The sequence below is a fragment of the Podarcis muralis genome, chromosome 17, assembly GCF_964188315.1.
Source record: "Podarcis muralis chromosome 17, rPodMur119.hap1.1, whole genome shotgun sequence".
Taxonomy (NCBI): domain Eukaryota; kingdom Metazoa; phylum Chordata; class Lepidosauria; order Squamata; family Lacertidae; genus Podarcis; species Podarcis muralis.
Genome location: NC_135671.1, coordinates 66,169 through 122,777, shown reverse-complemented (window position 1 = coordinate 122,777; position 56,609 = coordinate 66,169). Strand labels below are relative to the sequence as shown.

At 46.3% G+C, this 56,609-nt stretch overlaps 1 protein-coding gene across 4 annotated transcripts; it reads right to left on the bottom strand.

Annotated features, from left to right (window-relative positions):
- Positions 1 to 9,495: 9,495 nt before the first annotated feature.
- Positions 9,496 to 52,618, bottom strand: VANGL1 (VANGL planar cell polarity protein 1). Of its 4 annotated transcripts, none has more exons than XM_077921438.1 (9): positions 52,193 to 52,618; positions 47,035 to 47,269; positions 43,242 to 43,365; positions 39,391 to 39,998; positions 21,953 to 22,086; positions 19,139 to 19,177; positions 18,641 to 18,773; positions 12,952 to 13,186; positions 9,496 to 10,181 (listed from the first exon to the last, which is right to left on the bottom strand). In XM_077921438.1, exons 2-9 carry the CDS (start codon positions 47,103 to 47,105, stop codon positions 9,921 to 9,923), a joined length of 1,605 nt encoding a protein of 534 aa, XP_077777564.1. In that variant the 5' UTR covers positions 47,106 to 47,269; positions 52,193 to 52,618; the 3' UTR covers positions 9,496 to 9,920. The 4 variants fall into 4 exon arrangements, with proteins under 4 accessions (XP_077777564.1, XP_077777563.1, XP_077777567.1 ...); XM_077921437.1 differs by having other exon boundaries at positions 43,242 to 43,368; positions 52,193 to 52,612; XM_077921441.1 differs by lacking the exon at positions 19,139 to 19,177 and having other exon boundaries at positions 52,193 to 52,608.
- Positions 52,619 to 56,609: the final 3,991 nt, after the last annotated feature.

The following is a 56,609-nucleotide window of genomic DNA, read 5'->3' as shown; positions in this document are numbered from 1 at the left end:
ACCGAGAAACGGGAGCTGACCCCATTGCGGGGATTCGAACAGCTGACCTTCTGGTCGGAGGCCCAAGAGGTTCTGTAGTTTAACCCACAGCACCACCCGCGTCCCCCTTACTTCATTGTAATTCTCCTGATTAGAATGATCAGGCTATTTACCCTGTATTGTTAGTATTATCAGTTATGCCGTTATCTGTATTGTTAGCTGTACCGAGCCAACTACAGATTAAAACGAAGCTCTGAAAATTTAAAAAGCAGCTTTGTCTACTAGCTAAGCATAAAATGGGTTAAAGTAAATGAAGAATGAATAAGAGACACATAAGGAGGGGATAAAGTCGTTGTGCTTAGATGCAAAGCTATGCACCTTGTTTTTCCTAATAAATCTATAAGCCTGATTCTCACTGCATAGACAGTGCATGGAAAGGAGAGCCCAAAACATTATGGCACCTGAGGCAAACCACAAAATGGCACCCCCTGCCAGGGAAGAAGTGGTGCGTGAATAGCTTCATCAGGACAAAAGGGGAATAAAGATCTACATTGGAAGAGATGAGCAACACCTCCTATTCACCAAGAGGCAGAATGCGGATCTGTGTGCTGCCAAGGAGATAGCAGACCCAGCCTTCGAGGAGTGTGCCACAGTTGTCACTGCCACCAGAGGCACCAACTTACGAAGCAGAAGGGGGGGCAAGATGCCACACACGTGGCGTCACATCACAATGTCAGAAGCAGCTGGGGCCTGTTTCCACGGCAGCCACAGGAGGCAGTGGCCATGGAAGCCTCTCCACGCTCAGCCTCCTCCACCCCTGATGGCTTGGAACATTGGGGAGCCCTTCCCCCCCCCCCAAAAAAAATATTTGGGGGGGCCCAACATAGTCAGGGGCATCACAAGATGGCACCCCTGACTGCCATCACAGCAGCAGCAGGTTGTGCGCATTTCTTGGAGGATTTATCTGTTGCCCGTGTGGATTTGGTCACCTGAAGCGGTCACTTCCTCTTGCCTCATGCCTGGGCTGGCTCTGGTTTTGCTCCTCCACCAAGATCGGAAAATATACTGGGCTCCCTGCAAGCTAGGAACCTTTGGCATGGGCAGGAGTCCCCTGGCTCCGTTGGGGACTTTTCCCAGAAGGTTCCTAGTGAAGCAGGTGGGAGTGACCTCCATTCTGATCTTGGTGGGGGAGTGCGAAGATACAAGTCTCCCCTTCATGGCCTTCAGAGTCAGAATTGGGCTCTGCCACTCCTGCAATTCCTTAAGGAAAAACAAGATTCCAACTGAACAGTAGGAAGAGCCTTCTGATCCTTAACCTATTAAAAAGGACTGAACTTACAATGTGGTTGTGCAGAACAATTGAAAAAGACAAGGGGGGGAAACCCACCTGTGTGGGTGAATTTACAGGCAATACAATACTGATTTAAGGTGTCTTCCTTATTGCAAGCCTGTCCTTTTGAGGCCCATGGGGCATGATGCCCTTTATTTGCCCCCCCCCCAAAAAAAACTCATTGATTGTTGACTGCTGTTGATATATCACCTTTTAATATCATTTGCTGCTTGACAAACATAGCAACCCCGCAGTACTGTAAACAGCCTTAAGTATGAGGCAGTATACAAGTTAAATAAATAAAAAATAACAGGGGGCCAAGCTAGACAATACTCTGCAAGATGCAAACTCAGTTTCTCAATGCTGCTTTTTCGTACTGACTTGCTGCTATGGAGGGCTGATTGTAACAGCCTTTTGCTGTTGCAATTTGATTGCTCCAAACTGAACGTGACATCGCACCATAAAATGCAGGAAGGAAAAGCTTTTGGGCGTCGACCAGGGGAGTGTCTGAGAAGGTGCTGAAAGACTGGCCGGCATTTATCTTGGCCAGAAATGTGAGTGTGCTCAGGTTGCTGCCCTTTCCTGGTAAATAAGAGAGATAGCCTAAGGGGGCACCAGTCTCTCCCAAGCACATGGTGTGACACTGCAATATGCAGCATTTCAGCAATTCTCATATTAATTGCCCATAGAACACATGGAGAAATTAAGGGAGTCTTTTCTACCCACCCCAAAGCTACCCTTGAAGAAAACCACTGCAGCTATGATCTGCTCTTCTGAAATCTGGTAGGGTCCATGGCTCAGAAGGCACAGGTTTCATCAAATTGTCTCCAAAATTAAATGATAAATGTTTCTTTTTTCTTAAAAGAAAAGAAAAAGTTGGAGGTGTTCAGTCCCCAAACCCCTGGACATGTTTGCTCATTACTTGTCAGGCTCAATCCACTCTGGAGGGACTGCTGTCCCTGCCTATTTCGAAACGGGGCCAGGGATTGACTGCTGCATTTTTTATTTCCCATTATAGGGAATGAGGTGAAACAACTTCATTTTTTTACAAAACCGCTTTGGACCCAAAACATGAGTCAGATTGGACAGACTTCAAACAGTTGCTTTCCAAAGTGATGGATACAGACCCAATGTTGTGGCTGGTTTAACACCCCAAATAAGGAGGGTGATCAAAGATCCATTTTATACCTCGCCTAGAGCATTGCAGAAGGAAAGTAAAACTAAACGCCAGAGGAAGAATTCAGCACAAACATTTCTACTTGTCTGATGGAGCAAGCAGGGGCAGAGGAAGGGGGTGCGGTGGGGGGGGGGGTCCGCCCTGGGTGTCACCTCTGAGAGGGGTGACAAAATGCTGGGTGGCACTCACTGCAGGGCCTGCACTGCACACGGATCTCCTGAGAGTGACGCGGTGGCTTGGGCGCCTGCAGGCTCCGCACTGCCCCAAACGGTCCGCCCGTTGCCTCCCCCTCCGCTGCAGGGCGGCTGAGTGGGAGGAGGCAGGCAGACTCCTCGGGAGGCCCTGCAGAGCATCCCGCCCCGGCTGGCCCCGCCCCCATAGGCCGCTGGCCCCGCCCCTGGGCGCAGGGCATGCACGCCGCTCCAGGAGCCCGCCCCATCGGTTTGCTCCACCGCTGAGAACAAGCTGCCCTCTCCTCCCTCTGTGTGCTGTTCTGGGGGGGGGGTTCCTTCTGACACCCCCCAAGCCAACTGCAGGGACGCAGGAGGAGGTGTGGGGAAGCAGTAGCAGAAGTCCTTGTGCAGGCTTCTGCTAGCAGGTCCCATGAGCTCAATCCTGCCCCAATAATTTGCACAAGTGCAGCACTTGTGCACTCCTCTAATCTCTCTCGCGCAATTGTTCATGGAACAGCAATAACAGCTACTTTGCTTTTGCTGTTTGTTGAGCGCAGCACAACACTAACTTTCCAGAAGGAAAACAAGCTCCATCTACTGAATCAAAGGAAATGCCAACGCCACAAACATTAAAATTTCCAATTCCGGTTTATTTCAAATTAACTGTACAAATATGCAAAGTGTAAAAGGGTTTCAATTTTAAAAACAGCGATCAAGAACCAGTTTCATTACAAACACTTGTTCATGTTTGACACACAGTACATTCAGTGTTACAGGCAATTAGGAATTCCACTTAATTTACTTCAATCCACAATTAGAAAACAAAAAAAGGGAAGAAGATCACACCGTATATATATTTGACATTAAAGTTACGTGTGCAGAGAAGCTGTCTTAAAAAAAATAACAGGGACAAATAGACTGTCATACCTAATACAATTTGTACAGAAAAAGGTTGTCAGGCTGAACAGTGCACAGTGATCAAGGGAGGGGAGTGTTCAGCAGAAAATACCTGCTCCCAATACACAATAATGCTGGATTAAATTAGGTAACAACAGGCACTGAGGAGAATTACAATACTTCACAGTTAGGTCTGTGTGAGCAGCAGACCAGAGCAGCCAAGTGAGTCAAGTGTGGTTTCCACATGTTTGTTGTAGTTGGGGAAAAGCTGGTGGCCTCACGTCAAAACATCTGGAGAAGCTGACATTGTCTGTCTCCCCCAAGGACTGGTCAGCATCAGCAAAGCGAGTTATGGGTTACCACAGCAGCCAGTGTGTTTGAGCATACTTTAAGAACCCCTGTACCTGACCCACATCTGATAATAGCTATTTTATGAACAATATGGATAGGCTTATGGCATGACATTATTCACACAGTAGTTGCTGCTTGGTAATTTGGTGTAATTTGTGAAATCGGTGACCGTGTGTTAACGGCTGCCAGTTAAGCAGCATATTAATGGAGTTGATCCCATCATTTCAAAGCCATTGTTTCTCATGCCATTAATGTAAATGATGAGCCTCAAAGAGGCTGGTGGTTGGGTGTGAAGTTTAACTTCCATGAAAGGGAACTCATGGAGTCTTTTGTGACAGGGAAACCTGAAACCACCAAGGGACGTGCATGCAGTCACCTCAGGAAGATGCAGGGCATCTTCACATGGAGGTGTGTAAACTTCCACATGGGTTCTGCACCAATTTCTGTGATAGTGCTGTTTCCAAGAAGTGCCACGAACACAGCAGAAATCGCTGGGTTGGCACATACAGCACTCTGCGTGAAGGCACCGATTCACACAGATAATGTCTGCCACAAAACATTGCTTCACTGCTGGCCATCGCTCAAGATGACCATATTATTGGGATCCCAGTTGTGTGTGTTTGTCCTGGTCCCAATTTTGAGCATTATTCAGAATTCATATGGCTGTTTCGCTTAAGTTAATTTCCTATACATCTCTCTTCTACAACAAGCACATGAATTGTTGCTACTCCCCAACTTGTGAGATCCTGTGGCAAAGTAGCGAGGGTTGGAGCCCCGAATACATGTGTGGTGTTTCTAAGTGGAAAGAAAGGACAGTGTAGGGAACTGCGGCAGGTGTGACGTAGAAATTAAGGAATAAATGTCAACACCATATGAAACAAAACCTTCCCCTCCTCCATGTCTCCCTCCAATCTGTACATTCATTTTCCTGTCCAGGCAAACACCTTGTATGCCAAACGGACAGGATGCCCAAATCGTTTTGGGAATTCAGACTACAGTTCCCTGCTCAAAGTCAGTTTTCAGTGTCAGCTATATTTGGTTTTTCATAGGTGGGATGAGGGTGGTTACATTAATCTGTTCACACAAGAACTAACTCAGACAGAACATTTTTTTGTAACGGTTATGGACTCAGTCACATAACCCCACAAAGCAACACAAAGATCTGTGGGCTCACTGGCTATGCACACCTCCCCATAGATGCATGTAATTTCCACCACATGATCTCCCCACCCCCAACATCCCCAATACCAAATCAGATACATGGTCAGAGAGGTCACCACAGCAGGTATAAAGACAGCCACAGAAGGAAAACACTATCGGGGGGGGGGGGGGGTACAGCCCTAAGTTTTAACATATGAAAAGCAGCACAAGCAAATCACTGACAATGGACAGTGGTGTTCCCACACAGAAAAACGACCCAACACATTTGCTTTGTCGGCACGTATCAATGAAACAGGGATCCAGCCTTTGGGCAGTCTGCGCCGCTATGCAGCAGGAAGCAAGTTGTCGGCTGCAAACTGACTAGCCGGTCTTCGGTAAGAAGGCACCCAAATCACAGTGGAAGCGAACAAGGGCCAATGTGGAATTACAGTTGCAGCATGGGAACTGCTTAGGAGTGGTCAAGTCTTACGCAGCGCTTGTAAACGACTGCATCCACGCCCACGTCAAGGAAGTGAGTGGCAGGGCCACTTCCCATGGCAAGGTTGCCATCTCCCAAGGGAAGGTAGCATGCCACCCACCAGCCCACCAGGTTCCTGGATATAGATTTGACTGGTTTAAGGAGGAACATGACCACACCAAAGCTCACAGTGGTGACATCAGCCCAGAGTCAAAAAGCCCCAAAAGCTTTACACAACATTGAAAAACATACCAGCTACACTTATGACCAAGAATTATTTTTAAAGAAAAGGATTTTTAAGTGAAACTGGAAGAGGAGTTTTCTATTCGCTCTAGCCCTCTGGGATTCAACTGCATGAAGTTCATATTCGTAAAAACTGCATGGTTTAAATGGACATCACAAAGCAGCAATATGATAAGTCTCCCTTCCAGAAAAGCTCTGTAATTTTACTGCTACTGTATTACTGTCGGTATGGCATATTTGATGTCTAAAACACACTTTTTTTTTTTTACAAGGATCGATCACAACTTTGTTGCAACAATGTCCTTTTGGTGTTACAAATAAGGGATGGAGGCACCAAGAAAATGAGAGAGTGAAGTGGTTTGTCTAGTCACTCAGCTCTGGCAGACGGAAAAAAGACAACAGGAGAGCCCCCAGCCACCCACATTCTTTCAAACTTTGCAGATCTCAAAAGAATGCAAAAGTAAATATACCCAGCAAATAAGGAGAGGTTTGTCCTCTCATCCAGGTTTAAGCAGCTAAGGTGTTAGAACAGGCAATAACTTTCAACTGAGCACATACTGGAGAGTTCCTTTCAACAACAAAAAAAGTTATAGCATTCTAAATCAGAGGGTGCAGATTAGAGCTAAAGGAAAACCCCAATTCCAAAGCAATTAACATTGCTTCTATTTGGTTCTTTCATACATTTTTTACATTTCACAAGCATTTGTCACCTAAGAGTACAAAAGAAGGTTAAGAATGTCAACATTTCCTGAGCAAATAACCTCCAAACTTTAGGGAACTGGAGAAGGGGGGAAATATAAGGTAACTAGTGCTTGAAATAAACTCCTCTGCAGCAGCCAAGCTACAGACCTCTTTGGCTCTGAATTCACACTTCACATGTCAATGTGACATTCCCTTCCAGTTAAGATGGTTTCAGGCAAAAAAAACCCCACAAAACCCCAGCCCTCAACAGTTTAATGGAATTCATTTTTAGGAAGTGGTCACCCAGCTTCAGCAGTTTCCATAAAATGGGTTTGTAGCAATGAAGACACCAGACAGGGCTGTCATTTCCTTCATTAAAAACCATTAGGTATGTTCCAATTTAAAGAGACAGAAAGCACTACCGCTCCTTAAATAAAAAACACACAAGCTAAACTGATTAGCATGACACTCAGCTGAAGAAGTAGAAGCACGAAATCAATCTTATTAAGAAGAAATCTCATTGGTGTACCCCCCTGCTGCTCCCACCCCCTTTGAATGACTTGGCTACCTCATTTAACGCCGCTGCAGAAATTGAAGAGGTTATCAAACACACATCCATAGCAGAAAGCTCTTTTTCAGCTTTGAGAAGGACAAGTGTCACAATGCATAGATGTCATTCATGGCTTGAAGCCCCAAACACGGAGTTCAAACCAAATTATTTAGCTATGGCTCCAAATTCACCTAAGGGCTTGAAGGTGTGAGTTAGGGCCTTGTTGGCTTGGGATATGAGTCTGTTCCTTCTACTCACACTCTATTATTCTGCCTCGGCATGGGAAGTTTGGATCCTTTGCTATGTTTCAGCCAGCCAGGAAGTCCTCAGCTTGGAATACCACCTTCCGGCTCTGCTCAATTTAATGTGCCGTCTAAGATGTTCAGATTTAGACCAAGAATTTACAGACCGATTCAAAAAGGCTTCTAAAAATTATCTGCAATGTGCCACCGGCAATGTTCTTTACACAACTGTGCATGTTGGTAATACAAATCTGCCAGATTAAGAAAAGTGTGTGCTATTTGTACAGAGCATTAACAGAGACCAAAAAACCCCACAAATGGCAGTGTGGAGTAGTATAGATCAGTAAAACCGTACTGGAAACATGTTTTAATAATTAAAGAAATGTTAAGAAATTAGTAGTTATCTAACAGGTACTGTGAGGAAGAATCAAGGATTAATTGGCCGATTTGTTATTGCTAGATATAGTATTTTTACCAAAGTTTTAGAAAAAAACAGTCTGCTTCCTGATTTGAATGAAAAGTTGAGGAAAGTGTGGCAGGGAGCCTCAAATAATTAATTAACATGTTGTAGGCATTGGTGGAATGGGAAAATACACTGAACTTGAGAGTGTGTATGCGTTTTTGAATAAGCAGGCAAGCATTGGCCTCATTTTCTTAATTATTGGAACACCTGAAGAAGACACATGCCAAGCAGTGTTAGCTACAGCTTACCATTATGAAGGATCTATCTGGAGTGAACAATTTGTGGTAGTATTATGTTTACGGGACTACTCCTTCTGTTAAGTGTTAGGTTTTATCTGATTATCTATTTGCATATCCTTAGAAAATAAACTAAGATTAGAAGAAACCCTCATCAAACAAGAGCAGATGCCAGCAAAGCCTGGAAACTAGGATGGAGTAGTACCAACAGTACCACAATGGCCAAGGAAACATGCAGGGATCCATCAAAATGGAGCTGTGAAATAACCAGAATGACAACCAAGTTGCCCCCACTCCCCTTCCCCGAGTTTTCCACACACTGGAGAGCCAGGGCTTGCCCTCTCCTACATGCAGAGTGACAGGGCTGGTGCAAAAACCAGTCACCTCCCACCCATTCTCCATGGCTGAGAACAGCAACTCCAGTGCAAGGGGAAAGACAGAAGAGTAGCAAAGGCATGAAGTCCTTCTTCCTTGCCGAGTGGATGAAGGCTTGTGGGGTTTTCCACTTGCTTCAGGCAATGGAGATACTCAGAAACAGTAAGAAAATTGCTGCTTTCGAAAACGAAGTGAGAGGTTGGGGTATGACTGAGGACTTACCAGGGTAAAAGCGTCAGTGGCAAGCGCAGCTGACTCCCACGGTCAGCTGAGTGATGGGGACTCCTGGAAACGTCCAGTGCAGCTTGGTTTCAAACGCCAAGTAGGTGTCTGAATCTCGGAAAGTATTCGCTGCTCTGAATCCAAGATTCCCCTCCCCTGTAGGCATGTGCTGGTAAAGAGACTTGAAATTCTTATTCTTCTCCGGGGGAATAGAAAACCCTTTTAAATAGGAAATACGCCCCCCCACCCCCACCCCACAATCAAATTGGTCAGACTCCAGTAAACTCCACACTCTTCTCAAACATTCTGCAACTGCATAAATACATATAAGGGAGAGGGAGTAATGAACAAACCCTTGAAAGGTTAGAAAAATAGATTAAGAGAGATCTACACACAAGGAAAGAAGAGGGGTGCTTAACCCAGTAGGGCAGGTGTATAGCTTTAGGAGGCTGAAAGGAATGAAAGCCGTTATGACAAACCTATTTATGTACCAGACACACACCATTGGTCATTATTCAAACAGCTACAAAACAGGGTGCTGGTGGGGGGAAACTAACTTTGTCAGTCATTGGAAAGGTAGAGTTATGTAGATGCAATTCCCTTCAAAATACATAAATTACCTTATTTCAGAAGCAGAATGTCCTTCCCACATCAGATAGTGCCCAACAGCAATAACTGAAAATCCCATTCACAGAAGCTCAGTTCTGGCATCCTATCAAACCATGGGAAGGAAGCTTTAGCCATTTTAATACAATGCAATGTCTGCATTGACAAATCACAACTGAAGGCATCTCTTCCCTTCCAGAAGCTGGGGCAGTAGATGCAACATGGGAATGAATTTATGGTACTGAATGCTGGAGAACTGAAAGCGAAGGCAAGTGGGCTGCTTCAAACCGTGACCTCCTACCATATGTTTGGAAGTTCAAACCACAGTTTTCAGTTTACGGAACTGATAACCCATGGCTTTGGATAAGGTTTGAACTGAGCCACAGAGATGACTGCCAAGAGCCAAGCAAGCTTATGAGAGTTTGTGAAAAGCTGTTTGTTGAGGCATACAGAGGCAGTCTGGGGTGGAACAGAAGTACCACGTACACACCAGGAGCTCTAAGGCAGGGTGGCAGGCAGAAGCAGAACACTACATGGGCTTACAGGCCTCTGCAGTGTACATGAACCAATGAACATGCCCAACCCAATCCGTGAGCTCTTCAGATCTGTCAAAAGAGACCCTCCTCCACTCTCTTTCCAGATAAGTGTGGACGGTCCATCGTCTGTTGCTTTTTAATCTGAACAAAAATGAAGCAACAACCCCCCCCAAAAAAACCCCTGAAAGCATGAAGTCAGAAATTACCTTCCCATCATCTACACATGTTTATGGCCTCTAAGCTAGACTGATGTTTCAGACTGCAAGCGAAGGGCAAACTTATGACATTTGGGGTCTACAAACTCCTCTGAGAGTTTGATAAATGGAATTTTCTTCACATTAACAACAAGGCTGAAGTCCAAGCACTTGAGGACGAACACAATACCATCTCTTAATCCTTTTGTAACAGCTTCCTCACTAATCAGCGTCCAATGTTTGGAGACCCAACGATCTTTGTTGTACTGCAGGCTTGGGCCTGGACTGAGGTAACGTTCCAGAAAAGCCTAGAGAAAAGCAGTTGGGGAAAGAAAGAAGGGAAAATGAGGTCCAGTGTCGTCCAGGAACTTTTCAGCTCAAAAAATACAACTGCCAATTTAATTTGATTATACAGGACAATGTCCCTTGTAGTTCCGTCCAGTCCCCTTTCCAGGTCTCTAGGTTATCTGCCATAAGCAAAGGAAGACTTCGGAGTTTTAGAGGAACTACAAAAGCAGTATCACTCAGGCCCAATGAAATGAGCTGCTCTGCCAACAGCGCAGGATCGAGGTCATTTTCTCCACAGCAGATCCATGTGACCAGCAGCCCCTCACCCTTCCAACTCTTTACTGAAGGGCCCGATCCTTGACTAGCGGAACTCTGTTGAGCAAAAGCAAAGACAGCTGACAAAACACCGGCTGGGAAGCAAAGTGCTTTGGCTTACACACCTGGAAGAACAAGTTATGCTTTCAGGTGCTTGCTCGATACCACTTCTATTTTACTCAGTGCAAACACTGGGGTGTGGCAGAGAAACTCTGCCAGAATGCATGATGCCAAGCTTGTTGAGAACTCACTGCTGTGAAGAGCAGAGCCAATAAACTGTTCCCATGCACACTAAAACTCCTGGTAACTATCATGGTTAGATCACTTAGCAGCTGGATGGACGGACTCAAGACAGGAAGCTGAAGAATAGCCACTCCACTGTGAATGTAGAGCCCAAGGGCAAAACTGTAAAGAGGACATTAATATCAGGGTTGCTATCTAGAACTTGTGGTTCTGTGTGCCTACAGAGACACCTGGAAATGCACCTGTCCATAATGGCAGCAGAATCTGGAGATTTCTAGGGGTGATAAGGTGTTTGCCCATGTGCAGATGGCGCTCTGTAATGAGGCAAGGTGGAAGCAGAAAACGCTGCAAGCAAGCAAAGGGAAATTTGTGACTGCACTGTTCAGCTGTGCTTCAATCTTCCGTGCCATTTGCTCAATCTCTATAAGCCAGGGTGGCTGATAGCCACTCACCTGTGAATATGACTTGTTCCCAGATGAGCTCCTACTCTCCCTCCTATGAAAAGAGAAGGGAGCAGCCCCTCCCACGCTGCCCTCAGGGTTGTGTTCCAAAAGCTACCTGTGGAACTGTCTTATCTTCTCATCTGCCTTTTCAGGGGACAGGCTGAGAGCAGCCCTCGTGTGCTATCTTTAGCACCCAGTAGCATCCTTTCTTAAAACGGGAAGCATGGAGGTGATATTCAGGAGATATTCTGATGGCAGAATGAAGGAACCATCTCCGGGAAATTGGGAGGGGGCACAAAAAAAGAGGAAGAGATACCGTTCCACAGGAAGCTTCACAGCACAACCATGTTCTCTTCCCTCCTTTCCCAAAAGGCAAAAGCTCCAGCAAACACCAACGCTATCTAGCATGTAGCCCTAGAGCAGTGTTTGAAATTAGCCAGACACCAGGCACAGTTTGACGATTGGCCACTTGCAACCTATCTCCACCACCTGGAGGTGCATGCCTGGGGGTCATTTAATCTTGACTTGTTTTCACACACCAATGCCACATCCTGTGGAATTCTATCACTTACATTCTATCTGCACAATCAGAATGAATTTCAAGAACCAAAATGCTTCTTCTGTAGAGCCTGAGCAGGAGCAGTGAACAACATCACAGTTAACGGTTGCAGCTTGTTTTCCCTCACTCCACTCCACTGCTCTGTTCACAGTTGTGAATAATGTTCTTACATTAAGATTGCTCCATGTCACCATTAAGAAAAAGACATAGGAATATGCCAATATATATGTGGCAGTCACTGGATAAAGTTCTAAGTTCTTAACCTAGCTCAAGGGAGTCATCTGAACGAGCCAAATGTTTAACTGACAATTCATCACAGTCAGTCCATCATTTGAAAAATAAGATTTTAGAGCCGTATTGCCCCAAAACGCCAACCAGACATTCAGTTTTGGCAACTGCAACCCTGGTTTATGAAGTGATTTGGCCCCTAGCTTCTATCTCTGAGCTTCTAACACTGCCTTAGAGATGCTATACAACGTTTGGGGCTTCCAAGCGAGAAAGCATCTCCTGACTCCTTCCGTGTTCTTCATACTAAGAAAGGAGGAAGGAATCAGGAGGGGCTCTCTCACTTGGCAGAGAAACCTCCTGGAAGCAGTTTGAGGGGCTCTCCTGCAGCGAAGAAGGCCCACGAGCAGAGGAACCCACACTTTTGGACATTGTCTCCCTATGGAGCAGGAAGGCCTTCGCTTCAGGCTCAACACAACCCAGCAGGCAAAACAAGGACGAGCACAGCTTGGCACTGTGCAAGGCAGCAGAATGCTCATGTTTGCAACCCCCTTTGGGACTCCCTTCTTGTTCTCTAGAAACAAACCCAAGGGGGGGGGGAGTAGGGTACCAAGTGTGGGGATGTGGTCAGCAAAGGGAGAAGAGTGTTCTTCCTAAGTGAGCAGAGCAAGGGATGGCCAATTATCCCGTAACACTGAATTTCCAAGGCTGCTGTGATCCGCTGTTCCCATTCTTCCACACACACACCCCAACACTGTTGTTTGCCTGCCTCCAAGTGAGCCTGGGGTTTACAAGGGGGGAATATAGGCAGCCAGCGGCATAAAATGAATAAATTAAGACTTTTGCACCAAAAAAAAGTAGAATTCAGCAACCCTGTCCCTATTTGGTGTCTACACACTTTCAAGCATATCCTTGCAACCTATGGCAACGGTTAGCAACGCGTAAAAGAAAGCTGAGATGCTCAGACAGCTGAATTCTGTGCCAATAGTGGCATTCCTGCGGTACCTTTGGTGTCATGTTGTTGGCAATGCAGAAGGCCAGGTGTTGCAGGATGCTCTCCATGGTATGGTAGTGCTGCTGCCTTGTAGTGCGGAGGTACTTCTGCAGCACTCTTGCCATGGATGGGAAGATGGCTTGAGCTGCCTCGCGGGGATCCATCACGTCACCCGGGGCTTTCGGCTGCTCCTCTGTCTGAAGGCGCTTAATGTGGGTGAAAGCTTCTTCAACTGCTACCACAAGCCTGCATGCCAAAGAAGATGAACAGGGATTAACATTCAGGGTAAACTGAACTAAAGCAATGTGGTCCAGCTTGCTTTGCATAATGTTCCCAACATTATAGGGGATGCCCATCCACAGCGGTACTTTCATCTGATGCTTATCTGTACGGACAGCCAACCTCATCCAAATGATATGAAAAGTATATTTAATTGCACATAACATTCCAACACGACATGAGTAGGGAGGTCCAAGCAGGGTGGCCAGGTCCTCTCTGTTGTTGTCCCAGCCAGGGACAATTGCATGCAAAAGTTACGCATGCCCACTGATTCTGGCTGGCTCAAGTGCACCAAAGCTCTGTACAGGTTCATGCTGCAACTTCCCCTTCGCCTGAAGGGTGGAGAAGAGAGCAGACCCCTCGAAATTAGGGAGGGCATGAGAGACTGCAGAGAGAGGAAAACTGCTAAGCCACACAGCAATCACGTCCCTGGGGTATTTGAGAAAAAGTGGCCTGTGAACACTTGAGGCCCCACCCTCCAGTCTTCATAATGGAGCTGTTTCCAGAGGAAGAGCAGTGAAGGGGATGAAACTCTGTGCTGCCCACCAGGCAACGGCTTGTTCCACCTGCCTTGCCCCACCCTCCTGCCCTAGGAGCCTTCAGAATGGAGTTGCTGCTGTGGGCATTGCGTGTATGTGTCTTTCAATGAACTGCATGGAGTGGAAGATTGTAAGTCATGAGGTGGGGAAGTGTGTGTATGAAATCAACAGGGCCTTATTTATTTTTTGGTTGCTATTTTGTTAATGTTGTTTTATAGATTATGCAGTGAATCCTAAAATATAACTTTTGTTGTAATTGTGCTATTTACCGGTAGCTTTTTTTAAAGTTGTTTTGTGAATAGCGTTTGTAATTGGTTAACTGATGATTTGTCCATTATCGTATATGATTTCTGTATTATTTGTGATGTTGTATTATGTTATTTATTGCTTGTAAGCCAGTTTGCGATTCATGTGAATGAAAAATGGCACAGAAATATAATCAATCAATCAATCAATCAATCAATCAATCAATCTAGCTCTGTGCCATCTACTTCACACCGTCTGGTAGCAGCTGCCTAAGTTAACAGAGAAATATCTTTCCCAGGTACCCACTGGGAAGCTGGGAACTGAATCTAGGACACGGACTCTGCCACTCTGGGCCTTTCCCTGTGGTGGTGGCCTGGCTGTGAGAGAGAGAAGAGGTCGAGTGCCAAGCATGGATACAACTGGGTTCTTTTCTCCACCTGCAAGAGTTCTAAGCAAAAACAGAGAATATTGTGGCTCTGTGATAAAAATTCCAGACTGATAATCGGGCAGCCCTGAAAACCCCCCGATATCTTTAGGTCTGTGGTTTCCACAGCTGTTGCCTCCATTGGAGAAGACTGGAGCCAGGGTGGGCCCCATCCCTTGCACTCCAGGCAGCTTGCTCGAGTGACTATGTTCAGCTCTCTTAATCTGCAGGGCAGGAACCTTTGCTAACCACCCCCTGGTTTTGTGCAGCTGAGCAAACAAACTCCGGACAGTGCCTAGCAAATGCAAGGAAGATCTGCAAGCAACCAGAGCTGGGTGCCGCAAGGAAACTGGGGGAAGGAAGGACAGCAGAACTCAAAGGAAGACTGTTAATCCTGTCCTCTTGTTCTTTGCAAAGACTTGCGTGCATATATGATACTAAATAAAGAAGCAGCTCATTTTTTTCTTTTTACACCTCATCATAGTTAGAGGCAAATAATTAATTTCCCATCCCTTTTCATTTTTTTTTTAAGTGAAGGAAATTGCATTAGAACAGAAGTGCAGGGTGGGTGGGTGGGGGGTTGACCCTTCTCAGGGAACAGCAAGGAATGGTCATACCTCAGTGGCAGAGCATCTCATTTGCATGCAGGAGGTCCCATATTTGATCCCGGGCATCTCCAGGTGGGGTTGGGAATCCTGCATGAATCCCCGGAGAGCTGCTGCTGCTCAGTGCCAACTGTACAGAGCTAGATGGTCCAACTCTGTATACAGTAGCTTCCTATGTCCTTATGCATTTTCCTGACTGAACTGCCTCCTTGTTATTTGCTACTGAGCTCCTTCCCTGTGTGTGGCCACCCTGATCCCTACCTACAGCTGCTTTGGAAATAGTTTAAACGGTACACAATAATCTCCATCTCTCCTAGCTTGGCCTTCAGATCACAAAAAGGTAAACTGCAGTTCACATTTTTTTAAAGGGCGTTCATCCCAGCCACTTTTATTTCAGCAGGAAAGCAGTGGCACAGATACCCAATCAAGACCCTGTGCCAGCAGCTTCCTGCCCCAACCCCTGCTATCTGCAGCCCTGGGCGGGCATTCTGGGAAACTGACCCAGGCTTCCTATTTAGATAGAGAGCATGACATTGGATTAGGGATCGGGCCCAACTGCCTTCCCTTCAATACAACAGCAGAAGTGTTATGCATGCTTTAAAAAGAACAAGGAGGTGTGATTAATGTCACGTGTAGTTTGGCCATAAGAATCCTATTACTAAATTTCCTGTGAAAGAATGAAGCCAGGAGTAAATCTTGTCAGCCTGACAGGTTGTAAATATAGAAGACTCAGAGATGACCGGAAGCTCCACTCAGAGAGATTAAAACAAAAACAAAAACCAGCAAGGGATCCCTTCAGGAAATCTCTGCGTGTAATTCATCTGGTCTTTCCCATTGTTTGGCCTCTGCTCGAATCTGCCCCGCCTAAACACATCATCAAATATTGTTTACTGATGAATTCAACCTCTCCGGGAAGGTTTTTAATATATATACTGTATGCTTATTTGAAGCCAGCAAAATACTGACACACGAACTGAGCACACCGCTGGGCAGAAGGAACTTGTGGCTGTTTAGAGGGGGAGCTAGTTAATGGGTCTGAGAAGGAATGTCAGTTGCTGATAGTCAGTAAATGTTCAGCAGGGTTTGGCACTGAAAACAGCACAGCGGTGGAGGACTGGGCCAAGCCCTTCTCCTCCCCTACGCAGATGGCCTCCAGCATGAACTCTTGACACAAGGGCACAGTCCCAGTTCACACCATTAACTGAGCTGGAAAAAGACTGTGGGGGGTGGCTTGCTACATACATATTGTCAGTGTGGCAAAAGAGTGGGCTCTGCTTCATTATCCTCTGCAGGCAATATCTTTGTCACCCTGGCTGAGCGTATAAACTGAGGCATAAACTAAAGACAGATCAAGATCTTCTCGCTCTGTTACCTCCCTGGTTGCAATGATGTTCTATTTCCAAGAAGCAAGTGACTCAGCTCCATGATACCAGGCAGCTGTATGAAGCAACGGCTGAGAGAACAGGATCCGCCCAATCCCAGTTCTCTTTGGCACGAATGTTGAAGTTTAATGCTTTGGCACCAGTTTGAAGCACTAAAGGCTCTGATGATTGGCCTCCTCTGCGAATGCCCTCCTGCTCTAGAATCCCCAACCTTTTCATCTCCCAGCCCCCCTTTTCTGTTTGCACAATGCACATGGTTAAATATATATTCTTGTGATAGAAAATAATTTCACCATCAGGGAGCTTCATAGTATGCATCTCAAGGCAGATCCTGCCTTTTAAAGAACAACCTGAGCTTGGCAATCGCAGGATTTCATTTCTGGAGCCTCTGTGGATGAGAGGGACCCCAAGTTCCTTGTGGCATTGTAGTATCCTGTGGTACTTGGACTCTGCGTTTTGGACTCTGCGTTTTGTGAGTGAATGACGCGTATGCAGCAAAGACAGGTTGGTTATCACAAACAACTGAAGAACACTTAACGCTCTGCGACCGCTTTGTGTTCAAAGTGCTGTGAACGCATTACTGTGTTGTAAGCCTTATAAAAACCCATGTAGTCGACCTCAGAAGTCGAATGCCTTGCGAGTCAAACGTTTTGCCTCCCAAACGCCGCAAACCCAGAAGTGAGTGTTCCGGTCTGCAACATTCTTTAGAACCCCAAAGTCTGATGTGGCTTCCGGAGCTTCCTGCAGCCAATGGGAGTTGTGCCTTGGTTTCTGAACGTTTTGGAAGTCGAGCGGACTTCCAGAATGGATTCCGTTCGACTTCTGAGGTGCAACTGTAGTAGACTAGGGTAAGGTCTAAGAGGGACAGCCTGAGGCCATCCAGTTAGAGCCAGACCTGACAGTTAAACATAGCTCCACTCTTTCAGCCAAGAGCTTTCACACAAGCTCTTAGCAAGGTTGAATGTGCTGCTAGAAACACCTGAATAGCTGCAGGAAGGGGCAGTGAGCACGTCAAAAAATGGGAAGGATTTACTGTAAGTAAGACACACAGTACTTGTGATCAGCCAGGCCAAACACAGCCCATTAGCTGTGATTTAAGCCCTTGGTGGGCCACTAGACACTTCCGAGTGTTGCTGCTTGTCCTGGATTGCAAAAAGCAGGAGGGTTAACAAGTACATGGCAAACTGCAATAGCATCAACCTGCCTGCGTTGGCTAATGAGGTTGTCAGACAAGCCCCCAGAGAGAAATCTGAATGCTGTGGGAAGATAGCATGATGAGGACAGGCCATCCCTCTACCTCCACTTTAGCTAGGAACTATGTCTAACCCCAACCCTGTTCCATCCCTCCGTTCTTGCTTTGCAGCACATTGGCTACATCTTGGAGATGTACCGGAGAAGTTGTGAGTCCAGTCCGCAAGGAAAGACATTCCTTTTTGCCTAAGCCTGGGAAACTCGGGTGTGTGTTGTCATTTCCCAATCCAGCCAGCTGTGCTGAGCCATGCACTCCACTCTAGTCTCAGTTGCCTCTCTGGACATGCAATGGCTTTTGCCATTTCATCTTGCTTGGCACTGGTCTCTCTCATTTCTCTTCCCCAGTTAAGGGCGCAGCACACATCTATTGGGATGGGTGTAAGTGCTTTGAGCATAGCACACCAATCCTGGCCCGACTGCACTAGCTACCAATTAGTTTCCAGGCCCAATTCAAAGGGCTGATTTTGACCTATAAAAGCCTTGAACGGCTCAGGACTGCAATTCCTCAAGGACTGCTTCTCCCCATATAAACCATCCTGGACTCTGCATTCATCATCCGAGGCCCTTCTTTGTGTGTGTCTTCCATGTGAGGTTCGGAGGGTGGCAACATGAGAACGGGCCTTTTCTGTAGTGGCTCCCCATTTGTGGAACGCTCTCCTCAGGAGGGTTCGCCTCCTTCATTATATATTTTTAGGTGCCAGGCAAAAGTGTTCCTATCCAACCAGGCCTTTCGCTGATTAATATCCTACAGCCTTTTAAATGTATCTGTGGGAAGGGGGAAGGCGTTATTGCTTTGTTGTAATTATTTACTTGAGTTTTATCTTGTATTTTCTTCTATGAACCGCCCTGAGATCTTTTGATGAAGGGTGGTATAAAAATTTAATAAATAAATAGGAACTCTGTATCATCCCCACTCCCAGAGTAAGGAAGAATTGTATCATCCCCTGTGGTTGGCCTGCAGATAAAATTCTTGCCTTGCTCGACGTTTTCGGACCCTGCGCTCGTGGTCTGCTTCTTCGTAATAGAGCTCATTGTGACTGGAGTCTCTGCGGTGCGCTGCAGCAGCAATCATGGCCCTCGACTGCCCAGCTTCACTGTTATCTGGCCCTTGAAAGAGAGCAGAAAGACTGAGAATTAAGAAAGAAAAGCATTTTAAAAAGAAGAATCCATCTTTGCCCATCAGCTTGCCAACAACGGTGATAACCTAACACCACCTTTCATTTCCCCCCTTATTCCTAAATGGAAAAATACTTTCTGACCACAAATATTCCCTTGGGGTACAGCTGTGCTGTAAAGGGATGGTTTTTCCCTGATGTACTGAAATCAGCGGAACAAAATGTAAACCGGGAAAGGGAACTTAAGATGTAACCTCCGTATAACCAGCTTTTACAGAAAGATACAGCAGCAACACAGAACCGGAACTGGGTGAATACACTTAGACAGAGGACACATACACCAAAGATGCTACTTACCATCTGCTAAATGCATTTTCAGTTTGGCCACAAGGGCGGCTGGAGCACATGGCAATTCAGCGACAAGAAAGAGGGAGTGTGAAAGGGGAAATGGGAGGGAGGAAGGGAGGGGAGAGATTCAAAAGGAAAAAAACAAAGACAGAAAATAAGAACATCAAGTGACATGAGACGGACAAAAAACAAAGCGAAGCAGTGCCAGACAAAATAAAAAAACTTCTCAAAACTGGTGAAAGATTTTTTAGGCAGAAACAGGCACAGTTAAGCAAGATGGCGCCTACCAGACGAGCAGGACATGGGATGCTGCCCTAGGCCTCTGGGTTTTTCTACTTGTCTGCTCCAACCTTCAATGGCTCTCCAAGGACCATTCCAAGCCCTGGAATCCTTTTTCTTTTTAATGCCAGGGCCTGAACCCAAGATACTCTGTATGCAAGGAATGTGCTGTCCAGCTTTCTGGGGAGGGCTATGGTCCCTTCCCAAATGTGTCCAGGTCTCCCATCACATCTATAGTTTGGCTCTCATCCTAAATAGGGAAGGGGGGGGGGTTACAAGCTGTTTTTGTCCTGGGAGCTTTCACATCTCCCCATTGGGGGTGGGGGAGGTGATAGGAGGGACAGACCCCTTTTGAGAGCGAGCTCTGGATGGTATGCACCAATTAGTTTGGAAGCAAAATGGGCCCACCCCAAAATAAGATCATGTTTTCCATGTACTGAGAAGGCTCCCTGGCCATACAGAAGAAGCAGGGCTTTTTGCGACAGTACTCAATGGTACAGAGTACTGACACCTCTTCTTTTGCTGCCCGTGGCAGCCATTTTGTGCCGGCACCCACAGAATGTTTATCATTATATGAGCACCATCATCTCATTTTTAACAAAAGAGGCAATGTGCAGAAGTACATAAAAAGTAGATGTTCTGTAAACTAAAAGAACAGTATGCTTTTCAAAGCTCAAAATGGCCGTGTGAGTTTCCTTGACTAGCAAACTGCTGAGGGCAGAGATGTAAGAAATGAACTCATCTCATTAATCTGGAGAAAGTACTTCTGGGCTCATACTGAATGCCAAAGACAAGAACTGTTGTTTGCTCCTTGCATTTGCTTGGGGTGGAGAGAGAAGCATGTTGCTTCCTAATCACAGCTAGGCAAGAGTCCTGGATTTGCCCAGTTTTTTATGGGAGTGTCTCATTTTCACTCCAGTGAGAAGGGGGAAAGAGGTCAAAGCTGTGTTGGCTAACCGTTCGAGGACCCCACTGACCATGCGTCCAAGGTCTGCATGCCAGCGGGGGGTGTGACCAGCACACACTCACCACCCATATGCTCAGGCAGATGTCCACACATTCACCTCCACGCAGCAGGCGCAGGGCATGAACAGACAGGAAGGCAAGAAGGCAGGCAGAGACATACACACACTCAGCAGAGTGGCGGGAGGACCTGCAGACAGGCATGCACCCCATACACACATCACTGTGCTGGTCTTGATGGAGGGGTCGAAACCACTTTGCTCAACAATGTCCCCTGCTGCTTGGTACACACACACACACAATAAAAAGAAGCCAAGTTGTTGCGGGCCTGGGGGGGCACTAGAAATTACTGGGGTGTGTGTGAATATTGCCTATAGGCTAGTCAACACCTGGTCAAAAGGATCCCTTTTGCAAGCCTAGAAATGATGGCTATGGTTGAGCTGGAAAATAAAAACAAAAAGCAAAATTAAGGCAAGAGAGGGGAATGGAAGATGGGCAAGTCTCCCAAGCTCGCATAGTTCCCTGGTCTTGACACCTAGCACCCAAGAGTGAAGAAGTGAGAGGAGGGGATGGGGAAAGGCCCCCCTTTCCCTGAGCACCGGCTGTTTCCACAACTGCTTGTTCGGAAAGGGAGAGGGGCTTGGGGCCAGTGGCTGGTGGGACAAAAGCAAGGATTTCACCTCCGATTCAGATTTTGAGCTGAGCTGCTCACTGCTCTAAGGCAAGCTCTACATTCTTCACCAAGTCCAAGTGTGGAGAAGTTCACCAGCATCTTTAAGGGAAACGAGCTTGCCTATAACCACATCTTGGAGCAGAAGTAGCTGATTTGGTGCCCTACAGACATTGTTTGACTCAACCACCATCAACGCCAGCCAGCGTGGCAAGTGGCCAAGGGCGATGGGAATTATTAGTCTAACAGCATCTGAAGGGCCATGGCTTCCCCCAAATCTGCCTTATGGTATCAAGGAGGTGAGTGTTAATGTTGAGACGGGGCAGGGAGAGAGAGAAATGTGAATGTGTACCATGAAATTAAGTGCTCAGGTGACTCTGAGCTGTTTAACACTTTTTGGTCAAGGGTCCCCACCTGGAAACATTACATTTGGGCAAGGCGGAGAAATACAAGACCCTCATCATTCATTACTCATGTCATGGGAGCACCAGGTGATTACTGGAGTCTTGGCACGTCTCTGGCCATGCTGTCCAGTCTCAGCTACAGAGGTCCACGCATTGGTGTGATATTTTGCAGGTAGAAGCCTATATATGAATAGCTCTTCCCTCCAGATAGTCATGCCAATGTGTGGACATCTATAGGCAGCACCAGGCAGTCTTTGGGGGGCGCAATTATCCTCAAGGAGGGGTAATGATGCTCTGTGTCCATCATCCAAAATCTCTCTCTCAGCATGTGAAAAATAAGCTGAAAGCTTCAACCCTGGACCATAACAGAGGCAAGGGAGGGGGGTGGGGGTGGGATGGCAGCAGCCTGACTTTCCTGCAGTCCAGGTCAAGGCAAGCAAAAGGGGGAAAGGACATAGAGCAGCTTCCAGACATTACCCCCAATTAATTTGCCCTCTCTCAACCTACCATCGACATTGTAGACCTTCAGACCCGCCATGTGCTTCTCTGCACGTGCTTTGGAAGCTGTTAACAACAGGGGGTTGTAGACAGAAAAGTCTCTGTGGTAATTTTCCAGAACGACTAAAGCAGCACGCTGGATACTGGAAAGAGAAATGGGAAGAAATATATACCGTGTGTATGTATGTGTGTGTGTGTGTGTGTGTGTGTGTGTGTGTGTGTGTGTCTATATATATATATATATATATATATATATATATATATATATAGTAGTTCATGAAAACCACAATATATGTGAACAACTTCCATAGTCTCTCTGTATTTTGGCAAGCACAAACCCAAGGAAACCCTTCATTTTAACCCTAATTCACATAAAGACTTTCTGTTGTTAGATTACAATGCCCTTCATCCCTAGCCAGCAGGACCAGTGGTCAGGGATGATGGGAGCAAACTCTGGGGACCCAAGGTTGGCGAAAGCTGCCTAGGTCACCTCTGGTCTACTCATTATAGTGCCAGGAAAATAAAGCAGCTGTTTTTAACTTGTTTATGCATTGTGTCTGAAGAGCCACTATTGTGCCTCTCAATTTCTCACCACCAAACTGGTTCAGTGAAAGACTCAGCCTTTGTTTATTTCTATGTTTCTTTTTTGTATGTGATGTATTAAAATGAAATAAAAATATTAAAAAAGAAAGAAAGAAAGACTCAGCCTTCCAAGAACCATATTCCATCCCCACCATGTAACTGCAATGCTGTTGAGTGTATGCGCAAGAGGACCCATCTGTAACGCTCCTCATAAGCCTCCTCCAACACTGGTTTTTATCCAGCTTATTGTAATTAGAGGACAGGGCTGTGTTGTTGCTGCTGTTTTAAAACTTTTAAGAAATTCTCTCTCTACGTTAGTGGGAGGGTTTGGGTGGGGCTGCAGCAGCAGGGAAAATTTTCTTTTTAACCCTTCCCCCTACACATAAGTACACTACAATTTCCCTGATCAAATATGTGTTTCCCAGAGGAGCCTCATATAGGTATCACGTATGATTTAAATCAGGAAAAGTGTTCAAGAGAAAGGTTAAACCAGGGGTCAGCAAACTTTTTCAGCTGTCCCTCAGACCTTGTGGGGGGCTGGACCATATTTTGAAAAAAGAAGAATGAATTCCTATGCCCCACAAATAACCCAGAGATGCATTTAAATAAAAGGGCACATTCTACTCATGTAAAAACACCAGGCAGGCCCCACAAATAACCCAGAGATGCATTTTAAATAAAATCACACATTCTACTCATGTAAAAACACGCTGATTCCCGGACCGTCCGTTGGCCGGATTGAGAAGGCGATGGGGTCGGATCCGGCCCCCGGGGCCTTACTTTGCCTACCCATGGGTTAAACCTTCCCTCTCCGAGCATCTCAACACCAACCTAATTTGGGGGCAGGGAGGGGGATTACTTGCAGCTGTTTTAAGCTATAATTACCGAGAGATCAAGTAATAATAATTTTATTATTATTGGTGGTTTTTCACCACCATCTATTTTGGCTCATAGTTCTCCCTTTTCCTTTATTTTAAAACTTCAGAGGCAAATCAAATCATTTGTTTATACAAGCATTGATAACAAAGCTTGGTAACACCATTTGCAACTTAATAAGTCCTAATATTTTTGTATTGGTTGCTTTTTATTTTTATTGCATTGATACATATATTATCTATTCTATATTAATTACTATGAGAGCTTTCTCTCTAATAAAACTGTAAGGATATAATCATGCTGCAGTTTGCTTGGCCACAGACAGGTGATACTGGATGATAAAATAATAGAATCCTAGAAGAGTAGAGATGGAAGGGACCTTCACTATGGGCAGCTGCTGGTCCATTGGGAGGGCAGCCCAGGTGAGGAGAGGGTCTCTGGAGGACGAACATGAAGGCACAGGTGAGGAGTGGAGGGAGCCAGAGGATGGAGATGTGCAAAGCAAGCAAGCAAGTGGGTGAGGCAGAGCAATCTGAAGGAGGGAGACGCAGGCAGGTGATCAGGGTGGTAGGCGAGGCAAGGAGGAGGAGTCTGGAGGATGGAGATGCGACTGTGCAGGCAAGCAGCCCAGGCAAGGTAAGGAGGAGGGAACCAGAGGACAGAGATGTGGGCAGGTAAGCAGCTCAGGTGAGCAATGGAAATATGGCGGGTTAGCCAGGTGTAAAGGGAAGGGGTTGGCCAGGGGGGCAGAGGGTTAGAAGGTAAGAAGAGCCTGCTGGCTCAGCTCAATGGCCATCTATCTAGTCCAGCATGCTGTTCTCACAGTGACCTACGAGATACCTGTGAGATATCTGAGCATAAGAACACTCTCCTGTCCTGTGGTTTCCAGCAACTGGCATTCGGAAGAATTATTGCCTCCAGCTGTGCAGGCAGAACATAGCCATCTCAGCTAGTAACCACTGAGAGCCCTCTCCTCCATGGGCTTCTCCAATCCTCTTTCAAAGCCAGATAAGTTGGTGGCCATCATTGTCCCCCACAGGAGCAAATTCCATAGTTCAACTACGCACTATGTGCAAAGAAATACTTTCTTTTGGCGGGAAGGTATGGCTGGCAAGAGAAGCAAATGGGGTCACAGCCCATAGTATATACACATTTATATGTATTATTCCAGTATCTTAAACTCCTAACACATGCAATGATTTTACTTCTTTATTCATTTAACATCTTATAAAACAGACACCGTTACCAAGCTATTCCATTACAAATATTATTGTTTCTCAGAATAGTATCATTTAAAATAATTTCTATTTCTCCTTTGATTCTCGAAGTAAATGGGTTTCAAGTTTTATCAAAAATATACTGTTTCTCTCTCCCCCCACCCCCAATAAAATGGCTCAATTTGGCCATTAAAGAAATGTCCCATTTCACCCCACTCCATTCATTTATTGTTGGTGTTATTTGTAATCTCTGCTTGTGTGCATATAACCATCTTGTGGCCGTCAACTAAGGAGAAATACGCAAGTTCTTTGTCTTCCTTTTTTTGCTGAACCATCTACATACAAAAGAAGCATCATTGGCTGGGTCCAACGAGGCTCCTGGTTTTCTAACCCCCTTCCTTTTTTCACTTGCTCCTTTGCCACTAAAGAGAGGCGGCAGCTGAAATGCGAGGAGGAGCAGACCTTAATTACATGGATGGCACCAACAAGAAAACCAGAGAGGTCACAATCATTTGCAGAATGAGCACATGCCTGAAACAGCCCCCTGGGGCTGCATTGCTTAAACCTTCCTGCCCACATCAAGGAGAAGCACCACCCTTTGTAACTCAGCTTTGCCGGCTGCATGTTACGAGCCATAAAGGAATGGGAACCGCCCCCCCACCCAACGTTAGCGCATGTACACACCCTTCTCTTCCCACACAGGCATTCACTTCTATGAGCAAACACTACCAAGAGGCAGCAAAGAATGGAAACCATCTCAGCAGAGAGAAAAGCTTGCAAAGGCGTTCAGCTAATGAAGGGAACAGTGAGAAAGGTGCTCCCAAAGTTATTTGGCTACTGACCAGATTAAATGAGTCTAGGTTTTACTGGGGTTATTAATGCCACAGAATGGACACATTAGCCCTCTCTCCATGCTAATTTCCAGACTAATTTCTGTTGCTGAAAGCAACAGGAATAGCTCAGTTGGTCAGAGCAAGGTGCTGTTAACGCCAAGGTTGCAGGTTTGATCCCCATATGGGGCAGCTGCATATTCCTAGACTAGATGACCCTCAGGGTCCCTTCAAACTCTACAGTTCTATAGGATAACATCTCTAATGTAACACACAAGCCCTTTCCCCGCTAGCCAGGTCTAAAAGAAGTCAAACTGAGGCAGCCACTTCATATAACTGAGTTTCAGTGTCATTAAAAGCAAGTGTGGCAATGTCCCTTTTAAGAGGTCTGTTATATTTTGGGGCCAGGTGGGGTGGGGTGAAGGGAGACTGTAGGTGGGAGCTGTGTGAGAGGCACCCAGAAGAGAACCATGAGAAGGTAAATTGTGACATGACACCCCCCCCCCGATAGTTAAATAAATGAAGCAACATTATATTGAAGAAATCTGGTATCAGACTTTATAGGTGCATCTAAGAAAATGGTAGCAGGAGTGGGGTGTCTCCAGAAAAACCTGTCTGGTTAGAAGAGAAGAAAAGTCAAGGAAAGTAAGAATGTTGATTTAGGACTACCAACTATACTGAGCCTCTCCAGCAACGAAGCAGAAGCCGGGCAACATTTTAAACAAGCCTTTGACTTCTATGTGATGCTGGGTAAAAACAGAAATGGATGATGACAGTCAGAAGACAGCGCCCTTTCTTTCTCAATGTAGTGGACAACGAAGCAACATATCTATGCAATGGCTTACAATGTTCTGCCACTGAAAAAAACTTAACTACAAGTTGGCGCAGGAAAGGTTTGAGGAAAACTGCCTCCCTAAAAGGAATGATACCTTTGAACATTATACATTCAAAATGAGACCAGAGAGAGAGAAACGGTTGAGGCTTTTGTGGCTGTTCCCAGCCTGCTATGGAAACATGCAATTATGGAGAGTTAACTGAAACCTGCCTGAGAGAGCAGCTAGTATGTATTGGGAATCCAAGAAAATCATGATCCCGCATTAGAAAAGGCATTCAGAATTTGCAAAACAGCTGAAGCAACAGTGCAGGGAATGCAAACATTACAAGGCATGCAGGACGCCAGAGAAGTCCTAGGAATTTGGAAAGCCCCACCCCACAAGTCCATGCACAACCCAAACAAAACTGAGAGCTCCAAGTGGAAGCAAGCAACTGGAGCAAGACACAAGGAAGAAAACAGGAAAAAGCTGTGCACCAAACGTGGCTGCCTTCATGCGCCCATTAAGCGCCCAGCATACGTTGCAACATATGCAAGCAGCTGCACTATTTTCAAGGGTCTGCAATTAAAGTCATAAGACACAGTATCACCAACGGAGAGTTCGTGCTCTGCATGGTGAAGTTAGCAACTGCACGGGTGAGGGTGGGGAAGATTTCTGCACTGGCAAGCTGCAAGAGGATGAAACATCACAAGGCCAGATCATTTGGAGAGTGGTGGAGTCTCCTTCTTTGGAGGTCTTTAAGCAGAGGCTTGACAACCACATGTCAGGAGTGCTCTGATGGTGTTTCCTGCTTGGCAGGGGGTTGGACTTGATGGCCCTTGTGGTCTCTTCCAACTCTATGATGCTATGATTTCCCTTGACACGGTAACATTTAAGGTAGACATGGGGCCACACAAGAAAGTTACAAAATGCAAGTCAAGCCCCTCTATTTAGAGTACAATAAGTTTAATCTAAAAACTTTGAAGATAGCCCCCATTCCAGACAAGGGCATGTGTGAACTAGTAATTAAACACAAGGGCAATGCCATGAGAGTGCAGCTTGTAACCGTGCCAACATCACCCGTGCCCATCAAAGGGTTAAAAGCATGCTGAGACCTAAACCTGATTAAGACAGCAAGCACCACACAGAAAAAGGTTACACACCTACCACTCCTGTCTCAAGAAATGTGCCCCTAGCCGTAAGAAAAAGGTTGAAAGAGGAGCTAGGCAGACTAGCCGCACTGGGCACTGTTGAAAGGCAGAAGAGGCAACTCCCTGGGCGCATCCTTTAGTAATTGTGAGAAAAAGTTGCCTGCTGTTATGCCTGGATCCCAAACAACTGAGCAAGTATGTCATTTTCTCATTCCCACAAGGGATGAACTCTGGGGATGCGGCAGGTGCCAGGTGTTTCTCCACTTGGGATGCATCTGCAGGGTCTGAGCAGGTGCTCCTAGTTAGGGAAAGGGCAAAGCTGTGCACTTTTAACTCCCTCCGTGGAAGCTGCTGTTTCAAGGGGCTTCCATTTGGCTGATGCCTGTGAAACATTTTGCACTGCAAGGTCAATGTGATGCTGACATCTATCCATGCAAAAATCTGTGCAAGGCTGAGGGGAAATGGTAATACGATAAGGGTACCAAAGACTTGCCATCACTTCAAGAAAATTATGTGCTGAGTTCCAATACAGTGGTACCTCTGGTTAAGAACTTAATTCATTCCGGAGGTCCGTTCTTAAGCTGAAACTGTTCTTAACCTGAAGTACCACTTTAGCTAATGGGGCCTCCCGCTGCCACCACATGATTTCTGTTCTCATCCTGAGGTAAAGTTCTTAACCCGAGGTACTACTTCCGGGTTAGCGGAGTCTGTAACCTGAAGCGTCTGTAACCTGAAGCGTTTGTAACCCGAGGTACAGCTGTAGGAATGGAAATCCAAAAGGGGAACGGACAGTGTTCCACCACTAAGTGGCTTCAATATCATATGAGGCGATCACACCCCATGAACCTTCCTTTACGATGGAAGAGAAGGCATCTCCTACTGATTCAATATTATTATTATTCACTCAGAAACAATGGCGGACAACCAACACCACTCCGCACCAAATGAGGGACTCAAATCCATGACAGGGGAAGAAGGCAGAGAAACAACTCCCCAAAACTCCCCAAAACAAAACAGTATGAGCAAATAGGCACCAGGAACTGGAATACTGTACGGCTAAGGGAGGCCCAACGGAGCCATAGGAAAGCCAGAAGGACTCACTGAAAGTGATGATGTGTTACTATTACTGCTTTACATTTTTTGTTGATCAGTTTTTAGTATTATTATTAAAAAAAGAGGGAGATGTGGTGATATCCCTTTAAGAGGTTTGTTATGCTTCATAGGGGAACCGCCTGAGAGGTTCATGTCAGAGGTTTATGCGCCTCAACAGCATGCAAGGAAAGCAAAGAGACTGCACATAGCAGCTGTGTGTGAGGCACCTAGAACAGAACAGGACCACAATAAAGTAAATATGGAAACTATGGAAGTGAGAGCTGGACCATAAAGAAAGCTGATCGCCGAAGAATTGATGCTTTTGAATTATGGTGCTGGAGGAGACTCTTGAGAGTCCCATGGACTGCAAGAAGATCAAACGCATCCATTCTGAAGGAAATCAGCCCTGAGTGCTCACTGGAAGGACAGATCGTGAAGCTGAGGCTCCAGTACTTTGGCCACCTCATGAGAAGAGAAGACTCCCTGGAAAAGACCCTGATGTTGGGAAAGATGGAGGGCGCAAGGAGAAGGGGACGACAGAGGATGAGATGGTTGGACAGCGTTCTCGAAGCTACAAACATGGGGGAGGCAGTGGAAGACAGGGGTGCCTGGCGTGCTCTGGTCCATGGGGTCACGAAGAGTCGGACACGACTAAACGACTAAACAACAACAAACCCTGTGATTGTTAAGGAACACCACATTATACTGAAGAAATCTGATATCTATCTTTACTGGTACATTGGAGAGAACGTCACAGGCAGTGTTATTAAATGTATTGGGGGGGGGAGGGCTGGTTCCCCAGCATGGGGGTGAAGTGAAAGAAGGGGACACATCTTGGATTTTCCACCTCAGGCATCAAAATATGTGTTGCTGGAAGCAATTTTGTAGGATAGTTGTCCCACTGTGCCAACTACTGCATTAGAAAGAAGACGCTTTGATAAGGGCAAGGAAATGTGTGCTGTCTGAATGGCTTTCCTCTCCTGGGTAGGATTGACCTATGGCGGCGCCCCAGGGCACTTATGCAAGGAGAGCCCTTGTGTTAGTCATCTTCTCTCCCTCCATAGCTAGATGATGTTGACTTCAGCAGGCTGGAGAAAAACCACAGGCCATTGGGAAGACTTCCCCAGCCCTGACATGTTAGGATTGCAATCCTAGACCGACTTAATAGGGAGTAAGCAATATTGAGTGGGGACGCAGGTGGCACTGTGGTCTAAACCACAGAGCCTAGGCTTGCTGATCAGAAGGTCGGCGGTTCGAATCCCCACGAGGGGGTGAGCTCCCATTGTTCGGTCCCAGCTCCTGCCCACCTAGCAGTTCAAAAGCACGTCAAAGTGCAAGTAGATAAACAGGTACCGCTCCGGTGGGAAGGTAAATGGTGTTTCCGTGCGCTGCTCTTTCACCAGAAGCGGCTTAGTCATGCTGCCCACATGATCCACATGTCCGCTGTCTGTGGCTCCCTCGGCCTATAGAGCGAGATGAGCGTCGCAATCCCAGAGCTGTCCACGACTGGACCTAATGGTCAGGGGTACCTTTACCTTTACCTTTAAGCTATATTGAACCCAATTAGGTTTACATCTGAATAGACATATACAGAATTGTTCTGCAAGGTTCTTTTAAAAACTCCCTGGCCACCAACCAATTGCCCTTCCACCGTAATTAAGAAGGAAAAACGTATGATACCATGAATAATGATTGTAGAAAACCAGGCTTGCTGGGCTATAAATCTTTTGATTTTTTTATGGGGTGTTTCAGAAGCAGGCATGCAATTTCACTTTGACGTTGCAACAACTTGCTTCAGTCTTGTCTAGCCTACTGCTGTGCTAGTAGACTCCAGCATCAGCACTCCCCTTCTTGCAGTGAACTCAGCAAGTGGGTCATGTCAGAGCATGATCTGGCAAGTAAGGCGGCAGCTGTAGTAGTATGTGCTGTTCTAAAACTTTATCAGGTGCCAGGAGTGCTGGAAAGTCTTGTGCACACAAATTCATTCCACCTTTTAAAAATATATATACACCTTGCATTTGTTTTATTCACCCCCCCCCCCCCACTTTCCATGAGCAGCACAGAGAGAGTATTTTTTGAAAGACAGTTTACTAAGGGCAAATCCTCTCACTTTCTCAAAAAGAATGGAAGGAATCCCAAACATATTGATATTCAAAAGTTTCAGGCACAGAGGAGAGTCACTTCCAGAGCAACGCTATATGTGCAAAAAGACAAGCGTGCATTGAGCAGAAATGAGCTTGATGGATCGGCTATTTGGATAGAAGTAACAGCCAGGGCTCATCCACACTTCCCATCGCCCCATGCCTAGAAAGCATGGGTCTGAGCAGTTCTGTGTTTGCCCCGCAGCTCCCCCCAGAAAAACATGCTGTCTACCACTGAATGCAATCCATGGAAAACCTAATTGCCATTTGGTCCGACTCAGCGGTAAATTGCAGGTTTCCTTGGGTGAAAGCAGCAGGGCAAACAGAGGGTGCCGGACGCAGTGCCGGACGTATGTATAAGCTAAACAAGCGTAGCGCCCCACCGCTTGGGGGGCCCCCAAAAAATTAAAGGGGAAAAACTGGATGTACATTTCCAAAATATAAGATAAAAAACAAATAAAATAAAACCTACATACAGCAACAATGTTTTGTGTTGTGTTGGCTCCTATGGTGTAAGTCATGGGCCCCTCCTGCTAGCTTGCTCCCTAAAATATCACTGGTTTGCTCATTTCTATATATAGGGTGCCTACATTCTGCATGGACTTTTCAACAATTACTTTGATGAAATACATACAGTCATACCTCGGGTTGAATGTGCTTCAGGTTGAGCGCTTTTGGATTGCGCTCCGTGGCAACCCAGAAGTAACGGAGTGCGTTACTTCCGGGTTTTGACACTTGTGCATGCGCAGATGCTCAAAATGACGTCACGCGCATGTGTGGAAGCGGCAAAACATGACCCACGCATGCGCGGACACACCGTCGCGTCTTATGTTCCATTCAGGATGCGAAAGGGGCTCCGGAACGGATCCCATTCGCATCCTGAGGTACCACTGTATTTTGTTATGTGTAAATGGCTTTAGATACCTATTAGGTCCATAAATTACCTTATAGCATATATTCAACACAAAAAACAGTGACAAATTGTTGTTGACAAAGAGCAGCTGGACATATAAAGGGCCCCAATACCTTCAGTAGCTTAGGGTCTCATCAAACCTAAATCCTGCCCTGGGTGGACGAGCCCTCACTGTTTGACTGCAGGCGGGAAGAGAGGAGGTTGGCAGGTGCAGATTCTGCCATTACTCTGCTGAGAGAAGCAGAATCTGCCAGATCTCCCTCTGAGACACAGAAAGGACCAGGAAGGAGATGGGGCCATTTATCTTTCAAAGTCTTCTTAAGTCTCGCCAGAGTATCTGTTGTGGTGGTCCTCAAGTTACACTGTTTACAAATCAGGCATGACTATTGATTTGGTCATTAGGAGGGGCTTAGAAAGGAGGAACTAATCCTAAGGCAAAATGCTTTACACTTCTCAGGGTAAGCACGAGGTACGTGAAATGTTCAGGGGGTTGTGAAAGGACCTTGAAGCTCTTATATTTTCAAAAATAATGCAAAAAAGAGGTGCTGATATTCTTAATCCTTTAGTTTTGAGGGTGCATCTTTCTTAACAGACTGATCAAACAACTTCAACAGTTAAGCTTTTTATTTATTTAGTTTTAAACATTTTAGCGCACTAGTTAACGCAGCCCAAATTCCTCAGGAAACTGCTGGGCCACAGAAACCATTTCCAACTCCTGATCTTGAAAGGCTTCCAGAGAGTGCAGCCAGCACGCCAAACCTCTTTTTGCACTACACTTGCGCACAAGGCAGGAGAACAAGCTGCACTAAGTCAGCGGTTATTTCAACTGCTCTTCCCAAACCACCAACTGACAGTGCTAAACTAGAAGTATTTTCTATTGATAAACCTGAGAGGTCAATACAGGGGAGACAAGAAGAAGCGGCAGCAAGGAAGAAAACGAACAGATAAAATGCTTAGGTGAAAATCAGGCTCTAGTAGCCAACTTCCTTTGCTCTCAGTGGCAGTGCTAATCTACAAACCTAGAAGAGGAGATGCTTTATTCTGAGCCAAACTGGTGTTGATATATAGTAAGAGGCAAGCATTACACAAAAGTTCAGATGAGCTTAAGCCATTTTTCAAGAAAAGTTGAACTCGGGGCTGCAACCCTATGAACCTTTGAGAATAAGATCTTGTTGGAACTGGGGGGAATGAAAAGCCCACTCATATTCACCCAGCAATGCCAGTGAACAGCCAGATCATTCATTACTCCAGGAGCAGCACATTATCGAGATCCTGTAGAGTTTCATTTGCACTCGGCACATGCTGGGCTTTGAACAGTGTGGGCTGCAGGGACACTGACTAGGAGAAACAGAGAAAAGGCACACTGCTGTTGAAAGCACTGCTGCACTCCGGTGCCTCTGGTCTGATCCAGCAAGAAGTCCCAAAGTCAGGTACTTTAAAGCACTATGCAGGGCTGGTAAAGAGCCCTGTGAGGTGCTTTAAAGTGCCTTAAGCTTTAGGCCCTACTGCCCCTTAGCTGACTGAGTAGAGCCAAAACCTGCTCTCTCTTGCCAATGCACAAGCCAGTGTGCGCTTCAGGTCTCCTGACTCCACACTGGCAATTACGTCTCAGCTTTCCCACACCTGACATCACATATGCTGTAATTCCAAACGGGCCTTAGGGAAAGTACGTATTTGCAATGCATTTTGTAGATTCTCCTAGCACAGGGACGTCCAACTTCCAAGAGACTGCAATCTAATAATAATAATAATAATTTATAATAATAATTTATTATTTATACCCCGCCCATCTGGCTGGGTTTCCCCAGCCACTCTGGGCGGCTTCCAAAAGAATATTAAAATACTGTGATACATCAAACATTAAAAGCTTCCCTAAACAGGGCTGCCTTCAGATGTCTTCTAAAAGTCTGGTAGTTGTTGTTCTCTTTGACATCTGGTGGGAGGGCGTTCCACAGGGAGGGCGCCACTACCGAGAAGGCCCTCTGCCTGGTTCCCTGTAACTTGGCTTCTCGCAGTGAGGGAACCGCCAGAAGGCCCTCGGTGCTGGACCTCAGTGTCCGGGTAGAACAATGGAGGTGGAGACGCTCCTTCAGGTATACTGGACCGAGGCCGTTTAGGGCTTTAAAGGTCAGCACCAACACTTTGAATTGTGCTCGGAAACGTACTGGGAGCCAATGTAGGTCTTTCAAGACCGGTGTTATATGGTCTCGGCGGCCGTTCCCAGTCACCAGTCTGGCTGCTGCATTCTGGATTAGTTGTAGTTTCCGGGTCACCTTCAAAGGTAGCCCCACGTAGAGCGCATTGCAGTAGTCCAAGCGGGAGATAACCAGAGCATGCACCACTCTGGCGAGGCAGTCCGCGGGCAGATAGGGTCTCAGCCTACGTACCAGATGGAGCTGGTACACAGCTGCCCTGGACACGGATTTAACCTGTGCCTCCATGGACAGCTGTGAGTCCAAAATGACTCCCAGGCTGCGCACCTGGTCCTTCAGGGGCACGGTTACCCCATTCAGGACCAGGGAATCCTCCACACCTGCCCGCCTCCTGTCCCCCAGAAACAGTACTTCTGTCTTGTCAGGATTCAATCTCAATCTGTTTGCCGCCATCCATCCTCCATCCGCCTCCAGACACTCACACAGGACCGTCACCGCCTTCACTGGTTCTGATTTGAAAGAAAGGTAGAGCTGGGTATCATCTGCATACTGATGAACACCCAGCCCAAACCCCCTGATGATCTCTCCCAGCGGCTGCATGTAGATGTTGAAAAGCATAGGTGAGAGGACAGAACCCTGAGGCACCCCACAAGTGAGAGCCCAGGGGTCTGAACACTCATCCCCCACCACCACTTTCTGAACACGGCCCAGGAGGAAGGAGCGGAACCACTGTATGACAGTACCCCCAGCTCCCAGCCCCTCAAGACGGTCCAGAAGGATGTTATGGTCGATGGTATCAAATGCCGCTGAGAGATCCAGCAGAACTAGGAAACAGCTCTCACCTTTGTCCCTAGCCCACCGGAGATCATCAACCAGTGCGACCAAGGCAGTTTCAGTCCCGTGATGAGGCCTGAATCCCGATTGGAAGGGATCCAAATGGTCCGCTTCTTCCAGGCGTGCCTACTCACACAATTAAAAACTGGCAGTGACTACCCCTTTGGGGGGGGGTTTCAGGCCAAAAACTACCCCTTTTGGGGGGGGGGTCAGGTCAAAGTTGTTGAACTTTCTTTTTAGGGAGGAACATCTCTTTTTGGGGGGGGGAGTAGGGCAAAGGAATAAATGAATAAAGTCACTCACCTAGAAATCGCTAATGAAACAGTAAGCCTCGCAGCAAGGCCTCCAACTTCCGTTCTGGCTATCTAGAGGATGGGGCCAGGGGCCAGGGCCGGATGGAGGAGCCAGCAATCGACCGCGATCTACCAAAACCTCCCAGGGATCGACCAGTTGATCGCGATAGACCTGTTGGACATCCCTGTCCTTGCAGTATGCACATTCTCTGGGCAGCATGTACAGTGTCCAAGAAACATGCCTTTCCCCTATTTCTTGTGCGATCTTCTGCCTGGGCTAGTTCTGGCCTGCTGCCTCCGCTTACATGGCCAACAATGAACCCTCCTATTGATCAGTCAAGCAGTAGGAAAGGGGGCACCATATAAAGATTCACTTGGTTCTTCAGTCCAGCCCCCTTTTTACCACTCTCAGCGCAAGGGCAATTGCAGGGAGAGAAAAATTGTAAAACTTCCCTATTGCTTAGGGAAAAGCTTACTAGCAGCACATGCATCTCTCCGCCATACACTATACAGTTGCACATACATCTTTCCCTCTCTTTTTGCCCAAGAGCATCTCTCTCAGACAAGCACATACACAGCATAATTGACCACCCCACCAAAAAAAGAAAAAAAGAAAAGCCCCTCCACAGGTGGAGGAAGTGCCTGCAATTAAAAGAAAAAAATAGCATTAAAAAATGCACAAGGGCCACCAACCCGGTGCCTGTGGATGCCCTGGTGGGGATTCCTGTACTAGAGAGATCCAGCAATGTACAACAAATACAAAGCGAAGACCAAAGAGCAGCCACCCTAAGAGAACCAACAACAGATGCTCCACATTCTCAGCAATCTCATGTCCCTTCCAAGGAATCAAGAAAGTGGCACCAAGACACAGCATTCCACAGGCACCTGGAGAGCAGAATTAGAAACTCAGATATATAAGCTAGCTGCCAAATGCAACCTTATGCCTGGGCTGCCACAAAGCAATGTCTATCTGCCAGGGGATTGACTAGATGGCCCTCAGGGGCCTCCCAATGCTACGATTCTAGGATCTTAACTACATTGCCTGACTGCAGCTTCCTCTTGCAACAATTCACTTGTCAGTGTGCAAGGAGGAGAAACACACACAGGGGAAATGGAAATGGTGTTAACGATGGACTAAGGCAGAGGTTTGTAAATTGTGGTCTGTGAGTTCCGTTTGGCTGGCCTGTGGAAAGGCTACAGCGCAGTGAAATGGATCTGTACTCAGCCCTGCACTTACTTTCCTTGATGTAATGATGGAGGACACCCAGGCGTGTGTCTTTTGCTGGCTTGACGGAGATGTCAGTTGCAACCCGGCGCCCAAAAATCTCCACACAGGTGCAACTGGACCCGTGCGTGGCACCTGGGGAACTTCATACACTGCCTGAAAGCGTAGCTCTTCTCAGGAATTACTGACCTGAAGAGGCAACAGAAGCACAGTGGGGCCACGCATTTAGCCCACATAATTGAGAACCTCACAAGATCAAGGTTCTCAATTGTATTGGAAGCCTTCATAGACACAAAAGGCACACGACTCTCATCGTGTGAGGGGCTGAGACACTACAGTGGTACCTTGGGTTAAGAACTTAATTCGTTCCAGAGGTTCGTTCTTAACCTGAAACTGTTCTTAACCTGAAGACCACTTTAGCTAATGGGGCCTTCTGCTGCTGCCGCGCCGCCGGAGCCCGATTTCTGTTCTTATCCTGAAGCAAAGTTCTTAACCTGAAGCACTATTTCTGGGTTAGCAGAGTCTGTAACCTGAAGCGTATGTGCCAGCTCTGACAGTATGTAACCTGAAGCGTGTGTAACCCAAGGTACCACTGTAATGTGTACCTCTGGGTCAGGGCTTAAGCGCACAGCCCAGTTTCCAAGACAGTGATACCTGAAGGGAACTTCAGTCATTCGTGTTTACAGACAAATAATTACTGTGCATCTCTCTAACCCATTATTCCTCTGAGGCATCTAGACTATCATGAATGGACAACGGGCAGAGGAGAAAATGATGGATTGAAAGACTAGAAAACAAAGGTACACCCTCTTGAAGGTTGGTAATGAACCAGAGTAATAGTCCAGAATAAGTAGAGGCATAGACAGGTGTGTCGGCAAACGTACAGACAACAGAAAACTGCAGCCAATCCTGGCTCGCTCATGTGTGCTTGGATTATACATGTGCCTGTTACGTGGTTTTAGGTGTATACCTGAAAAACCTTGTGTGAAAATGTTCTGAAGCCAAATGCAATTTTACAGTTCATGCAACCTCTTATTACAACACCCTCCATTGCTCATTCAAAGAATGAGATTTTCCCTCTGTCCCTTTTGTTCCCCATTGCCAACTGCAGCTTATGATTTCAAACTCCTGAGCTACAGCAAATCTGATTCAAGCCTTACTATGCCTCTTGACACCTGATGTGCTTCTCTGGAGCAACCCACTTTGGGGGGGCGGGAGAGAAGAAAACGAGGACACACACAAAGAAGAGCACAGCTTCAGCTCAATTTCACCCCAGCTGGTATGGTAGCCACCCAGAGTTTAGACTGATTCATCTTTTGCCAGTTTTTTGCTTTTCGTTTAAACAGGTTCATCTAAATGCTGATGTTACATATTACTGCACAAAGTGTGGCGGCGGAATTTGGGCAATTCCATTTCAGATGGCATGTGTGTGAACTTGGGGGAAGACAACTTTCTGAGTGTTTCCTCATGTAATAAACTGAACACATCACAGCAAGGGCTACAACTATAGCACTCGTTCTAATGTGCTAGTTTATTACATAAATAAAATGTTGTACATGGGATGCTTAACCCCATACATCCTACAATCTGAAATGGTACAGTCCAGGTATGTAATAATCAGCATAATCTGCAGATCATGTCTTAATATGGGGGGGGGGGGCGCAGAAGTCCAAAGCTGTTAAGAACTGTTATATGCAAATGCTGTGTGGGGTGTGGGTGTGGGTGTGTAAAACATAGGGACAAAATGCAATAAAATAGTGCTAAAACATAACACACACAAAATCACAGAGAAAGTTGTAGGTTAACCTTTTCCTCAACATGCCAGGGTTTGGATGTGGAGATAGCATTTTATCCAGGTGAGCATTCAAACATTCAACACCACACCTGCTGTCCAGTGACATGGGGCTCTTCCTCCAGATGTTTTTGGACTCTAAGCCCCACTATCTCTGACAATTGGCCTTGCAAGCTGGGGCTAAAGGGAGACGGAATCCAACATCTGGAAAGCCAACTGTTCCCCCCCCGATCTAACCAAAGTGACAGAACATGGCATTTTTGTTCCTCACCAGCTGGTGTGCCTTCCATTCAGAAGAGATACGAAGCGTCTAACCCTGCATGTTTACTAAGCAGCACCACCGGGTTGCGGCTCCATGTTGCTGCCACACCTCCTTTACTACCTTTAGATTGTACAGCTGCGAAACTGTAAAGGACAGAGAACTTCACCACCTAATGCCACCTTACAGATAGGAAGCCGTGTTGGTCTGCCATGGTCAAAACAAAAAAAATTCCTTCCAGTAGCACCTTAAAGACCAACTAAGTTAGTTCTTGGTATGAGCTTTCGTGTGCATGCACACTTCTTCAGATACCTGAAGGTATCTGAAGAAGTGTGATGCCTGATACCTGATACCTTCAGGTATCTGAAGAAGTGTGAATGCACACGAAAGCTCATACCAAGAACTAACTTAGTTGGTCTTTAAGGTGCTACTGGAAGGAATTTTTTTTGTAATGCCACCTTTTTTGCAGTGCTGGCTGAGAGTGAGAGAGATAGCCGACAACCACACTTTCAAAGTTCTCCTCAGGTAAGAGGCTGCCCAGTGCTTTCAAGGGTATCCTGCCCCCACCAGAGAAGGAAGAAAGAGCTTGTGCAGTAGGTAGTCCCAAACTGCATGGAAAACAATGAGGGAAGGGCTCTCTTTTTTTGGACATTGGTGCTATATCCATGGGTCACTATGCAGCTGGGGGGTTCATGACGTGGGGGGCAGGGCCAGGAGGTCCAGTCCTACTCCTGCTACATGCATTTAATCCCACACACGGACGCAAATCTGTGACCAGGGCTAGATCCCACACAGAGGCAAGGTGGGGATCCTAAAAATGGGGTTCTTACACAACTTAAAACGAGCTGAAGCTGTTTTCAACAAACACCAGCAAAACTTGTGAAGGAACTACAGTCGTATCTTGGATCCCGAACGCCTTGCAAGTTGAACGTTTTGGCTCCCGAACGCCGCAAACCTGGAAGTGAATGTTCGGGTTTGCAAATGTTCTTTGGAACCCGAACATCCGATGCAACTTCCGCTGCTTCCGACTGGCTGCAGGAGCTTCCGTTCGACCTCTGAGGTACGACTGAACATGTAAATGGGCTGCAGAAATTGAGCTAAAGACCAAAATTTAAAAGGGGAGATTCATCCAGCTTGATGAATTCTGTTTCTCTTCTGGCTTCAGTTTAAGTTTTGTATCTATTAAATAAAAAAACCCCCACCTTTAAAAAATAAAGCAGGAAGTAGAGATTAAATGCAAATTGCTGCTCTGTCTTCCCAAATCTGCTTTGACCTACCTCAAGTGTCCCAGGCTATAATAGCGTGATTCTCCGTCTGTCGATCGAACCACCTTGACCGTGAACATTGGTTGCAGCTGCCTCAGTTCCAGCACCACAATGGCGAGATAGTGGACAAAGAGAAGAGCGTCCACCAGCGACACAGCAAACTGTACAATCCCCTGGTAATTGATGTCCTTGGATTCCAAAATGCGGACGCCATAAAAGAGCCAGTAAGAAAACACCAGCAGAAATAAGAGGACCAAAATGAGGGTGCGAAAGACAAACACCCTGGGGAGGTCAGCCTTGGGCTGGCGGAAGAAGAGAGCCCAGGTGCCAATCAAGAGGATGAGGAGTTTGAAAGCCACAGAGATGAAGAGTCCCTCACAAGCCGTGCCACATGGCTCTAACTCAGTCCTCCGCAGGATCTGCGGGAGAAGAATGAAGGCAACAGGGGTGAGGAAGACGAGGAGTCCCAGAACAGCAGCCAACGTCAAGAGAAAATAGCGCTTGCACTCTACGCCAACGCTGTCCTCCAAGTCCTTGCTGATCCTGGAAATGTCCTCCTGGGACATGCTATGTTCAGAGGTACCTGTGATGGCAGTTGTGGTCTCACCCCAGTTGTCATCCTAAGCAGAAAAGAAGAGAACACGTTCATAAGCAACTCCGATAGTCAGGACACTTTCAGATGGCCCTCGTTTTGCAGGCGAAGAGGGCTAGTTCAGGGCCTCCAATCCCCCAATGCATGGGCCTATGAACCCACACAGCTGACAAGAGACCAGAGCAAGCTATGCCCTCTGCATTTATGGCTTCCCCACACTGAAGAGGATGCCCTGGAGAAATAGGCAAAAGCCTTTCCATAGGATGTTTCCCGATTTCCTCAGTTGACTGTCCTCATAGCCACCTGGGATAACAGTAAACCGCACAGTTTCCCTCCCATATTCTCATTGTTAGCTTTACTCTTGTGAAGAGCATACTTCACTTTAAAATGGGGGGAAACATCTCAGCCAGTTACTCATCCCTCAGTAGTTATACTTGACATCTAAGTGGTCAAAAAAGATTTGGTCAGTTGACGAGTCACATAGTTAAAAGATATTGTTACAAGGAAGAACAATTACAGTGGTACCTCGGGTTAAGAACTTAATTCATTCCGGAGGTCCATTCTTAACCTGAAACTCTTCTTGACCTGAGGTACCACTTTAGCTAATGGGGCCTCCTGCTGCCGTCGCACGACTGCTGTTCTCATCCTGAAGCAAAGTTCTTAACCCGAGGTACTATTTCTGGGTTAGCAGAGTCTGTAACCTGAAGCGTCTGTAACCTGAAGCATCTGTAACCCGAGGTACCACTGTAATAGGCCTAATACACTAATTACCCAAAAAACCTGTGAGATGTCATCATTATACACTATTGTTAAAAATAATTTCCTGCCTTCCTCCTAGGAAAACATACATGTTTGCACATCACAATAAAGCCAATCTTTTGGGTTTAGCATGGTTTACTAAGAAGGGACGTGGGTGGTGCTGTGGGTTAAACCACAGAGCCTAGGACTTGCCTATCAGAAGGTCGGCAGTTCGAATCCCCGCGATGGGGTGAGCTCCCGTTGCTCAGTCCCTGCTCCTGCCAACCTAGCAGTTCGAAAGCACATCAAAATGCAAGTAGATAAATAGGTACAGTGGTGCCCCGCAAGACGAATGCCTCGCAAGACGAAAAACTCGCTAGACGAAAGGGTTTTCCGTTTTTTGAGTCGTTCCGCAAGACGAATTTCCCTATGGGCTTGCTTCGCAAGACGAAACGTCTTGCGAGTTTGTTTCCTTTTTCTTAAAGCCGCTAATCCGTTAATAGCCGCTAAGCCGCTAATAGCCGCTAAGCCGCTAATAGCCATGCTTCGCAAGACGAAAAAACCGCAAGACGAAGAGACTCGTGGGACGGATTAATTTCGTCTTGTGAGGCACCACTGTACCGCTCTGGCAGGAAGGTAAATGGCATCTCCGTGCGCTGCTCTGGTTCGCCAGAAGTGGCTTAGTCATGCTGGCCCACATGACCCGGCCAATAAACGAGATGAGCGTGGCAACCCCAGAGTTGGCCACAACTGGACTAATGGTCAGGGGTCCCTTTACCTTTTTACTAAGAGCAAGCAGAGCACACATTGCCTGATAGCTCATACAGTACTTTGTTCCTCCTGTGGTGTGAGCAGGATAGACAAACCAGGAAGTCTTGGCCTCCCATTACATCTGAACCATGGACCATGGTTTGCTGCAACCTAACAAGCCATGATCAACAAGTCAACACCAAACCATGGCTCAAGTTTGTGGCTTAGGGAGCCACAAATGGGAATCCAAGAGTTCTGTTTGTTTGTTCCACTCTCTCCAGGGAAGGAGTCATCAGACTTATTCAGACAGTCTAGTTTTTTAGGATGTGCAAACGCTGCCATTGTTTCCCTCATCTATTTTCTCCTAGCAACTAGTTGTGAGATAGGGCGTAAGTAGCTTTGGGCTAATCAACATCCCTAAGGATTTTCATGGCTGAGGATTTAAACCTGGATCATCCAAGGCTCTACTCACTGGGAAGTTTCCTTGGCCACTGTAGACATAACAAGTAGCCAGTGGCAGAAGCTTTGTATCTTGCAATGTTTACCAAATATAGTGTCAGGTATCAGACCACCAATGTTGTGCTGTGCCCATGTAATCCTGTTCTAGGTGTCAAGTCATTTAGTCTGCCAAGTATGGATCTGAAATAGAGCTGCCATTTAGGAAATTAGATTGCCAAAGGTCTTTCGCTTACTCCAGTGCTCTGCAAATTGCAGTAAACTTCCAAAGGTACATATAATTGGTAGATCTTTCTCCCCACGTCATCTTAGCCAAAGGCCAATGAAACTACACAGAAAGATGGCAATAAGCCAGCCACTGCTTCCCCTTTGCCCTTCAGCAATTTGCAAAACATTTTTGGATTAGAGAACTTTTGCAAGATACCGTATGCAAGGCGAATCTTGCACACTGGTAAACTTTTCCACAGCCCTTCCAAAACTGAAAAGCACATTTTTTTTAAGGCAAGCCATTGGAAGTCTTATTTTTAAAGATGCCAAAAGACTCGCCCAAGGCAAGTTCAAGGCAGTCTGAGGCAGAGGTGAGGCAATCTCTCAAATGCATGTGCAACTCTGTACTGAATTACCTTGGCTGTCTACTAAGGGCCTGGTTGGCCTGTTTGTCTAAAAGTCAGGTTTACCAGGAGTGGCAAAGAAACTGAACATCTGTTAGATTCAAATAAGAAGATTCCCGTCCAAGTGGGCCTCACCAGAGATTACTGCAACAAGGCAGAAGAATGTGTGTAAGAGAGAAAGAGAGAGAATGTGAATGAGTTCTGAAGTCTCTAGTGAGCGGTACAGGAGAAACGAGTGGTGCTATTTTCGTTTGCAGTCAGAAAGCATCAGATCCCATGGAAGCCATTAGCAGTCAGTCCACCCAGACATATCAGTTGAAAGATATTTTTCAAATATCTGCTATTTATAGTGCAGCATCCTGTGTCAAGAATAACTCAGATTACAACCGGGCACTGGAGCATTGGCCAAAAGCATTCAGGCACATTTAAATATTCCCAGTCTGCAACCTTTGAAGGTAGGCGTGATCAGCTGATAGCTTCTAAAGCTTCCAAGGCAATTCTGTGACAGCCTTTGCCATAAAAATGTCTTATCAGGAGCATGTCAGCAACAAAATCAAGAGTTAATCTAAGCATATTGCTGCCACACCTGAAATGACATTAGCCTGAAAAACACATTTAGAGCAACAGTAATAATAGCAAGGCGCCAAGATATTCACTGCCCACAAAATCCTGCACCTGCAGCCCACATTCTGCTGCTCGCCTTCCTCACTCCTTACCTGAGCTTCTTCTGCCCGAGAAGAATCATTCCCCAGCAATGGCTCTGCTGTTGGCGCTTGAATGGTAACAGATTTCTCTGACCGGCTTCCATCTTTACTTCGTGGTGATTTGTGCCTGTCCCGACTTCTTTTTCCATTTAAAAAATAAAAAGGAGAAAATGTTTCACATGCTGATTGTTCTGTCCTTCAATGAACAGTATAAAAGCAGATATACATATTTATACTTATACACAGGGCTTTTTTCAGACAGAACTTGTCAGAACTCAGTTCTAGTACCTCTTGATATTCTAAGAGAATAAGTTCATGGTGAGTTCCGGCACCTCTTTTTCTAGAGAAATAGCACTGCACACACACACACACAAATGTCAATGAAATAAAACTAACTGTCATGCAAAGGCTTTTCAAGTGTTCCCAAGAAGAGAAAGGGCCATGCTGCATAGCCACCCAATTCCTCAGGAGGTTTAAGAAGATTATGAAGGAAGTGCGGTATAGCATTGCTGTGAAGTATCACCTCAGTAAGGAAGATCTGAGGAGATCTTATTTCATTAACCTTTGGTGACCTCACTGGCCATCCATAACCTGCTGCCTCCAACAAGCACTTCTGAGGACATTGCATGGCAAGCCCTTCAAATATTCTGGAATCTGGTTGACAGCTCTCACTTGGGAGTCTATATACACAAACACACACACACACACACAAGGGAAGCCGCAGCAGGATGAGAGTCTTGGCAGGCTCAAATTCTCCCATCTGTACAGAACTGGAATCTCGCACCAACCCACACATACGCTAACCATAACTGGCAGCCAAATCTTAAATTTCTCTCTTGTCCAAGGTTCAAAACATATCCAAGACAGAGAACTTCTGGTCAGGCAGTAAGTTGTACTGTACTGGGACTGTCAATCTGGGGAAAGCCCAGCATTTCAATGGTATAATTTCATTTCTTTTAAAAAACTTTTCTTTACAGTTTCTTGAGCTGACAAATTTACGTATGACAAAGTAACTTTTCCCTCCCTCAGAATTGCCTGAGGCCTTTTTTGAAACAAAATAAAAAAATTCCTTCCAGTAGCATCTTAGAGACCAACTAAGTTTGTTATTGGTATGAGCTTTCGTGTGCATGCACACATTCTTCAGATACTGAAGCCTTAGTATTAGGCAGAATAGCTAATAACCTCCAAGTCCAACATTTACTTGATTGACTATGGTTTTAGCCAGTAACTTACTGAAAGAAGCTGTTGACTTAATTTATCTTCCTCACTTGGGCATCCCTGTGACTAGCAGTTAACCATGGTGGTTAGAAGAAGCAAGAAAATGTTCCTCTCTAGCACTGAAGGAACAGATTCCAGAACACTTATTCCAGGTATATAATGATGGCCAACACAAATTCAGATCTTTGGACTGATGGTGTCTGTGTACTGCATTATTTGGTAGCTTGCATTTCAAAGGATGTGTATTTTCCTTTTAACATTTCTTCCGAGCAAGGCTCGGGGTTAGGGCGTTTTCTTGGTAGCAGGGGCACTGCATCCCTGATTGCCTCCAGGGACAGGCAGGGGGGTGGGGAAGGGTGTGTGGGCATTGTGCCCCCTCAAAAAAATGTGCCGTGGGGGGGAGGGCCATGGGGGCAGGACATGCCACCAGAGTGACCCCTGCCCTGCCCAATGCTGCAAAACAGACGCAGACTCTGAAGCCAGTTTTACAGGAATCCGATTGAATTCAAACCACTTGCTGAAAACAGAGCGGTTTCTTCCTCTGCAAACTTCAAATGGACTTTAAAAGGAATCACTCAAACCAACAAGCCCCAGTTACAGCAAGCCCCTTTGGAAATACGTTTTATAGAAAATCTGGGGCAGGGAATTATGCTACATCAGTGGTTCCCAATTAGCTAATTACTGAGGACCCCCGATTTTTCAAAAGCCAAGCCACGGACACTCCCCCCGCAACTTTTTGAAAATTTTGATAACTCTATGGTAGTTACCTTGGCAGTACCGGAAGTACCGGAATGGGTTACTTCTGGGTTTTGGCAGTCGTGCATGTGCAGAAGCGCTAAATCGCACTTTGTACCAAGAAGTGCCAAATTGCAACCCGCGCATGTGCAGACGTGCCACTGCAGGTTGCGGATGCTGCGGGTTGCGAACGTGCATCCCGCCCGGATAACATTCGCAACCCGAGCTTCCACTCTATATATGTCCAGCAATGTAGCAGAATATCACGATGTTTAGCTGCTGATATAGCACGATGTTGAAAACCAGATGTCGCTCATCCATAATCTGTTTGCTTATTAGGGGCTGACGAAGGAAAGCTGCTCTGCCTCAGTGCCAGGGGAAGGTAGTGCCATGGTGCCTTGAAGTGAGGGTGATCAGCTGTCCTGTTCTCCGTCAGCTCAGATCAGCAGCGTGCTGAGAACATTGTGTGACATCGGCAGTGCCTTGAAATCAGCTGCTCTGCTCTCCCTTGCGTGAGAAGTGATATATTGCTGCGTATTGCCGGGTCAAAATTGTTATCGCAGTGCGATTTCAAAACCGATTTTGGCCAATATATTGAAAAATCGAACAGTGCTAAAACAGACATAAACAGTGCTAAAACAAATATAAAAATTTGATATTACCATGCAAAAAATGACAAAAAATCAGTTGGGGGGGAGGCAAGGGATGGGGCCGCAGACCCCCCTGGGTGCATTCCACAGACCCCCAGGGTCCCCGGACCCCTAACTGGGAACTGCTGGGCTACTTCAAACTTCTGCAGCAAACAGGAAGATTTATAGGCCTTATGGAAGAACGGATGCCTTTTTGGACTATTTAAACAAAGATTACAGCATGATGAACTCGTGAGCAGGATTTGAGCTAGGAGCAGCAGAAGTAATTCGATTATAATATTGTGGTTATGCTCTGATTATAGAATACAGCAGAAGGGGAGAAGCAACAACTCCTTGGAAAATGGGGTAGGAAGTCGACAAAAATAAGGGAAAATACAAAATTGTTTAAAATGGTGAAATGGAATAAAATAGAATTTTAAAAAGGGAATATTTATAAGACAACTCCAGGCACCCTTGGAGGAGGAAAATTTTCTAGCTCTGTTACAAGTGAGATTCAACCCTACTTTGGGCAATGAGACAGCCTTGGTCACTTGCATAATGACCTATGTTGGGAAAAGGAGAGGGGTAATAAGCCTCTGTTGGTTCACCTTCATCTCTTGGTGCCTTTGAATCCCCCTCACCGTGGTATTTGTCTGAGGAGACTGAGTTGGGAGCAGGGGGCAATGTTTTGCAGTGGTTCTGCTGCTACATCAAATGAAGGCCACAACCTTAAGGGGATACCTGATTCCACTAACAGTTAATCCCGCTTCCCAAGGAACTCTGGGAATTGTGTAGCTGGGGCCTTAGGTATTGCAGAAAGTGGCAACATGATGGAAGATGGCAAAGGGAATGAGGTATCCTGACTATGTGGGTCCAGAGCATTATAATGAGAAGGCAACATCCTATCCCCTGTATCACGGGTGGGGAACCTGTGGCCCTCCAGGTTTTGCTGGACAATAATTCTCATTACCCGGACCATTGGCCATGCTGGCTGGTACTGATGGGTGCTGGACTCCCAAGAACATCTGAAGGGCCACAGCTATCCCCATTCCAGTCCCGTGTGGAAGCAGAGACACAATAAGCCCCAAAGAAAGCATTCAGGGCGCTCCCATAGACCGTGCTCTCTTTTTGTGGATTTGTGCTGGAGCATTCACCAAGACAAACAAGTCTCAAGCAGTAAGAAGGCAGATTCTAGACCAGATCGGCGATAAAAGTATTCATACCCTTGTCTCTGGGCCTTTTTGGAGTGACCTGAATAGTGGGAATATCCAGAGTAGGTTGACTCAGTATCCATGGTGGAAGAGAAGCCGGGGAACAGAAGACAAAGGCACCCAAGCAGGCCACTAAGTCCGAAGAAAGCGTTTTGGTGGTTGGCTCCGATTTTCGATACTCCGCCCAAAATTTGGAGAGAACCGTAATTTCAGTCTTCAGTTCTAGGGAAGCATCTTCAACATAAACCTAGGAAAGTAAATATTAATAATGAGATGGACTATTAAACACAAACAAATACTAGGTTCTCCTGCAGTGGTGCTTTTCCTGCTTTGGGGGATCAATATTCAAACACTCTGAACCTGGGGTGCCTTTAATAGTTGTGTGTTGAAAATAGGGCTGCCACACGTCTGGATTTTCCCAGACAGAGCCGGGAAACGGGCTTGAAAATGCCGTCCAGGTAGAATGTCTCAGAATTTTTTCTCACAATGAGATGACAATTGTTACATCTGCTGAAGTTTCCATGCAATTTGGCCCTTAACTATCTGAACATATGAATAAAGAGGATGAAGTCACACCTAGATCTGCTGTACTCTGATCAGTATAGCACTATACCATGCAACAGGCTGTTGTTCAATTTGAGGTTTCTCTTGTGCATTTTCTTAATCTTGGATTGGTGATTTTTACCTTGCACACTGGAAGGGCAGGATCTGAATTTAGGAAGTAATCACTGTGATTTTCAAAAGCTTTTGGTTTTGTTTAATGTGTTCAAAAGATGACTGAAGGGGGGGGGGGAGAGAGACGACTGAAGGAAGGTTGTGTTTTACAATGGCCCATAAAGGTACCCCTGCCCGTACGGGCCAGTCTTGACAGACTCTAGGGTTGTGCGCCCATCTCACTCTAGAGGCCGGGGACCAGCGCTGTCCGGAGACACTTCCGGGTCACGTGGCCAGCGTGACATCGCTGCTCTGGTGAGCCAGAGCCGCACACGGAAACGCCGTTTACCTTCCCGCTAGTAAGCGGTCCCTATTTATCTACTTGCACTCGGGGGTGCTTTCGAACTGCTAGGTTGGCAGGCGCTGGGACCGAGCAACGGGAGCGCACCCCGCTGCGGGGATTCGAACCGCCGACCTTTCGATCGGCAAGCCCTAGGCGCTGAGGCTTTTACCCACAGCGCCACCCGCGTCCCACAATGGCCCATACATAAAACCAAAAAATGAAACGACCATGTAGCAGGCAAAGAAATTGCATACAAGGTGGATAAACTGTTTTTTTAAAAAATATCACTGAGACAGTATAAAGTCAGGATACATTCAGAGTGAGGGTCACAACCAAGAGAAGGGTCTGTTATCAGAATGCTGCAGCCAGGACTCTGGAGACACTAATCAAAACACAACCCTGCTGTATCACTCAGGACCTGCTAAGACAATGCAGCAAAGCCTTTCTTATTGATCACCTGGTAGAACTAAAAGTAAAATGTCAAACTAATGTAAGGTTCACTGTGGTCTATGCACGTCAACCTAAACCATCTCTGAACCAGCATTCTGTGTGAACCAGACCACAATGGTTTAGATAATCATCTCTGCTCAGTAAGCTGAGATACGAACCAACAAGACTTCTGCCCATGCAAATAGCTCTTTTGGTCCTCCCTTTGTGTCATGAACAATCAAAACAAGAAGTCTATAATTAGACATAATTACCATTTTGTCTGAAGCATGATTTGGAACAAGCCAGGCTATTATCCGAGACTCGCTATTCTGGGAGTAAGCGCTACTCAGCTCAGTGAGACTTACTTTTGAGTGAACACGTCTGCACCATGCTCTAACCAACTGAGCTAAGCTGCTTATCCTATATAATTGCACTGCAAACCATGGTTTAAATTTGGTTCTATATCTTGCCTTGTTTCATGGCTGGTAACCGCAGTCCCCCGGTTCAGATTAAATGGGGAACTATAGTTCTTTAGACGCTTCCTGACTTGACAGCTCACATCGCAAAGGGAGGGGCAAAGGAGCTACATGTAAGAAGCAAAAGGCTCATTCATATCTTAGTTTATTAATCCAATATATGATTCAGTGTAGGCAATGACAGAAAGTGCTAAAATCACCTTGGTCTGCATTGGAGAGGGAAGCTGGAAGCTTAACTAAAAATCTAAAAATATAAAGTTAAGGACTTAAATTGGTTGGGAAGCAGTAGAAATATTTATTAGAACAACAATTAATCTTGTGACATTTGGTGTCAATGAATATAGTGAAAACTATGAGAGGCAAAGTGGTCTGGCGGTTAAAGAGCTTGCCAGCATCTCTGAAGGCCATGGGTTCAAGTGCTGCTTATTCTCACACTGGGTGGTCACCTGCAATTCACTCAGCAAAGAAGCAGTACGTGAACTAATGTATCTTGCATCTTGATTCCTGCATTGCAGAGCGTTAGACTGGAGGACCCTTTGCCTACCTTCCAAATCTACAATTCTATGATTCTAGCTCTGAGTAAAGGACTGCACTGTTACTATAAGGTTTCATGGACATCAGATGCATTAATGTTACTTAAGATTCTAACATTGTTAATATTAGTGCTTTCATAAAGAACTTCTGAAAAAAATTGTTTGCGCTGCTTATTCCAGTCTCTATTCTATACGCAAAAGCACCCTAACCAAACCCGAGTGTGTTTTGCCACCAATTATTAACATCCATATGCTGGACTATCCTGCAGCTGCTGCCCTCTGCTGAAAAGCAGAATTGCTTTGCACCTTCAAGAATTAAACACTGAGCACTAGAGCTGAATTGCTCTTCTCCATGAAAGCTTATGGCACAATAAATTTTCAGTTGGTCTTTGAAGTCACACAATACTTTTTTCCCCTGATTGCTTTAACAGACTAGCATATCAACCTCTCTGGAGCTGTTTCTGTTATAAGCTTTTGAATGAAATGGAACTAGGTATCTCTTCTACTACCATTTCTGTAGTCAGCTGGTAAAACGAGACAAGCTTCATCTTGATGATGCCCAATTTAGTTTATTACCTAAGTGGTCCAGACAGCAGCTGTGATGGCACCCACCTTGCGGAATGATCTCCCTTCCGAGTTCCATCAGGCACCAGCTATTTCAGCAGATTTACAGCAAGAGGCAAAACATCAACTCACCTAGGCATTTGTAAGGTTTTTCCACCTTCCTTCCCAAACCCTGGATGCTATAGCTGTATATTTTACTACTGTGCATATTTTGTGAACCACCCTGACATTACTTTTAACTAAGGGTACTGTGTAAATAAGTTACGCAAATAAATGGAAATAAAGTGTAATAATATTCTTCTTAGGCAGACGTAACTCACAACAATACATTACTAAAGGCACCCAACAGCACAAGCTCAGAGGTTTTTGAAGGATATTCCCTTCATAAAATTGAGCATAACTGATTTCTTCCTTAAGGCTTTACAGTCTTTTCCAGCTAAACAGTCTCAACTGAGACTATTAAATTGGCACACAGGGCTACCTTATAGATGCAGTATTTTCGAACTTGCCTCAAACAGCTTGTTTTTATTTAACACCAGAGTTTTACGGGGCAACACACTTTCCATTCATCAAGGGAACATTTTCTCTACTGTAGGAAAGACCTGTTGAATCACTGGTTGCATGCAACCTAATTCTATGCATAATATCTAAGCAGATTCTGAGACACACTGGTGTATAACCCAGAACCCACAGTGCAGCTAAGTATTTGTGCAGTGGATTGATTTCTTACATTGTCTTTTCATGCTGATATTTTTGCATTTCCTACATGGAACTCACTCATACAATCAAACAACGGCTTTAGAAAGTACCTAGCATTACTGCAAGAAATCTTGCAATCCCAAATCCTAACCAGCACTAGACGTCTGCCCAAGTTTCCAAGCAAGCTCCAGGATAGGGTGTTGCTCAAGGCTTTTGCCTGGAATTAGCCTATTTTGGTTAATGACCCCCTAAAACACCATTCACTTTGCAGTAACTATGCCTGTAAAGGAAGGAATGTGGGAGGAACCAGCCTTCAACAATTCCCCTCGCCAGGCTCACTATGGCAACTTGCGGTGGCAGAGCTGGGTGGAGATCATCTCGGCAACTACACAGTTGTCCCTGCTGAAAGCGGGGAGGAATCTTCCTGTCCAAAGCTCCAAGGGCAGGAAGTGGTTGCCAGCAACCTGGCCAAGGTGGCACGAAGGGTCAAACTGAAGACCTCCCATGCCAGCAGCATCCAGTTAGTCATTCTCCCTGTCCTTCCCAGCTTCCAAAGTTGGGAAGACGGCTGGAAGTTGTTTGGCAGCTGCATGGCAAAGGCAGCTGGATAGCCTTGGCCGTGCCGACCAAACTGTTGCCTGCCCACCCCTGCCACCTTTCCAGCTTGAAAGCAGAAACAGCAGGTGGATGCTGCTCCCTGAAAGCGCTCTCCAGGAGAGGGTCCCAACTGTCCCAGGAAGGGTGGACAAGGGTGGGTGGGTGTTGCACACTGCAGCTTGAAGGCAGTTAGGGCACGTTAAAGCAGCGACGCTCAGCCCTGCACGCTTCCTGCTGGCCTTGCAAAAGGCCCCTGGGGCTGGGGGTCCACTGCCAGGAGGTGCCCAAGGCAATTTCAAGCAACAGTGCCCCAACCAGAAGGCCCTCATCGCTGCCCTTCTCCCTACAGATCAGGGTACATCTCCACTCAGGGTGCCTCAGCTAATTGGCACCAGTCTGTAATGGCAAGGATGCGTCCAAGCTAGCAGACCAAGTAGCCCAGTGGGTTCTCCTCTGCAAAGCGGGTGACAAGCAACCCCAATTCAGAAGCTGCGGTTCCCGGCCGCCCCGGTTTGGAACAGGGCCCCCCACCCGCCCCGGGCTCCACGGGAAGCGGCAGTCAGGCCTGTTCCTCCCGCGAAAGGGAGAGGCTGGCTGCCAGAAAGTCCAGTCGGGATGCGGGCGGCGGCGGGGGAGCTGGGCTGCCGCGCTCCCTTCTCAGCCAGCGGCGCAACAGGAGAGGCAGAGCGAAGAGCGGCTCCCACCAAAAGCCCCGCGGCTCCCGGGCGCGCAGAGGGCGAAAGAAGCGCCGCGTCTCCGGGGCTCTGCGAGGAGGATCGCGCCCGGCTGGCGGACGGGTCCCTGCCCGGGGCGAAGGAGTGGGAGAAGCCGCGCCCGGGAGAGGGAGAAGGAGGAGGAGGAAGAAGGCGACTGACCTCTCGCCCGCCCGCCGCCGCCGCGCCATCCTGCAGCTCCCGGTGGACGGAGCGCGCAACGCGCCAGCCTCCCCGCCCGCCCGCCGCTGCCTCCTGCTCCGGCTCAGCTCCAGCTCCGACTCGGCGGCTGCAGCGGCGCTTTCCGCTTCCTGTGCCCCGGACAGCGGCAGCAGCGCCCCGCCCGCCCGCCCGCCCGCCGCCGAGAGTAGCCCTGCCTGCCTCGGCCTGCTGGGAGCGAAGGCGAGCCTGGCCTGGACGCGCCTTTCCCTCGCAAGGAGAGCTCGCCGCGCAGGACTGCCAGGGCCGCTTCCCGGCGGAGAGACAGGCGGCGGGGGGCGGGGAGTTGCCGGCCTCTCGGCGGGGAGAAAGAGGTGTAGCCCGACCGTGTGCATGCTTATTACCGGCCGGCCAGCCCCGCTCCGCCGTGCGCACGCTCTCCAAAAGTCGGGGCTAGCAGGAGCAAAAAGGCGGCTGCGCTTGAACCGTCTTCCTTTGCAAGCCTCTTCGGCGGCGCGCCTGGCCCGGGCTGCCCTGCCAAAGTCCCAGGTCCGGGGCTTCTGAGGGATGCCCCCCTTCCCTCCAGATCCGGAATCCCCTGCTCTGGAGCTTGTGCCGAGGAGGCATCACTAAGCTCCAACCAAGGAAGGAGTTCGAGGGTTTCCTGCAAACTATCTTGAAGCTTGTCACCAAAAAAAGTTGCAAATACAAATCAATACGCCGCTGTTAAGCAACCAGCAATGCAGCCCAGTTTTATTTAGGGTTCTTACTTATTCTCTCTGGCCTCAGAGAGAGGTTCAGATAAGCAACTCGCTTCTTCAATATGCTGGCAGCCTCAGAGAGAGATCCGAACTCCCAGGGATGAGGCTTCAGTTTACATAATATTGAAAAAAAGACTCCAGCCTCTTTTCACAACTTCTTGCATGCGCCTTTTGCACTTGCTACAGTTCTCTACAAATGTAAACTATTAAGTTTCATACACGAGGCACACAAACATAGCTTTTTATGCACATTAAACATAACTTTTACAAGAATTACAGCTGCAAACTGCCGAGTACACAATTACAGACCACATCACTTCCCTGCCAGGATGGACCAAAGGCAATGATAAGAAATAAACATCCTCTAGATTTTCCGATGGTGTTTCCAAAAACCTTCACTACCCTCAACTCAAAGGTCCAGCCCCATTGGCACAAGAATCTCAGATCCATGGCCTCCTAGTATTGCATAAAACAAATAGATACAGGAACGGCAGGAGTCCAAAAAGCGCTGGGTGGACAGGGGTGTGTGGACATGGATGTGATCCATGACATGGCAGTGGTTATCAGGGAATTCTATATAAAAACTATTACTGTATTGGTCTGAATATAAGCCTCACTTTTTTTCCAAATTTTGACCGTGAAAAGTTTTGTGACCCTACAAAAATTGGGTTTTATGATACCACTGCTGAACCAGACATACAGTAAAACGGAAAGGGTGTGAGTGCCCGCAGAATTTTAAGGGAGCGGCTTATATTTGGGTATTCTCTCTCCCCCCCCCCTCGAATTTTAAAGGTGCAGCTTATATTTGGGTGTGGCTTATATTTGGGCCAAAATGTGGTAAGATTCATGTTTCTGCGCCAGGAAGCAGAGAGGGCTGAAATATTTTTCAGCCTGTATTTCCTAACATCAAACAGGAAAACTATATTCTCTCTACCGTATATCTTAAGTCTGTTTTTGATTCAAAAGAGATTAACTCTAGGGACAGCTTTTTTAAAAACAAACAAACAGATTATACATGTAATCCCAAGGTAAATCTTACCAACTCCATTCTAATAAAGGCAAGGGTAAGACAAGGATGTGTTCTTTATTTGAAGGACACCATATGTCTCTCCCCAAACCATATGTTTGAGATTAGCTGGTAGCAGAAATCCCTTTGTTTACGATATGCCAACGACACTATTACTTTCACTACTACAACATGACTGAATGGTTAACAATCAACTATGATACAACTTCATAAAGTTAGATAAGAAATAAAAATAGACCCTGGATGGATGGGCATGCAATATAACTAGCCAAGTAGTAACTTTACATATCTGGAAGTTGTTACCTTGGTCCTTGTCAGATTCAAAATGCAACATCAGATACACTGAATATTCAAGCTGCCCTACAGAGGTTCTAGTATACAAAAAGCAAGCATATACTTTTCGTTTTGAATGTGTACAATGCCTGCAGTATTCATAATGCCTTGAGAATCACCTGGGCCATGGAGACAGGAGACACCAAAGGCAGGCATTTCGAGAAAAGCCTCCAAAACTTGTTGTTTGGGGATGTGAAGTGTTCTCCCAATGGAACCCTGACTGTGTGCATGACTTGCTGAAACATCTGCTCACAGTCTATCTAATGTTGAGTAAGTGTTGAGAATGTCCTGGTCGCATTCTGCTGTTATTTACTGCCCAAAGAAAACTCACCTCTTTGTACAGTGCGTGCACCAGCTGTCAGGGCTAGAACAAGACATTTTGGTACCTGAGATGAGCCACAGATTGGCACCCCACTTTGCCACCGGTTTAGTGAGATGGAGGTGATGGTGTGGGCAAAATTTTGCTTTATCTGGAAAAAGTACAAAGTCTGACTTCTAAATACAACTCTAATACACACCACTTTGTAGCCCTCATGCAATGAAGCACACAAAAATCAAGTTGTAGTGTTTTGAAGAAGAAGAGTTTGGATTTGATATCCCGCCTTTCACTCCCCTTCAGGAGTCTCAAAGCGGCTAACAATCTCCTTTCCCTTCCTCCCCCACAACAAACAGTCTGTGAGGTGAGTGGGGCTGAGAGACTTCAGAGAAGTGTGAGTGGCCCAAGGTCACCCAGCAGCTGCAGGTGGAGGAGCGGAGACGCGAACCCGGTTCCCCAGATTACGTGACTACCGCTCTTAACCACTACACCACACTGGCTCTCTGGAACTCTCAAGAGGTTACCTGTTTTTAGCATTCCAGTTCTGATACCAAGGATCGTTGTGTGAGCTCTGTGTTGCCCCCTACATAGTAACACACTCAGATATTGGCTTTCCCATGAAGCTTACATGGTCACCTTGAGCCAATTACAACCTCTCAGCCAAACCTACCTTACGGGTTTGTTGTGAGGGAAAAACGTGTGAGGAAAGGGATTGGGTACAACTCATTTATCTCCAACAGATAAATGGAATGAAATAAAGTTTAAAATAGATATTATTGGGAGAAACATGACTGTATTGTCTTACAATATACAGTTCGAAACAAGCTTTCCTCCCTTACTATGCAAAATGGCCACCTCTGTATTGCATGGGGACTTGCAGTGTGCACACATCAACATGTGTTCATGTTGACAGAGAGAAGATGCATTCAATATCCAGTCTGGATATGAATTTTACAGATACCCTGGGATGGCAGCTAAGTCTTCAAATCTATACACACTCACCTGTAAGCCCAACTGAACATAGTAAGACACTTCTGAGTAAGCATGTATAGGTTTATGTCTTGAATCCTAAAGACTAGCTGACGTGAAGCAACTAAACAGAGCAACCACAGAAAGGAAAAAATTAACACCAAGCAACCAGAAACATTTTTTAAAAATGAAATCAAAATGTCTGTGCTCCGCTGTGACAGAAAAAAAGGCATACATTTACTGTATTGAGCTTTCACGTGCATTATCTCAGAAATCCTTACAGCAATCTAGCATAGGTCAGTGCAATATTTATTATTCCCACACAGATTGGTGGAACAGAGGAGGAAAATGATTCAGGGGTGTTACCAAAGAAGAGAACCAACTGAGCTTTTTATTTCTCTTCCAGTGTTGCCAATTGTAATTATGCCTCAGCAATTCAAAATATGGCAACACACAACAGACAAGTTTATACATGAGGGGAAGAGGGCACGGCTGGGAGCTGGAACTGTATATGGGAGTGTTTGTGGGGGCAGATTCTGAATCCCACATCTCTGAACCTAGTAGAATGCTTTTTCAATTTAAAAACTTGATGGCGCTAATCCACCAGCTGAAGGGGAAACCATGTGTGAAAACAGAACTTTCAGAACCAGTCTATAGAGCAGGTCTTTTCTTACTAACTGTGCTTGCTAAGACACAACCCCTTCCTATGTGCTACAGTGACCATATGGAAATCAGAAGTTTTTAAAGCTAGTCCTGCTGGTCTCTCCTCTCCCACCCCACCCCACCGATTCCACCTGTCTTTGCATGGCCGGATTGGAGCAGTTGGGAACAGAACAGCTGAAATATTTTAATGTAAATGGTATTCCCACATGGAGGGAACTTTTCCTTGTCAATCTACCCAATCTCAAATGATTGTGGCATCACCTTAATCAGCTGTTAGGATTCCTTTTAAAACCAGATATCTCTGCCCAGGCATGCAGGAATCTGACAATTTTAGAAGACATTTTTGTTAAC

Bases quoted from the DNA above. Each gene is read 5' to 3' on its own strand.
- VANGL1 (XM_077921437.1), bottom strand. From the start codon at position 47,105: ATGGATACTGAGTCAACCTACTCTGGATATTCCCACTATTCAGGTCAC. The intron at 39,999-43,241 runs GTAAGGAGTGAG...TTTTCTGCTTAG, and splicing joins CTCGGGCAGAAGAAGCTCAG to GATGACAACTGGGGTGAGAC. The intron at 19,178-21,952 runs GTAGGTTGAGAG...CATGTGCTCCAG, and splicing joins GAAGGTCTACAATGTCGATG to CCGCCCTTGTGGCCAAACTG.